At 33.4% G+C, this 71,450-nt stretch overlaps 8 protein-coding genes and 1 non-coding gene across 17 annotated transcripts; 5 read left to right on the forward strand and 4 right to left on the reverse strand.

Annotated features, from left to right (window-relative positions):
- Window positions 1-12,633: 12,633 nt before the first annotated feature.
- Window positions 12,634-17,910, forward strand: Fie (Fire exit). The gene is made up of 4 exons (XM_014239672.3): window positions 12,634-13,529; window positions 15,213-15,594; window positions 15,657-15,793; window positions 16,868-17,910. Exons 1-4 carry the CDS (start codon window positions 13,410-13,412, stop codon window positions 16,955-16,957), a joined length of 729 nt encoding a protein of 242 aa, XP_014095147.1. The 5' UTR covers window positions 12,634-13,409; the 3' UTR covers window positions 16,958-17,910.
- Window positions 17,911-20,914: 3,004 nt separating this feature from the next.
- TRNAQ-CUG (transfer RNA glutamine (anticodon CUG)) lies at window positions 20,915-20,986 on the forward strand. The gene has a single exon. It is a non-coding gene; the product is annotated as a tRNA-Gln (tRNA).
- Window positions 20,987-21,075: 89 nt separating this feature from the next.
- Window positions 21,076-24,893, reverse strand: Gr63a (Gustatory receptor 63a). The gene is made up of 7 exons (XM_014239629.3): window positions 24,552-24,893; window positions 23,098-23,247; window positions 22,851-23,033; window positions 22,648-22,791; window positions 22,003-22,116; window positions 21,469-21,909; window positions 21,076-21,403 (listed from the first exon to the last, which is right to left on the reverse strand). The coding sequence occupies exons 1-7, from the start codon at window positions 24,756-24,758 to the stop codon at window positions 21,185-21,187; spliced, it is 1,458 nt and encodes a 485-aa protein (XP_014095104.2). The 5' UTR covers window positions 24,759-24,893; the 3' UTR covers window positions 21,076-21,184.
- A 921-nt stretch (window positions 24,894-25,814) lies between these two features.
- Cdc37 (cell division cycle protein 37) lies at window positions 25,815-27,908 on the forward strand. The gene is made up of 4 exons (XM_014239006.3): window positions 25,815-25,974; window positions 26,051-26,254; window positions 26,319-26,978; window positions 27,045-27,908. The coding sequence occupies exons 1-4, from the start codon at window positions 25,942-25,944 to the stop codon at window positions 27,327-27,329; spliced, it is 1,182 nt and encodes a 393-aa protein (XP_014094481.1). The 5' UTR covers window positions 25,815-25,941; the 3' UTR covers window positions 27,330-27,908.
- A 1,241-nt stretch (window positions 27,909-29,149) lies between these two features.
- On the reverse strand, window positions 29,150-37,907 carry chb (chromosome bows). 3 transcript variants are annotated; one of them, XM_014240147.3, is made up of 2 exons: window positions 37,366-37,907; window positions 29,150-35,082 (listed from the first exon to the last, which is right to left on the reverse strand). In XM_014240147.3, the coding sequence occupies exon 2, from the start codon at window positions 34,990-34,992 to the stop codon at window positions 30,511-30,513; it is 4,482 nt and encodes a 1,493-aa protein (XP_014095622.1). In that variant the 5' UTR covers window positions 34,993-35,082; window positions 37,366-37,907; the 3' UTR covers window positions 29,150-30,510. The 3 variants fall into 3 exon arrangements, with proteins under 3 accessions (XP_014095622.1, XP_014095645.1, XP_014095630.1); XM_014240170.3 differs by lacking the exon at window positions 37,366-37,907 and adding an exon at window positions 35,600-36,067; XM_014240155.3 differs by lacking the exon at window positions 37,366-37,907 and adding an exon at window positions 35,176-35,546.
- Window positions 37,908-42,672: 4,765 nt separating this feature from the next.
- AsnS (asparagine synthetase) lies at window positions 42,673-44,974 on the reverse strand. Its single transcript, XM_014239108.3, has one exon. The coding sequence runs from the start codon at window positions 44,619-44,621 to the stop codon at window positions 42,948-42,950; it is 1,674 nt and encodes a 557-aa protein (XP_014094583.2). The 5' UTR covers window positions 44,622-44,974; the 3' UTR covers window positions 42,673-42,947.
- A 1,878-nt stretch (window positions 44,975-46,852) lies between these two features.
- Pdss2 (Decaprenyl diphosphate synthase subunit 2) lies at window positions 46,853-48,859 on the forward strand. The gene is made up of 4 exons (XM_036372398.2): window positions 46,853-47,525; window positions 47,582-47,771; window positions 47,827-48,373; window positions 48,431-48,859. The coding sequence occupies exons 1-4, from the start codon at window positions 47,203-47,205 to the stop codon at window positions 48,700-48,702; spliced, it is 1,332 nt and encodes a 443-aa protein (XP_036228291.1). The 5' UTR covers window positions 46,853-47,202; the 3' UTR covers window positions 48,703-48,859.
- On the reverse strand, window positions 48,844-49,919 carry LOC106621689 (methyltransferase-like protein 22). The gene has a single exon (XM_014240647.3). It carries the CDS (start codon window positions 49,724-49,726, stop codon window positions 48,863-48,865), a length of 864 nt encoding a protein of 287 aa, XP_014096122.2. The 5' UTR covers window positions 49,727-49,919; the 3' UTR covers window positions 48,844-48,862.
- A 310-nt stretch (window positions 49,920-50,229) lies between these two features.
- fmt (phosphatase 6 regulatory subunit 1-like protein fmt) lies at window positions 50,230-60,439 on the forward strand. 7 transcript variants are annotated; one of them, XM_014240208.3, is made up of 14 exons: window positions 50,230-50,399; window positions 51,303-51,510; window positions 51,734-51,813; window positions 51,907-52,026; window positions 52,101-52,422; window positions 52,482-52,795; window positions 52,854-52,992; window positions 53,055-53,173; window positions 53,235-53,802; window positions 53,887-53,951; window positions 54,023-54,331; window positions 54,402-54,435; window positions 55,154-56,070; window positions 57,674-60,439. In XM_014240208.3, exons 2-14 carry the CDS (start codon window positions 51,451-51,453, stop codon window positions 57,894-57,896), a joined length of 3,270 nt encoding a protein of 1,089 aa, XP_014095683.2. In that variant the 5' UTR covers window positions 50,230-50,399; window positions 51,303-51,450; the 3' UTR covers window positions 57,897-60,439. The 7 variants fall into 7 exon arrangements, with proteins under 7 accessions (XP_014095683.2, XP_036228285.2, XP_069968300.1 ...); XM_036372392.2 differs by having other exon boundaries at window positions 54,405-54,435; XM_036372393.2 differs by having other exon boundaries at window positions 50,231-50,399; window positions 55,244-56,070.
- Window positions 60,440-71,450: the final 11,011 nt, after the last annotated feature.

The raw sequence follows: 71,450 nt of genomic DNA on the forward strand, positions 1-71,450 counted from the left end.
TTTTAAATACACCAATAAAGAACAAAAATGCTTTGATAAAAAAAATCCCACAATTGTAATTCCACAATTTAACCAAAAATTAGCCTTAATGTTGAAAAACTGATTCGGGTTACAACTGGCTTTTATTTGTCTTTGCCTTTAGGACATAAACCTTGCATCTGAAACCAGAGCTCAGACAATTGATGTTATCAAAGGGAACCATAAAGTCGAATGTTTTTCCTTTAACGATAGCTACTAACGCCTTCGACGTTTTATGTATATCTTGATGTTAGGATTACTTCCATTACCCTTTTCTTGATGTAAGAGTATGTGGAGAGTATCTTTACAATTCCTGCAACATGTGAATCCTATAGGATTATATATGCCAAGAACTTTATACAAAACTTGCCAAATATCGGATTAGCAAATGGCGAGTTTTTCTATGACACTCACCTCTATAGTAGGTTAAGATAAAGATTGACAAATTTAATGTTCTTTATATGTATATTTTAGGTTGTTCACGGCATTAACGAAAACTTCTTCTGATTATTGGAATGAATTAGAAGCCCGCACTACTGTTAGTATGACAAAGACCTCTTATCTTAACAAATCGTCCCTGTACTATATCTCTGAGTTTCAAAGTGATTGCTCCGTCTATCACATTTTGAATACGCGTTCTATAGAGAAACGGGTTAAATCTCTTGTCTTCAAAAAAGAAACCTTCATTTGTCAAAAGCTATCGTTCACGGGCATTAAACACGTTGTGGAAAATGAATAACTTTTCCTACGCTTCTAAGAACTTAAATCATAGTTAACGGGTCACTTTTAAATGAGATTACTATTTATGAGCACACCTCTTCCTATGAATTACTTGAGGCTATGGGTGCCACGGGAGCCCTAAATGAAGATATCTACTACTTAGCAACTTTGAAACGAGGTCAAGAGACTTTAAATATTAGAAAATGGAGAGAATTATTCTCCGAAGAAACGAGTCTTACATTTTTAATTCCAATCATTCACACCTAAGCTGTATCATCACTTACAACAATACAAATATCGTATATTATTTAATGAAATTTATTTGAATGATCTGCAAATATTTATTTATACACATCTACTACATACCCGTATATATAATATATGAGTCTTAAATCAAGTCAATTGTCATATCATATCATATCAATATGACATTTATTTGTAAACAATAACTTGTATTACAGAACAACAACAAGCTTATCCGCAATAATACATGTAACATAAGCACGACAAAAGCTATTTGGAACATTGAAGTCGGGATTAAGTGTGTTTACACACTGCCACGTAGTCATATTTAGAACCTATATGGATCTACACTTGTTCGTTGAAGCGAATTACATAGCAATAAATAAGCACTACAGCCTAAAACCAATATTTAAGGTGGCTGGAGGCATCCTTAGAAGCCCCTGTGCCGTCACTCCCCCACCGCTCCCTCGCCTGTTTTGCAAAAGTACACAAGAAGCAGTTCAGGGGCATAGCGCAGCAATCGTCGCATTACCACTTGATGAAGATGTTAACATTTCCGATTAAATGCACCCTCGAGCGTGCAATTCACACGTTCGGCAGCACAAACGGAGCTTGAAACGCAAAGGTACAATGTGCACACACAAATATTGGCATCTAAGGACAAGCATACAAATGCAAATACAAGTGATGTTGTGTGTGTGTGTGTGCATCTATATTGGTTTATGAATTCACCCACTAGCAGTTGTGAATATCAAGCTTCAGCGCTCACTGAGCCGCAAAATCCTCGAGGGTGTGTTCATTTGTGTCAATTTAACGCCTGCCGCACACGGCCTGAAAACACACACATACATACACTCAAACATACAATACATACTTGCCACTACACAGGCTTATGATGAGCGCAACTGGCAGCGTTTGTCACAGCCGTCGGCAGTCTGTCACAACATCAACTACAGCAATAAAATCAACAGCAACAATTACAAGGGCTGAGCTATTGTTCACAGCTCGATAATATAAATACAACCACACACACTCATATATATATATATGGCGGCTACCTACACACATACTACCTTCACGTCACCCCTTGATCCACCCACTTCCTGCCTTCCTTTAATGCACATTGCACCCGCAGCAATGCAATGGGATCAGCCGACGCACCGAGGTGTACGACACACATACATATAGCATATGTGTGTATGTTTATTTATGGGTATATGCTATATTTACATATTTGCTCATGACACTCTTTGCCTTTTGGCAAGCGGGGAATATTAATTGCAACATGCGTGTAACATTCGGAAAGTGTTTAATTTTTTTGATTTAAGTCGGCTTAAAAGGGGTTAATTACAATACAACATCGCTGACTATTGGCTGCTGTGCTATTTGCATTTTATTGCTGAAATGCGCCGTCAAATTAAGACAGTTTCATATTTCAAAGCAGCAATGCAAAGAATTGCTTCACTTTTAATTTGGCTGCAAAAAATTTCATTTGCAAGTGGAGCTACCTTTTTGTTTGTATTGAAGGTCTATCGCCAACTTTATTTCAATAAAATTAATTTAAACTATGTTGATGTACAAACTCATTGGCACCACCTTTCAAGCACCCCAAGAATAATCTCAATGGATGTTGGCTGTGAACGATGGCACTGCATACATAATGAGCGATTTTTAAAGTACTATTCCGTCATGGCACACCTATTGTGAAATAAAAAAATGCTCATATCTTGATATGTTATACTAAAATTTTAAATCGATATCTCAAACAGTTTGTGAGTTACAGCCTTCTAAACTGTAACGACTCAACGCAATAAATTCCATCAGTTTATCTTTAAAAGCCATTTTCTCAAAACTACATTTTCCAATTTTGCTTGAGTGATTCTATGAGGTCTATACAATCTTTTAGTTTTCCATACAATGACCTACCAGTTTTTTGATCGAATCAAAAACTCCAATTAAACTTATTTTTAACGACGCCTTTTTGTTAGTTATTAATTTTTTTTCAAGCGTAGTATATTGTGCGAACAATATCTTCTAGTCGAGACTTTTGGTTTTTAGATTTCATCCATGGATAAAGCCGGAATCACTGCAGCAGTGGAGGGCCTTTTTCTTGTGGCCTTCGTATACTTAGTATTTTTATTCAAAAACTTTACTGTCTAGTCTTAAAATATGTATAAATATACCTTTAAAATTCTAAGACAATTTGTTAAGTTTTTTTTTTAAATAATAGTTTTGGAATTTCGAATGTCAACTATGACTTTGAAACCACGACGCGAATGAGCTATTATTTCATTACAAGATATGTATCTCGCCTTAGCCCTTTCAACTCGTAACTTTATCAGAGATTGCACCAAAAATATTGAGCCTCCCCTTCAGAAGATATTTTTGTTTCCAACAGAGTTTGTGATATTATTGAAAAGAATTCTAGAAACTATGAAATATGCGAGGCAGTTTTCAGATCACTGAAAATGTGTTAAGTTATTTAATCCACACTCTCATACAATTTTGAGCACATAAATGTTGCTTCTTGCACAAATATTTCACACGACTTTGCTTTACAAACCTCTTAACTTTCTCATAAAAGCTACTAAAAGCGTAAATTATAAACCATTAACAATTTAATCACAAACCCCGGTCCAGAACTGACAGCTACTCAATTTGTCGCTACAATCAACTGCAGCTTCCAACTGTAAATGTTTTTGGAGCTGTCAATAAAGAAACAAACGTGTACAGTGGTGGATAATGAAATATGGACAGACATTTGGGAGGGAGCTAGTATAACTGATTCTGCGATATGTTAGTCGAGGTGTTATTAATCCTAATTAATTTTAAATTATCAATATGTTCAAATCAAGTAATAGTAATTGTTCTTTACGGTCCATTTACACATATCAGAGCCAATCAGTATCGATCGGTGAGATCAATGCGCGCTCAATGATATTTTACTTTGTATTGTTGTTTTGAACTGATCTGTGTAAAATACCGATTTTTTCTTTATCAGTGTTACCTTTTGCAGTTAGTCTTTTCAAGTAGATGTAACTCTAGCAACCTCCGTTTTATTACACCTCCAAGAAATATACTTGTATTCGAAAATACGTCTTGAAACTTGCTACCCATAAATTCCAAAATATTTGAGTCCCGTACTGGTCCATTAAATTGTGCGCGAAAACCGAATCAATAAACCTTTTGTTTTTTCTAGATTAATGCAATCTTTTTTTATGTTCGTGACTTCCTTGTATTGTTTTTCGTTGGCTTCCTTGTACTGGCTCGAGAGCTAATTTTGAGGCGATAATAGAGATTTAGATTAAAATACGTGAAAATGCAGTTATTTTAGCAATTCGGGTAAAGTTCTATCAGTATATTTTTATGGACGTTACTGTATTAAAAGCATGTAGTTTAGAAAAAACCGATCAGCAATAAAATTCGGTATAAGAAGTTTGGCACAATGCAAAGTTGGTGCAAAGTTGCAAGTGTAGTAAATGGAAACGGCTTATTTTTGTGTTATGATAAATTTACATTTTAAAAACCAATTTACACGTAACTATAAAAATGTGCAATAAATCCTGCCGCGGCCGCTGAAAGCCACCATAAAAGGCTGCAGTTGGAGGAGACATGCATGTCGCTGTGCAGAAAGAGCTGTTGTGATCAAAAAGCAACAAAAAACACAGGTAAAAAAGCAAATCCCGTCGTAAAATGCCAATATAACTGACAACAACAGCAACAATAAAACAACACGCAGCCGAAATGAGTAGTAGCGGGTAGCAGCAGTGGCATCACAATTTCTCAAGCGCCAAACTAAAAGGACCGTGATAAAGACAAAGGATGAAATAGCTTGCGTTGTGGCAGCAACATTCGTGGCACCTAATTGATTGTTTTTCTGGTCGTACGCTGCCACACTATGCGACTGCGTCCGGTGGCACGACAGCATTCACCTTTGGGCGCAAACAAAGTTGTTGGCGGATTAACAATATTGAATAGTTATAAGAAAATTCAAAAATAAAAACAATATATTGTTGTTGTTGCTGCGCAAAGCAAAGCTAAAGTTGAAGATGAAGACCTCAGGGCCGAGTTATGCGTTCGATTGACTTCTTGTTATCATTGGGCGTATTTTATTAACTTTTAAGAATTGCAACATGTAGTCACAACAACACAACGCACACACAAATACATTTATTACCGTTTACCACAGAAACGTGTAATATTGCAGCCGCATGTGTTGCAACAGGAGTTGCAGTTCACGACAACAACTGACGCGCTATTTGAGTAGCAATAAAAGTGGCGAAGCCTACTGTGTGTTACCACCAACACCACACCATGCAGCCAGCTGATGTTGCCGACCGTTGTGGCAACATGCCGATCAACTCATTGCCGCCACCATCGGGCGATCCGTACACATTGTTATGGCCGCAAGCGCAAAAAGTCAAGTCAGAAGTCAATTAAAAATGCTTCTTCATTGTGATTCTGCGTTGCTGCAATCGCTCCATCGGGAAAGTATGCAATGTTTGCTGCTTTATTATCTTTATTATCAGGTATATACACATGCACTTGTATATATGTCTTTGGCTGCGAATGTTTGTGTGGTTGCATTATTATTTTGCCAACTTTCAATAGTGGCAAGTTGACAGCTTTGTAAGCAGATTGTAATGGAATTGAATTTACGATTGTGTATGCAAATACAACGTTTTGAAATTAAAACAAGCTTGTCATAACTGACATATCGATAAATAGAGATAATGTGAGAAATACACATTTTATGGAGTAAAATTTTCCGAAACAAGCTTCTGTGATCTGGTAACTATAATTGAACGTAGTTAGAGTTTTTTTTTATATGTATTTATTTATATATATTATATTTAAGGGGATTATCCACTTATGAATTTCAAAAAATCGATTCACGTATTTTTGCATATTTCAAATGTACATACATTTATTTGAGAATATTCTCCGAAAATGGTAAGTTAATTTGGTAAATTATTTCGGAGATATGAGCGTATTTGTAAAAAAATGTCTTCTTGTAATCGATCCCAAACTGTAAACGTGTTTTTCTCGAAACTTGTTTTCAGAGTCGATGAGGAAAATTTCTCCGAAACGGTTGGACCGATCGGAAGAAATCAAATTTTTGCCCATAAGTTCGATTTAAAGCTGTTTTTTCACAAAAAACTATTTTTTAGAAGCCGTCATTTTGTTAAAAATCAAAATTTTAACTAGTCCTTCAATTCTTTTATTTTTGGTTTTTAAATTAAAACAAATTTTAACAGAAATATCTTTCTTACCGTCAAACACCTTTTTCGGAAGTTCTACTAGAAATGGGCGACGGGAACAAGGAAATAACATATTTTTCAAAATGAATCGCCCATTTTCAGATACATTTAATTGTGCAATTAATTGTGTATTTATTTATTTATTTAAAATGTCTCTTCAAAAAAATTCATAAATAAAATAGAAAGAAGAAATCGGATTTCTCACTTTCAGGCTTTAATTAACATGCCTTTTGGTGTATAAAAGAATTGTATACATAGTTCAGTAGAACATTTTCCCAAAAGGCCACAGGACCTCCAAGTATCATCGTCGCCCAACTTAAATAATGTAGTTTCAAGAAAACTCATTTCAAATTTTCCGTACTGAAACTGACTGACCGAAACGTTACGGTACTTCAGCGCATTAGACCGGGAATTATTATTTTTTTTTTATCTTCCAACTGACTAATGTCTCTAGGACCCTTACGATACACTTTACTTTAAGCCAAAAAAAAACGATTTTTGAAAATCTTAGTGTGACCTAACCCTTTATGTTGTGAAAATTTGTGTACCTTTATCCATAATGTTTCGGTAGGATGATATAAAAAATATTTTCATTAAAAAGTTTACAAATAAAACAATCCAGATCTGAAATTCCGTTATGCATAGAGTGTAGTTGGAAATGTTACAAGGTGCGTTCCAAAGTAAACAGTAAAAAAGGAACAAAGCAAACTCTAGTATCCTTTATCGACTTCCAGTAAAAATTTCATGATATTTCATCTATTGGAAGTGAAGTTATTGCGTTTTAAGGGTCAGTACGTTTTTGTCATCGGTGCGAAAATGAGCTTCGAACAAAGAGCCAACATTAAATTTTGTTTTAAAATTGGTAGACTTTTACCGAAACGTTTCAATTGATGAAACAAGTTTATGATGATTGCCTATCCCGTAGCAGAGTGCACGAGTGGTTTCAACGTTTTCAAACTGGTCGGAAGGACATAAATGAGAAATGAGCCGAAACCCAAAAAAAGCCGTGAAAAAAGCTGTATTAAAGCAAAAGGAGACTATTTTGAATAAAATTAATTGATTTTGCCGATAAAACCATTTGTTCTGTCTTTTTTTTAAAAGTCCTGTTTATTTTGGAACGCACCTTGTATTAATCCGAAACACATACAAAAACATATTTTCTAATTTGAAACATCAGCATCTCTTTTGCGATCTCTACTCTACGCCATATTTGCAAAAGGATGAGGTATGTTGGTATGAGTCTAACATTTACAAGCTTTATACTCGAAACAAAAATCAAAATGTGTTGAGTCGTTCCGTAGGAGAGGTTGAGATCCTCTGCTATCTCTCGCATGCCTACGCGACGATTTTCAAGCTTGGTTACTTTAACTTTTTGATGCTATTGTCATTAACAGAGATGACTTCACCACCTTCACTGAATGCTTTGTGAGACTTAAAATCGTATGTTTGTGATGGAGTAGACTCCCCAAAACCGTTCTGCAACATTTTGAAGGCTTCCTTAGCGGTGAAGCTTCTAGCAAACAGATTATTTAACTTGTTTTCTATAGTAAAAATCACGCAACAAACTTTTCGTGTGAATTTTATTTAATATTGTATATTTTTATAATAAAGCTAATACCTATTTTAAATCTACTTATTCTAATTATTCAAATGTAAAAACCCACTATCTGCTGCTTTTATTCCAGCACGTTCAGCCCATCCATCAAATTACTACAAATCTTTAGCTAAAACACACACTGTGTGCTATTTGCTGCCGACCAATTGATTTGCACCCATAACTGGAACGTTATTACAGCTGCCGCAGTTGCCACTACATTTGCTGCCGTTTGAGGGCGTTTCAACGCACTGCACATGCTGCAACAAAAAAAATTCAACTGCAATTACAACAACAAAAAACTGCACTTGCATTGCGATAATTTATTGCCGATCAATATTGCAGTTTTTTGTAACACATAAAATACTCGCACAAACGAAATGTCTTTATGCGAAGGCATTCATGTTGCAAACACACAAACGCTGCACTCAGCACATACATATATCGGAATGTCTGTTTGTTTGTGCCCGTAAATAGTACTTGGCTTCTTGGCCTCCACCTCCAATTGGAATTTAATGGAAAAAGTTTTTTTGATTTTTTTTTTTTACTTTCTTACAAGCTGCCACAAAGCAACTTCATTTCATCGCTTGCTACATGCAACATTGGATCAATATTTATTGAAGTATAGTATTGCTGAAAGAACTCTATTGCAGCGGTTGAGGGAGTTAGGAGTATGGCTGCAGCCGCATGGCTTTGAGGGTATTAAACGTTTACAAATTGATTGCCTTTAAGTAGCTTGTGGAAAGGCGAGGCAATTGCAAGAGGTATATTTGTACTCAAGCACTCTACTCTTCTCCTTTTCTTTCGCAATGTACATTTATATCAAGACAATTGGAATATAACCCGCTGAAACAGAAGCAATGCTATAAATATATGGCGTTATTGCGGTAGGTGTTGCTTCCTTTTGATTAAAAAACGCTAGTGATCTTGTATACTTATCGAAATGAAGAGTAATCGGTTTGAAATTAAATCATTTTTGTTTGTTGGAGAAATTTTGTTACTAAGGTTTATATTATTATATACTGGTCGACATTATATATTATTATTATTATAGTTAATCAAATCCGATCCGGGTTTGTTCACTTAAATAAACGTAAAAGGCAAAGTCCGTTAGCATAAGAGAACCCATATCATTTGCGCAGAGAGGATCGTGATTGATATTTTCAAAACGAGCACGGATAGGGGCCACAAAATAAATACAAGGTGCAATTCAAAAGTTTCAGGACTTTTATTAAAAAACGAATATTATTTGTTTTTTTTTTAATTTATTGGTCGCCTTCAAAATAGTCTCCTTCCGCCTAAATACAACGTTTTGCACGTTCAAGAAGGTTATCGAATGACTTTTTTAGGTCATTTGTCGGTATAGCGTTGAGGATGGCGGTCGTCGCCTTTTGGATGGCATCAACGTCAGCATAGCGGTTTGCTTTCATGGCCAAATGCATTTTTCCGAAAAGGTAAAAGTTGCACGGTGCCATATCAGGTGAATACGGGGAATGGTTGATTGTTAAAATGTGATTTTTGAGATTGATGAGACGGCGCATTATCGAGCAACAAACCGAACACGTCGAATACGGCGCACCAAACGCTTCAAAACTCCTATGTAGAATACAGCATTAACGTTTTGGCCGGGTGGAACAAATTCTTTGTGGACAATACCGTTGGAATCATAAAAACAAATCAGCATTGTCTTCACTTTTGACTTCTTCAGACGCGATTTTTTGGCCCACATGTTCATCGTCATTTATGTCCTCACGACCACTTTGAAAACGTTGAAACCACTCTTGCACTCTGCTACGGGATAGGCAATCATCGCCATAAACTTGTTTCATCATTTGATGAGTTTTGGTAAGAGTTTTACCAAGTTTAAAACAAAACTTGTACTTGCCAACCAAACACAAAGTTAAATCAAATCAGTTGCTTTATTCAGCAGATTTTTCACTCTGTGGTTATTATTTGACACTCCAATAAACACCGCAAGGGAGCGAACCACAAACTGATTAAGACCATAAAATAGATTCAATAACTAATATGTGGAATATAGTAGTACTTGATTCTAAAGAGTTTGTCTTGAATATAATAATTGTAAAAAGGCACTACGTTACCATTTCGGGTGCTCGGCATGGGTTCTCCTACTGCTATAAGCCCTTAAAAATAATATTATTTCAGCTATATTTTAGCAAAAAAGAGCTGTGCCAGCTAAATTTAGTGGCTAACCTTGCATTTCATAGATCGAAAAATATCTCGGCGATTCCATTTGGACTGCTTTCAAGGTTATCGATTCCAGCCAATTCACTCGTTTGGCCAAAGTTATGACATCCAAGATGTTTTGCAGACGAAAGCTGGATAGTCGAGGTGAAAGTGTCAACATGTTAAAACCTTGCCTTTATCCGAACAACTTTAATAGTTGATGTTCGTCCAAATTTTTAGTCTCATGGCATGTATGCTCTTTGGACAGTATACGGTTAGAACTCCTACAGCTGCGGCTACAAGAATCTGCTGAGGTGAAGTCGTTTAATACAGCTTTTGTCGTTTCTGGGCCATTCAAGTGCAAGACCGCAAAAGGAAAGCCAAGCATTTTCTAACTCAAATACAAGCCGAAATAATTATCCAAACTCTGGAGTAATACTTTAACAAAATATTCATCCGCTAATATCACAATCTTTTGCACTAGATACATCCAACTTAACGCAATAATCTAAAGTCTGATGGGCTCCAGTTTACCTTTACCGCCATACCAAAACAATCGCTGCACCGATTACTTCGTGAACCGACTCAACGCATCATTACATTATAAGCATATTTCCACACAAATACACATGTAATACGAACTCACAAGCATCATTTTACCAAAATGACATATCAATGCACACCTCCGAGGCATCAATACACGCTGACATTATTCATCCGGCATGCAGTTGTGATTCGGACCTCTGTAGCCACTTTTGCAGCGTACAGCGTTTCGTATACAAATTTCTCATTTCGTATTTTACAAGTTATTACAAAATTATTGCACTTGCGGGTAACAAGAAAATGCAGCGAAGTTGCTCAAAGAGAAGTTTAGTTTAGTCTTAGCAAGGCGGGAAATGTGTAACTCGATTTCCATGTCGCCCGCGATAATCGATGACATGAGTAAACGATTTGTTTTTACCTTGACGATGTTTGCTCAATTTGTTTGGTTGCGTTTTTAATTTAAAGGCAATTATCTACGTATGTCAATCGATTCCATTTGGTTTTGTTGTTGTTATTCTTCGTACATTCCTTTTTAATTACTTACTGCTCGAAATTATCTTGTTACTACGAATTTATTGGATTACTCAATCAAAGAGTGTAAATTAAACTCCAAATTGGTATTCGATTGTGGAAGTGTAAGTGTGTAAAGTTGCTTGGCATATCTATAGTAGGGCGTTTCGGTAATAAGGACTTCCGGTAAAAAAATATGACAGGGTTATCTTACCTATAATAAATTTACATTTGGGTGCTAATCTTAATACATCTACAGAAACAAAGTTGGACTTGACAAGAGGCCCGAAACCAAATAGAAAGTAGGAACAATCATAGGTCCTTGGGGATTCATCTAAAATCAATCGGATAAAAACAATTAGTTTTACAAAAAGATAATCCTGGGCCTCAGGAAATTTGTTTCTAGATTTTTTGGGAATAAATCAACAGTTAATTGATCTTAAAAAATCGAAATTAAAAGAAAGTCCTTCGATCAGGCCCGAGTTTACTATGTATTCTAAAAGCTTTATAAATTTCATTAAAATCTACTGAGCGGTTTTCGAGTTTCAATTATCACCAGTTCCAAAAACATAGTTTTGAGAAAAACGCATTTAAAGTTTCTTGCAGCTGCCGCTAGCTACCTGCTCCCGAGCGCTTTAAAGTGCCCGAGCGACATTTGTTATTTGTTGAATAACTCAAAAAGTAATTATCGGATCAACTTGATATTTTCAGTGAATATTTTCAAGATATTACACTTAACGAAAATTCAAACAAAAAATTGAGTTTTTGAAAATTCTGACTATCCCTAACCCCTTAACGCAATATGGGTTAATGGACTGTTTTTAAATAAAGAAACAAAAAAATGCTCTTGTACGCTCTATGTCTTAGTCTAAGGTTGACATATGTTAAGATTGTCTTTTAGAATTTCTTCAGCCATGCGCTATACGATTGAAACTAGTACCGTGTTAATATAAGAATTGCCTTTCTCAGTCCTCCGCCGTCTGTCAAAGATAGCTTTCATTTTTGGATCATCCTATCCCTTAAAGCATTATTAGGAAACCATGATTTTGAAAACCTAGGAGTAACTACATATGTAACATTAATCAGTTGTAAAAACTAAAATATTGAAATTTTTTTATTTATTTATTGAAATCCTTTAAGGTACCTTTACAAAGAGTTGCATGTACTTGACTTCCCTATATTTCCTCTACTTTTTATTATTAAGTCGGTGCATGACGTAATATTCGCAAAAGCTTTCCAATTCTCAAGTAGCCCTTCGTGACATTCTCAGAGACAAGCTTCAGAGCGAATATTTACACAAAACACAACTGATGAAGAATACGATAAACAAAGATAGAAATCACAACAATAAAAACAAATATAAACAAACACGCGACAGCGTACAAACGTAAGTGAAAGCACAGAGAAAGCTTTTCTGCGATAACCAAAACTTTAACGCGCATGTCCTCGAACACAATGAAAGAACACAACAACAAAACACCGTCGCGAACGTCAGATAATACAAAAACTGTCAAGTGCTGGAATTTCACAAAATAATATTACGCATACGACACGTTGTTTCAGGCTTCGTGCCACGTACACGACGGCAGCGCGGTGTTAAACGGTCACAGTGGATTCATTCAGAAAAGCTACAGTCGTGCAATGAAAGCAAAAGTTTTTTATGTGATGAATACAAAGAGCAGAGTACCGTAGGTGAAAGAATAACACTGAAAATTCTAATGGCAGTGAATATATTGTAACTAAATCGTATACTAAGCAAAGTGCTCGTACACTCATCGTTAGTATCTGACAAACATTTACGTTGAAACAAAGCACGACGCATTAACGGCATTCGAACGTTGGCGGCCTTAAATGAACGCACACATTGAGCCTTAAGACGTTAAACAAAAGAAACTAACTTAAAGAGTAAAGTGTCACGCCGTCGTCGCAGCCTTGCAGCGACAGCAATTAATTAAGTGCATCACCGCCACAAAGGCAGGCCGTCTTCGGTCATTGGTCAAAGCGACTGCCAGCAACCTGACAGGGGTGCGCTGAACGGTCAGCAGTCACTCTACCTAAAACCGTTATATCGATTTAATACAAGCTGTGCGGCGTAGCGGAAGTTGTGCGGGGCATAATTAAGACAGCGCAACATCACACAAGACTGCAATGTACGCCGCGACAACGATAGTCGACAACAATACAGCAGCGACCACTGGTAATCGTGCAAAAATCAATTATAATTGAGTAATCCAATTTGTAGGTTTTGCGAAAATTCGCCGATAAGTAATTATATTCATCTAGAGTTATTCGCTTGGTGTGCACTTTAAATAATTCTCGCATAAGCAATTAAAATGTTGCTGCCTCAGAAGTCGCCCGCTGCCCATTGGCGCTCCTTTGTGGACCTAATGATGGCACCAGTGTCGCCGAAAAATCTTCGCCTGTCGGCCATACTCATTGGCATTTACCAACTGGTGAGTTTCACATACACAAACAAACTCAAAGAATGTTATATAGCTATACGTTACTGTAGCTTAAATATTTAATACTTGTTAAAGTTCTAAAAATATGCAGACTAGTGAGTTAGCTAGTAGTTATTTGTGTGTGTGTGTGTGTGTGTGTGTGTAAGTACGTTGCAACATAGTGGCACTCCCACGTAATTTAATAGCGAGTTTGTCACTGCAATTGCCACCAAAGAAACTTTGACTTGAGTTGACTCAGTCAAATGGGTCTAATTGCAGGTGAAAAGTATAGGTAAGTAAGTTGCTCATAAACACAACATACAAACTGTAATTTAGTTCTAGACTGTTAGTATTAGATAGTACGCACTTAACTATTTAGCTTGAAAATCGATTATGATGTTAATGACAATGAATTGAAACTATTATTCATATATTTTAAGCTCCTTGGATGATACATTAAATTTATTTATTAAAATATGGATTATTATGGAGTTTTTCTCTGTGCACAGTTAGAAGTTCTAAGTTAGCAGCGCAGCAACATTTTGAGAAGCTTTTCTTTTATTTTGAAAAAAATTCTCATTAGAAAGTAGAACATCCTTTCAGAATAACTTTTGGAACGTTCTACCTGTATGATAACCTAAAAAGCTTTAGGGAATTTCGTTTTAGAATAAGGTTATTTAATAAGGAAAAAAAGCGTTTATGAAAGTCCTTGATTAATTTTAATCGATCAGTTTGTATGGCAGCTATACGCTATAGTTGGGTTATGGTGAGCAGTTTCTTGGGAAGAGAAGGACGTGTCCAAAATTCCAAATAAATATCTCAAAAATTCGGGGACTAATTCGCTTATTTACAGACAGACGGACATGGTTAAATCGACGCAGCTCGTCACGATGATAATTTTTATCATCATTATTATTATAGCTAACATACTCTATTCAGGACATAAATATAATGTAATATCCAGCGAAAATCAGAAATATCATCAGTATAACGGTATCTATTTTCCGACCACACTTGTGCAAAAAATATATGAAATGTTGCTCTCTTCAAAGTAATCCAGAATAATCTGCAAAACATTTCACGATAGCACTTTTTGGAATAAACATGATAACTTTGAAAAATGTAGTTTTTTTATCTATTTCATCCACTCAATGGTCGAAAATCTTCATCGCTTCCAAGTAATAGAGAGCTTAAGAGGGTTAAGGTATAATTATGTTGTATAGTTATTTTTGGCCAAAAAGGCAAAGGCAACGATAAATAGGCAGGTAAGGATTCGCAACGCCTCAGCCTCCGATTATTTTTAAGCAATTCCGGACATTTTTTTATTGCTTCACAATAACTAGAAAAGCAAGATAATGCTCATTGGTGACTGTATGACCTTGTGTTCTCAAATCAAGTTCACCATTAATGTCATTGAATCGAATCTTCTTCAGTACTGATTTCCTTGCTTCTACAGCATTCTGACTAATAAAACTACTGTAAACTAATGTTTCAAGTTTTTGGATTCACCGAAATACATTTTTATAAGAAATTTTGTTGTCAATTCTATTAAAACATATGCAAATGTATACAATTCGAACTTACAAAGAAGTAGCCCATCGAACCTTGCTACAATACTTATTTTATTCTTAAGAAATACACAATATATTAATATTTTTGTAATTTATAAACAATTTTCTACCATAAAATTTCCAGCTTGTCGCCCATTTATTACTCTTTCTGGTGCTTTTGGGTCTGGCCCATGCCGAACAAATGAAAACTATGCTGGCCATGGATATTGAGGATCAAAAGGATAACGGCTTCTATGATATGTCACCGTTTCGCAATCAATTGCGTCTGCGCACCGCCTCACAGCTCGTTTCTGTCACCGAAATGCTGCTCTACATACTGACTGCAGTGGCTTCGGTGTATCTGCTCAGCACGATCGCTTTATTTGCTGGCATATTTAAAAATCGCTCGGAATTCGTACTTCCGTGGTTGGTGGTTGAGTTTATATTCATTGTATCAGCAGCGGTGTTGGTATTTTGGTTGCAGAATGAGAAGTTTGTTGATATCATTGGTGGCAAAGTGTATTACTGTGAGTATGAAAGTGGTAGCTTAGCTTATTAAGCTTATTTTATGATAATTAACCATTTGCAGTTATAATATGCTTCACGGTGTTGTCCTTCGATTGCTTGATGTGGTATATCATACATTCCTTTTATCAGAGGCTACGAACCATGAACAAGTTGCGCGAGATTGCCACAGTCGCAATACCCTGTCCGCCACCTGGATCGGTGAGTAATGATTTGGAAGTGTGAAAAAAACATCTTAATAACTTTTAGGTCTTATAAAAGTAGATTTTTAAGAAATATTTAGCAATATATACTGGATCTCCGATTATTACGACAAGCTTAAAATTGCCGCACATTTTGTTTTCCTTATTATATTTTAGGCAATCAAGTCTGCCGATTTCGTTTCTTTGTTGTTATAATAACGATCATGTGTATCAAAAACAGCCATCTTACTGATCAATAACAGGAACAGGTCCGAATGACTTCGAATGCTTCTAAGCTTGTTAATTAAAACAAAATACTGGCAATAATTATACCCTGAACAGGACAAATTAAGTTTGCCACGATGCTTGTAACACCCAGAAATATCATCGGAAACCCCATAAAGTATATACATATAGGTATAAATGATCACCGTGACAAGCTGAGATGATTGAGTAATGTCCGTCTGTCTGTCTGCATATACGCGAACTAGTCCCTTATTATACTCACACTCGCTTTGCATGCTCTCTAGCATGTAGTAAACACGTCCTTTTCTCCCGAGGAGTTACTGATTTGATATCGGACCACTACAGCATAGTAGCACAATAGTACAGCAGTAGCTGCCACACAAACTGAACGATCAAAATCAAATTCTTTTTATTTGTGAAGAATATTATTTCTCTGGTGCAGCGGAAGTAAACTTTTTTCACCTTAAGGTGAAATTGTGTTATCACTGATCCAACTAATCGGAAAAAAGTTCCGAACTTTATGTTATCGAATGTTGTTAATCGCATATAATTTTGAGAAGAGGCAGTCCCTGGCCATATAAATATCCCGGTCCGTTCCGGTTACACACATGTGCTTTCAATACAATTTTTAATATCCTGTTATTCACATATTGTATTCGAATATTCGATGACCCCTATTTATTATCAACGTATATTCGTTTGATTTGAATAGTTGAAAATTCCTTATGAAATTTTAAAATTTACAGCTCTTACCAAGAGAGATTACTTTTATTTATGCTATCTTGTTATTATATTGGAATACTATAACAAAAAATATTTATTCTTTCAAATATTCCCACTCTTTCAGATACCCTTCCACTTCCGGCGCGAGAACATGTATCTCGGCAGCAACGGCTACAAGCATATACTCTCTGAGTCACCCGATGGAAATTATTAAAATAGATGTTGAAGAAAAAGAAATTGCAATTCAAAACGATTTGAAAAAGTAAACACAAAATTCACAGCACCTGACACTATATAAAATCCCGTGATTCCTTCGGCATGCGCGATTTCTTTACGACACGCTTCACAGCTTATTTGTACCAGCAACTCAGTGGTAAAAGTGAAATTTTAGAAGAAAATAGAAAGTAAAAAATAATAAAAAAACTGCATGCAATATACTCGGCCTTAATATGTATTACTATTATTATTGTTGTTGCTGTTATTGTGATATTTTGCTGGGAGCTAAGAGATAGCTTTAATATACATATGAACGCTATAGATATATGTATAGTTACTTATATTATATAAATTAGCGGCTTAAATTGTGTAGTATTTATTTTTTTGTTGTCTTAAAGAAATATTTTTAAAGAAAAGTAGTAACCCCAGATTTGTTTTTAATTTCTTGCTTTAAAATGACTTTTTTCTACTTCCATTTTGTATTTCTATTTTAAAATCTCACTCGTAGTAATCATATTTAGATAAACTATTTTATAAACAACTACTATCTATGTACACACATACATATATATTCTTATATGTACATAGAAGGAGTAGTAAATGCTAGAACATATATACATACATAAATGTAAAAGTATATGAAACCCATATTTTTAATGTCGGTGCAAAATTTGTACGAAATGATACTCGTAGCTGTAATTAAATACGAGTTAAAACGAGTATGTTTGCAAATACATATGTACATGCGGTAAAGCCAGTAATATATGCTGATGTATGTGCATACATTTGGTGATTGAAAAATTATTCTGAAGTAAAATAGTAGCAAACAATATGTACACATAATAATAGTAATAATAATGTTATTAAGTCAAACGCATGTAAATGCTTGGTTAACGCTATTTTATTCAATTAAACCCAATAAAGTTATGGAGACAAAATAAATTCGCCTTATATGTGTTATTTGGATTATTTAAATGAATAATTAATAAGAAGAAGCCAAGAGTTGGAAATGGATATAATACATAATAATAATGTTAAAAGACACAACAACATTCCACCCAAATTTAGTACAAAACTAAATAATTTTTACCTCGGCGGCACCGAAGCTATAATATGTACCCTATAGCATAAAAAGCAGCATTCTTATAGCACAAGAGGGTAAAAAAGGATTCGTTTGTATGGCAAGCTATATCTATATCTATATCTGTATCTTGTCAAATAAAAAAATTATCATGCAAGGACTTGATTTTGATCGATGATTTTGTTGTTGTTGTAGCCGCAGAATTCTGCCAAGTTAACAGTCCTTGGCCGGATAAAAATCCGAGTCCGTTCCGCTTACGTAGACCTGACTGTTGTGCGAACGGACTTGATCGATCATATATAGTCGTTTGATATCGGAGGTTCCAACAAAGAGTAGCTTCTTGATTAGAAAAGACCTTTGCGAAATTTCACGTATATAGTTACAGACAGACAGACGAATATAGCTAAATCGTCACAGATCGTCACGTTGATCATTTATTTCTCCTTCTAAGTGTTACAAACTTCGTGGCAAGCTGAATATACTCTGTTCAGGATATAAATATAATCTGCTAGGTCTAACAGGTGATATAGATTCATTAATATATCTCACTCATGATCTGAGAAATCACTTGTATACATAGTCTATAGAAGGGTTGGATATGATTTCCTTATAACTAAAATTTTAAAGACAGCTCCCGTATTTATGAGACAATTTCGGCGTTAGTGAACTCCATGTTTACACGTCTATAACTGTTGAACGCAATATCCAAACTAATCATGCATAGCGTTGTTTTGTAGGTTATGTCAAGACCTTTCAAATTATGTATAGTGTTGCCAGATACGAGCTCTGTAGCGCTTTGTACATAGCCATAAACATTTTGAAGAAGAAAAAAGTTTTTCGAATTACACACGATTTCCGACGATGCTGAAAAACTTTCTCCGCTGCTGCAATGATTCCGGCCTTCTCCGTAGATGACACTTAAAAACAAGAAAAAACGAAAGTATGGCAGCTATATGATATAATGATCTGATCTGACCAATTTCTGTGGAGAATAATTTGTTGCCTTTGGCAATAGCTCGTGCCTAATTTTGTGAAGATACCTCTTCAAATAAAAAAAATTTCCATGCAAGCACTTTACTCTGATCGTTCACTTAATATGTCAGCTATATCGAAGATTAGATTAGTGCCTTAAATAATAATACACGCCAAATTTCATGAAGATACCTCGTCAAATGAAAGAGTTTTCCTTACAAACACTTGATTCCGATTGTTCAGTTTGTATGGCAGCTATATGCTATAGTAGTCCGATATCGGCCGTTCCGACAAATGTCCAGCTTCTTTGTTAAGAAAGGGCAGGTGCAAAATTTCAGAGCGATATCTCAAAAACTGAGAGACTAGTTCGCGTATATACAAACGGACAGACGGACAGACATACAGACGGACGGACAGACAGACGGACATGGCTAAATCAACTCTGCTCGTCACGGTGATAATTTATATATATACTTTATATGATCTCCGACGTTTCCTTCTGGGTGTTACAAACTTCGTGGCAAAATTAATATACCCTGTTCAGGGTATAAAAATTCTATTGTCCGTATAATGACCTATAGTCGAACAAAACATTAAAAATTTCCTAAATGGCGGCGTTTAAAAAATTCGATTGTTAAAACTATATGTTTACAGGATATGCAGAAAAAAATTTGATAGTGATCGAATTCTTTCTCTACGAGTAATCACTCAAGCAAATATGAAAAATGTAGTTTTCAGATATGTAAATGTGTTTAAAGATAAACTAATAGAGCTGATTGGATTGAGCTGTGACTAAAAACTATTTGAGTTATCGATTTAAAATTTTACTAGGTGGGTTTTAAAGGTATCACCTATCAAAATACAAATTAAGGTATACCAAGAAAATATCAAAATGACTTGAAATCAATAAAATAGTGTCTCCTGCAACAGCATCCCTACTAACTTTTAAGTTACTAGTATAATTTTTTGTTATGATAACCGCCATATGGGTAATACACCAGATAGCCTGGCGAGAAATGGAAATCAAAAGAAACATACAAGTATTACACTCCTGAGCTAAATGTCCACAATGCTATGGCGTTCACCGACTTAAAATGTCATTCTGAATTAAATCACGAAGAGCATCTGACTTAAAACTATTATGCTGCATACATATTGGAGAGGGAGCAGAGCGGAGAACTAGAAATATTTTGTATTCAACTTTTCTTCAAAATATACTTCTCTTCCAAAAATGTTTAAAGAGCAGAAAATAAAATATATCTAGTATTGATTTTCAAAATTTCTTATAATAGTTTCTGACCATTAACAGCACTAAATAGATTTTTTTTGCAAAATTTATCTACTCGCCAGCATTTTGCAATAATATTTGGGGACAACAAACAATCTAGAACAACATAAAAACGAGTAAACCGGCTTACTTTTCCCTACCATTACGCCTTATACTCTATGCAGTATTTTGCGAGATTACAAAAAATTATGTTCCTTCACTGACTTACTAACAAGTTATTTCATAAATTCAATTCCAATCTAATAGGATTAAACCCATATTCTTATATTCTCTCTCAAAGGTCCAAATAATGAAGTTTACCTTCGTAGCGCGTCAGAGCGACATATGGTGAAACTTGAGTCTAGCTTGATAACGTTTAAATTATTCAGTCCATCAATAAACTGTTATATTAAGTATATACTTCATAATGAAACAACAAATTAAAATTGTATTGGAACCACCCGTTTTAGTGCAAGCACTTCAACGTGCAGTGTAATGCCATAAGATGTAGCCTACTTTTAGGAGAGAGTTTTTGCTGCAATTGTAAAATACTCACACTCGCTTGTGTGCTCTCTAGCATGCGCAGAGCTTAACTATCGAGCTCATATACGTACACTGTACACAATGTGGTAAGCGGTTCCATGGTGTAATGGTTAGCACTCTGGACTCTGAATCCAGCGATCCGAGTTCAAATCTCGGTGGAACCTAAGGTTATTTTTAATTTTTCTTTCTTTTTAAATAATTATTAACTATTCAATAATAAATTACTCGTTAAGCACTAAATACTCTTATTCGCTTTGATTTCTAAATTCTGCTTTGTTCCATATTTCTCAAAAAATTTATTCATTATATCAAAATCTCCAATAATATTGTTAGAATATCAAAAAGAAACGTTTCAAATGCACTTATCCCTTGCGACCACGTGCCGGCGGTGGCATCTTAGTCGTTGTGGTTGTTGTAGTCGATGTTGTACTTGGGCTAGTTAATTCGACCTCAGCACTTTCCAGCATCATATCGGTGGCTAACTCGGCCACCGAAACATTCATTTGTCGCCCAGTATCGGAGGGTATGCTGATTTGGAACTGCAGCAAGACGACGAGATAAGTGACCATTGTCGTGAGCAGCTGGACAATAATATTACATTAATTGATATAATAGCTGCAAAAAGAAAGTAACAATATCCCCTCACCCCTTTGAAAAGATTTCTGTTCACATCGAAGAATCCACCGCAATTGATATTTGACGGATTCATTTCCGTTGCGCGTATAAACATATTTATCTCCGTTTGCGCGTCCGAGTTCATCCAATTCAGTTCTACCATTAGCAGCTTTTTCTGGAAATTCGTGCGCACATTGAAGGAGGCGTAATGAGCTTTATCGCAAATGTAGAAAAGCAAAAATACATTCCAAATAGCAGTTATAGCCAAACCGATATCTTTGATGCCAAAACCTTCGGAGAGCTGTGACATGAGTCCGTAAACGGAGAGTGTGATGATGAAAAAGAGATACAAATTGATAAAAGTGAAAGTATAGCAGGTCGCATTGCCCGTATCGCGTGTCAATTTACTCAAACGTAACCACAAGGCGCGATAATCGGCGACCATTGCGGCGGGACCGATGTGACGGAGTGCCTATAGCATATAAGAGAGACAAATTTGAATGTAAATGTTTAGAAATTATTTTGTAAAATGCATTTTTCTGAGAAAACTTTTTTTCTAACTTACCCTTTGAAAGCGTTCGCCTAGTATATTGGCCGTCATGCTGAGACTTTCACATATTATGAACCACCAAGCCCCTAGCATGGCGGACAAGTTGTCTAAGATGCAGTAAGGAATTACCTATAAATATTTATGCAACAAATTTTTCATACATATTTTTTTTAAACTATTAGAAATATTTCTGTGGCTATTAGGAATAACCGCAAATGTGGACAGTTTGAGATAGATAATCAGAAAAGACAGCTGGATCCGTTTGAGCAATATGTTACGCCAACGTTACTGAACCGGAATCAAAATTCAGAAGTGAGGTTATATGGAAGAATTGGCAGCTCATTTCCCTAATTAGGGTAAACTGCGTTTGTTCGGCGAGGTCAGGGAGCATGAAAACAATCAAAAAACGAAACGAATTAAAAAAGCCAACTACCAGCACTCTCCCATATACTTAAACTATTGCCTCGACTGAGTCCCAGATGACCTTAACACAGTAGTTTTATCACCTTATTATTATATTTCAAATTGATTAATATGCTCAACAAAAACGAACACGGAGTTGGGGCATTCATCGATCATTCGCTGAGGTAGAGAGTTCTTCAAAAAAATTTGGGACTAGACTTCTAGAGAATTGTGCAAAAATAAATTACTGCAACTCACTTGAATTATTTGAAAATCCGCCATGGTTATATGAGTTATCACGACCGATAAAATTGATAAAATCGGCAAAACCACCGCGATCATAGTTGTTTTTCGACGCAACTTCAAGGGCACGCTATGACCCGATATTTGATAATACAAAATCTGAAAATTCATACAAGTGCGTCATAATGTTCATAAATATATAGATGCATCAAATTTACCTCAAAATCATCCCAATCATTCCATAATTTAGCAATTTTACGCGACTCCCACCATAATATTGGAATCAATATTAACGGTAAAATATTTACAAGAAATAAATAGGCAATCACGGCTTCCTCAAAAGGTCCACTCAGTGACGTCACAATAGCTATACGATTTTTAGCCACATAAGTAACAAAAACCTGAGCAGTGGAAAAATTAATAATAATGAAAATCCAAATTTTAATTTTTTAGTACAAAACTTACCGATAAAAGTATAAAGAAGGCAAGCGAATAGCCGAAAGCAATGGAATTTATACGAAATTTGGCCTTGCCGGGCTCCCGACGCGTTATGGGTAAAACTCCGAGTATATGCAAAAACCATTGAATTGGCGCAATATTATTGTAAAAAATATTCTAGATAAAAGATATTTGAAAAACAAGTAAGGAAGTGCTAGGTTCGGGTATAACCGAACATTTCATACTCTTGCAACTTGCAAAGAACAAAGGCGGGTGAACACCTTTAGGTTTTGGCAAAACTTTATATCAAACTAAGGAAAGTATCACCGTGATTTCATTCATTTAAGGAATGAGGATACACTGAACATTTCTTACATATTGACCATTAGTTGGGGTATAAAGTCAACCGGAGGCTCGAAAATCTTTGTGTTAGGTATATGGGGGCTAAATGAAGTGTTGATTTTTAACCATTTTTGGCACCTTGTGGGCACTATTTGTGCAAAGTTTTATTCTGATAACTTTATTGATGTTTGATTAGTATACTGTAAAGTAAAATATCAGAAGGAATTTAAAAATGTGTTATATGGGAATTAGGCGTAGTTGTCATCCGATTTCGTTCATTTCTGCAGTGTCTAATGTTTGGGTAACCTCACACACCAAATCTGGTTAAAATCGATTGAGTAGTTCCTGAGGTATAGAATTTCACCTTAAAGTAAGCGTTGCCACGCCCCTTGTTTAATTTTCACACCAGATCCTAAAAGGCCCGTCTCTACCATCCTGGTTGTGGAATTTAATGCTTGTGGCTCAATTAATTAGTGAGTTATGGTACTTTAGTAGTTTTCAAGGTAACCGTTATATGGGGAGTTAGCGTGGTTACAATCGGATTTTACTCATTTTCACGGAATTTGAAATGGTGACAAAATCACTTATACCCAGCACGTTAGGTGGATATATCTTAAGCGGTTTGGAAGATATGTACATTAAACCATATAAACCTCCACTTTTAAAAAATATTTAACGCACAGGTTTCCTTGGCTACTGGCATCTCCTGTACCAAACTACAGTTTGGCATCTTAATTTGCAGCTTAGTTATGGCACTTTAAAAGTTTTCAATTAATGGCCTTGGGTTCCAGGGAATATGTGTACCAAGTTTCATAAAGATATCTCAATTTTTACTCAAATTATCGCTTGCACGGACAGACAGTCAACTGGATTTCGTCTCGTCTCGTCATCCTGATCATTTTTATATATAATATATATAATCCTCTATCTATCTCGATTAGCTTTAGGTGATACAAACAATCGTTAGGTGAACAAAACTATTATACTCCGTAGCAAAATGTTGCAAGAGTATAATAAGTGAGGTTATGTTGGATTTGGTATTACATAACAATAAAATATATGGATAAGATATCCCATGTATCTCAGGACGATTTTTTTAGCTTCATTTCCTATTCTTCAAATAATTTAGTTCCACTTACTGCTCGAAAATTTTCATTCAATGTGGTTATAGTTCCGACCGATGCTCGACTACCGCTGCTACTGTTCACTTCGTAAAACGGATTATCCTCCTTATCAAGCAAACCAGTTGAGTATTTCCGTAGACCGTTACCCTGACTGTTAAAAGTGGGCTTGACATTTAAGAAAACGGTATCATGCTTTTTACGACGATTATAACTGTTAAACATTTTTTTTTTTAAATTTATTTTTAGTTAATTTAAGCTTAAGTTCGAGAGTAGTACTAAAAATCTTAAACCTTTCCGAGTAATCACCAAAATCGTACTATGTCCTTGTTCATTGTTGTCTGACATTAACAAGCTTGACGACTGAAAGAGGCGGTCAAGTGAACATTAAAAATTTATAACTTTTATTAGTGTTGATATTTGTATTTTATACTTTTATTTACATTTGACTCGTTATATGTCAACAGAGTATAAATTTCATAGCCCGCGAAAAGCGGTGACGCGAAGTCGTTGCAGAAAGGACATTGAAAATTTCTTGGCGTGCAGCAGCTTGACCTTAACCCAGAATTACATACAAACGCACATCCTAATTGAACTACACATATACATACATATATGTACATATGTATATCGAGGGTAGTGCAGCTGATTGTATGCACATACTTACTACATACCTACAAGCTTTCCTAAATGGTCAAAATAGGTACACATTTCAACTAAATTAGTCTATGTCATTTAGTTTTATTTAAAAGCACCCTCCCGGAAGTTTTATTAAAAATTCTATGGTAAAATAAAAACTTATTGGGAGACATTACATTTGTATTGGTTCAAATACCGGCCGAAGGTAAATCCGGAATTACAGTAGAAATATTTTTATCGACCCGATAGACCAAAGCTTTCAGTGTATTCCTCAGGAAAAAAACGTTTCTCATATAATTCATTCGCCTTGCTAAGCATCTTTAAGCGTGAAGAACCCTCTATCTCCTTTGATAACAATGATATGCATTTTACTTCAATTATTGGTTATATTACGAAAATATTTCACAATACGAAAATAACTTAATAGAGATTATAATTGTTTATAAGAATAAAATAATAATTATTAATCATTAATAATTTACAGTCGAGTGATATATTTTAAACTTATCTCTCATGAACTCATCTAAACATGTCCCACCCTGTGGTGAGAATGTGACATCCACGATTCCTCTGATGCCTTCTAAAAATACCCATATTACTAAACTGTCATTCGTTATTTTCTTTTGACTTGCATTCAAAATTTTAGCATAAATGTCAAAAGAAAATTCTAGTAAATTCAGCGGTAGAGGAAAAATTGAAAATTTCCTACAAAGTTTTTGTTTCCGAAAAATTTAGTTATAGAAGTTAGAAAAATCACTAAAGTTCAACTATGGTAGACTACAGTAAATGGAAAAATATTGAAGTAAGTAGAGTGCACAAAATCATTGCAAAAACTGCATACTATTATTGCGTATTAATGTGCCAAATATTCCGAACAGATTTCAGATGATGAGGATGACACACATCCCAACATCGACACTCCTTCGCTGTTCCGTTGGCGTCATCAGGCCCGTGTCGAACGCATGGCTGATATGGAACGTGAAAAAGATGAGTTCAAAAAGAAGAAGCAGTCATATAAGGCACGTTTGATGGATGTCAAAGAACGCATACAAAAGAAGGAAGGTGACGAAGCGGAACTTAAGGTAAACCATTTATAGTTTTATTCTGTAATAAAACATAGAAATAATCATGTTTGGCACCTTTTAGAAAGAGTTGGAAAAAATTGAGAAGGAGGGCAAAGAAATCGATCGGCAAGAGGATGAACTGATCAACAAAGAGAAGAAGGCGCCCTGGAATGTGGACACAATCAGCAAACCTGGGTTTGAAAAAACTGTTTTGAATAAACAGGCTGTTAGGAAACCTGATGAGAATCTCACAGAAGAAGAGAAAGAGGCAAGAATGAAGAAATTTGTAAAAGAAAACGAGAAATTGTGTAAGCAATATGGTATGCTTCGCAAATATGACGATTCCAAACGTTTCCTGCAGCAACATCTCGATCTTGTTTGTGAGGAGACGGCAAATTACCTAGTCATTTGGTCCATAAATTTAGAAATGGAAGAAAAGCACGAGCTTATGGCGCATGTGGCGCATCAGTGCATTTGTATGCAATACATTTTAGAGCTTGCGAAACAATTAGATGTTGATCCACGTGCCTGTGTTAGTTCATTCTTCTCGAAAATTCAGAATTGTGTGCCAGAGTACAAGGAACAGTTCGAAAATGAAATTAAAGGTTTTAAAGATCGTATAACAAAACGAGCGCAAGAAAAAATCAAGGAAGCTTTAGCAGAAGCCGAGGAGGAAGAGAAGGCAGCGCGACTTGGACCTGGTGGACTGGATCCTGCAGAAGTCTTTGAAACACTACCAGAAGTAAGTAAACAATAATTGTAATAAAAGTAATTAAACAGAATTGTATTGAGATTAATTTTTGTTTAGAGCCTGCAAAAATGTTTTGAATCGCGCGATATTGAATTATTACAAAAGACCATAGCCGAAATGCCTGTTGAGGAAGCCAAATACCATATGAAACGTTGCGTGGATTCTGGCCTATGGGTGCCAAATGCGGGAGATGCTGAAATTGGCGAATCAGAGAAGGAATCCGATTCAGGAAACAAAGAAGCAGGGGATGTTAAAAGTAAAAGTGAATCAGATGATGATAAGCTGGAAAAAACGGTGGAAGAGCCTATCTATACGGGCGTTAGTACCAATGATTTGGATTGATTGTGCGTTGAAACCGTAAACTAACAATTTTCTTGAACAAATTGAAGCACTTTTGATTGGAAGTGGAAAAGAGTTAGATAATACAAAAAATGTACAAGATAAATTAAAAAACAGCAGATGTTAGAATAAATGTTGGGGATGCGAAATCTATGCATACACACCCTTATATATTTACAGCGGTTTTCCTAAATGTCTTGTGCTGTTCAAATTAACTTAAAAAGAAATTCGAAAAATCAAAAATATTAAAGTCAAATATAAGTGTGTTATCAACTTAACCACAAGGATGTTGCTACACTGAGCTCATTACAGAAAGGTATACCTATACAGGAGCACGAATGATGGAGATTTTAGTTTTCCAATCAAGATATTGTTTCAGTTAGAGTATTGATACACAATAAACATTTAGTAATTATTTGTAAAATTCATATAAAATGTTCAAAATGTGAGTAGACTTGCATTATTTGTTTTTATTATTGTATATGTAAAAACATTAAATAAAAATCATTTCCTCATCTTTGTACGTACATAGATTTAAGTTCCTTTTGAAAACGCTCTCAATAAATTAAAGTTGACCTTAAATAGCGTGATATTCATATTACCTATGGCAAAATGGTTGGTTTTAAAGAATACGATGCGTCAGAATGAAATATAGCATCGGGTTTTACAAGTTCGAGTCAATATTGATGTAATAGCACAAATTATTGAAATTTTAATGTGAACTAGATTGGGTTACCTAACTGGATATTTATATGTGAGATGATGCGCGGCTAATTTCTACATATCAACACCAACAACTTGTCAGATATGTGAACTTTTATGCTTCTAGGTATTTATTAAAAAGTACAATTTAATTTGCCAAAAAATGGGTTAAAGAAAATGTCTGTCACAGCGGCTGTTCAACCAACATCTTCCTAGAATTGTGTATAGACGGCAACAATAATGTGAAACCAAAAAAAAAAACAAAAAATCAGTTGGCAAAATTGTTTTTAAATATTTTTGTTTATTAAATTTTCAATTATTTTGAAAAACTAAGCTAGTCTAAATATTTGTTTATTACGCTTGTTAATTAATAGTGATTTATTGAATTTTTTCGTTCCATGTCTTATATATCTGCAATTCTATTAGATTGTTATAAATATTTTTGAATTACATTAAAATGCGCGCTATCTTCCTTCAACGCATGGAGCGTTGGCGTATAGTTAATTTGGTTATAGGTTCTGCCACTTCTACTAGAGCTTTTGTATTTTTCATACATACATACATATATGTATATTTTGTTATTATTTATTAAATGTATTAACGTATTGCATACTATTTAGCTTTAATTCTTCCATCTTTCGATTAAATTTCACAAATATCAATATAAAGTGTGTAACGAAATTTAAATATGTATGTGTATATGTAGTTTTTTATATTTATAATTTTATATGTATATTAATAATAACTTGTATTACCTATTACTGCTTAATTTTCAGCTATGTTTCATAAAATTTTTTTGGTTACATTTTTATTACATGGTATTATTATATTTTTACCGAAGTAATGTATTTTTAAACACGTCTGTCAATTGTCTTAGAAATGTACTTTTATATATTTAAATACACAAAAATTATTAAATTAAATTACAAAAAATATTAAATAGAATGCAGCAAAGGGAAAATACATTTAACAAAAACAGACTGAAGTAAATGATTTTGTCAGCAAATCTACATTTTCCATTTCATGCTTGCCTACATTGCCAACTGCAGCTAGAGAAATCTAAAATACAGATAGTACTCTCAAGAAAAGGTCTGGTTTAAAAGAAAATATACATATGTAAATATATATGGAAAAATGTCCAGTTCTAAGGAATTACTGCATATTTTATTATAGTATATCTTGAGGCCCTGTGTTACACCTATGAACTTTGAGAAAAAATATTATTATACTAGTATATATGTATAACTTAGCTGTAGGATTATCGCAATTAAAAATTAAAAGTATTATCGTTCTTTTTTTTTATATATTTTATGTATTGTATTGTATTTAACATCAATATTTTTGTTTGTGTAAAATTTCGAAATATCGTTTGTGAGTAAATCATTAGGCTTATAATTACATGAAAGACAAGTAATTAAAAAGTCTTGGTAACAAAAAAATACACGCAAAATATACAAAAGAATTATAATGAGAACGTAAATACATAAAACTAAAATGTTTAGAATACACATTAAAAAATAGAGTGACACGCCTGGGTAAGTAGGTGAGAAAATTATATAGATAAACAGATATATGTATGTATGTATATTTTAAGGTGTACAATACAAAATTATATTTTTATTTTTATGCGTTCAAATTTAAATGCAACAAAGGGAGCTAGACAATCTCTCATATACTGGAAAGTGTGGCAATGTTTACAAAAAGTTCAGGAAAGAATGTGCGAGAATTGAGTATGAGCTAGTTTTTACCCATTCGTATTAATTATTGGTTATAACTAACGAATTACAATTATGCAGTTATCTAGTATTTAAATGTGTTTTCTTTACCAATTTACATGTCTGTTTTTATGCAATTTTTGTTTTAATTTTGTTAGAAGCAACAGTATGCAAATGCATGTTAAGATTTCTAATGCAAACTCACCAAGTTGGTTCTATTATACGCTGTCACGCTTAAACCAAAGTGGAGCTGAACTGATTTGTAGAATAACTGCTAAGCATGGTCTATATTTATTATTTTTTAGGCAATATCAATCAAAGAGATTTACCTGCCAATTAGTTGCGGAATTAACTTTGCTCTGATTGTTTGTTTTTGTGACCGCGATTATGCTAATATACAATGTGCCTAAAAATTTGTAATAAATCGAATCTTGTATAATATATAAGGAAATCTTCAAAACATTTTTAATATCCATTCTTAAAGCTCCACTTTGGCAACGCTGTAAGCTGCTTCTGTGTTCTAGTATTGCATTTAATGCTTTTACCTATACAAAGAAATTGTTTTTTTTTGTTTAACAAATACACATACAACACGTACGCACGCACACACATACACACCGCCCACACTCAACGGCTAATCTTTAACAAACGGCCCAGTGGCGTAGCGTCTTATCTATTGCCTTTTATTGGTGCTGGTATCGTTGTTGCTGCAATTGCCGTCGATCTGCATCCACAACTTCTTGCGTAGCCATCTACGTGCGACGCAATCATGATGATGATGCTGATGAGTTTTTCGTTGAACTGCCACCTCCGCTGTTGCTGCGCTGTTTATCAATGTAAACGTTTAGCAAACGCACTTTGCTTGGATTCAACACCGACAGTTTCGGCTTCACCTTTTCTTCGCCCATCACTATATAGAGTTTTACGATACAAAACACGGCGGCCTTTCGCACCATGGATTCACCATCGTCGGTAAGACGTGCCAAATTCGGGAATATACTGTCTAAATGTAATTCGGTCAATTCGGCGCCGTGACGATCTGCCAACTCAGTGAGTAATTTCACAGCACACAAGTTCAGCGGATAACAACTAGTCGCAATAACAGGATTTACAATATTAATGGTGGCGTTCAGCGGTAATGACGATACGATGCGCGGTATGATTAAATCTATTTCTCGAGCGGTTTCCTTACTGTGCTGATAACAGTTTATTATTCGCAGCAATATCAGCTCGAGGAAATTTATCCAGGTTTCCTTCATTTTGGTGCTACGCACGATTTTGCCGAGCACACTTATAACGGCGATCATCACATCGGCGGTTTGCGAATCCAGCAGGCCTAGCAGCATTTTCATTATAGCACGAAAATGTTTGTTAGGGAGCTCGCAATTTCCTCCTTTGATGCAAATTTCCAAATTGGCGAGAGCCTGTTGAATCTGCTCCACTGGCATATCGGCTTTCAACGCACATGCCGCCCTTATAATTTCGCTTTCAGTTAAGCCATTTTCGAGCAAAAGCTCACCGTTCGATGCGACGGTGTAATTACAACGCGAAGCGTGATTTGCAGTGCCACCTACGACTGCTGTGTTAGCGTTGGGTGTTGCTGTTGTTAGCACTATATTCGTGGTCATACGTTGATGTTGCTCCAACAAGTTGGCATCTAAACGCATTGTGGTGCTTTCAGGAGTGTTCGATTCGGTTGTGGTAGCGGACTGTGTCTTTGAATTGGAAGAAGCGCAAGAATCTTGCTGATCATGCAAATAGCCATTGTAGCCATTGGCATTGGAGAGCGAATGGTATTGCCGGGTATTATTGGATGTTGCCTCTATGCCAACACCAACACCAAAACAATTTCGGATTTCTTCCGATGTTTTGTGTATATTATGCTGCACATCTGCCTCCGAATAGAGTTCATGGTCCACGGAGGATTGTCGCGAGCGTGGACTGGTGGTATTGTATTGTGGCTGTAGCGAAGAGAATGGTCCAAGCGATGGACTTTGCAATGGTTTGGGACTGGCACTTGAATGAGGTGAAGATGGCGAATTTGTGCCAGAAGTGCTGTTGCGGCGCAAATGCGATTGTATAATGGCCTTGGCGGTGTCTTGATAGCCCTTTGGAAGGCTAGACAGCAACTTAGTCATCTGTGGTGTGTTGCGATTGTATAGCGCAATGAGACACTTACGCGCCTGATCACGTAGATCTTTGCTTTTGGGATCACCAGCTTGTTGAACAATCTTCAGCACAGCCTTATCAACTGCTAATGGTCCATCGTCGGATGGAAAGTCGGTGGACTTACAGTAACTGGTTGCTAAGTCTGTGAGGAATTTCAATATGGCTATTTTTGTTTTGGTGCAGGGTGTTTGTGCCGTGTCGGCGAGTATACGGAAGACATCTTTAAGCTGTTGGTCGGTTGGAAAATATTCGTGTACCACTTGTAATGTCTTGCCGATTTTAATGTGCATTGAGTTGAGCAGTTCTGTCCCAAGTTTATTAAATAGTCGCGTCAGCAATACGAAAAGCCAGTCCTGTAGGTCGTTGGCATGCGCAAGAATCAACTCAGTAACTGCATCAAGAAATAGAGAATACACTTTTGTATGTGGATCCATGAATAATTTGCGGAACATGTCCAAGACAGCCTGTAGTTGCTGTGGTGTCAGCTGATTACCATCGGCAAGGTATTGAGTTAAGCTGATAACTCCATCCTTGCGATCCGACCAATGTGTCGACGCGCAGTACTGTATGATAGTGTCGATGTCGTCGAATGGTGCGCGCGTGCAACTCCAATCCAATCTATTTCGTGATCCTGACAACGAATAATTCGAATTGTTGCCACGCGTCATTGACGAATCAAACGACCGCTCCGAACACACCGACGATGCCTCGGAGTCGTCGGACTCGTCGCGCGACAACAATTTACGACCCATTCGTAAACCAGCTGTATACCCGCGCGAATACTCGCCATAATCAATAACTCTCTCTGCTTCTGGAGAAAGAGCATCGGCTAACGCGGTCTCAGCCTCACGGCTTTGTTGTAAAATACGTGCTGCAGCTAGCGAACGCGAATTGCTACGATCAGGTGTTCTTCGGGCGGAGCTTGCCGAACTATTTGTGGTATAAATACTCCGTTTCATGGCGACACGGGTGGGACTCGTTTCGCGTGAACTGGTCAATGAACGAGGTATGCCCGAAGCTTTCTTCGGTATGGTTCCAGTTATTGGCCTATAGCCGTATTGTTCTCGCAGCTTGGAACTTGGTGAAGTGGAACGAGAACCTGGTTGTGACTGTGATACTCCAGCTCGACCTCGTGTTCGTGGAGAAACGCCAGCAGTTAGCTGCCCTCCTGTGTTCGACGTTGACGTTGCACCACCTCCCATATACCGTGGACGCGGTAAAGAACCGGTGGCAGCTGAAGTTGTTGTTCCAGAATTGGCTGACGCAGCAGCAGAGTTAACGGTACTTAACTTTTTTCGCGGATAGAACGAATATTGGGCGCGAGCTTTGGCACGTTGAGCAGCTGCAGTATCCACAGCCGACACGCTACGCATTCCTGCCGCAGGCTTTTGTAGTGAACCGGGCGAACGTTGAAATCGAGTGGTTGCAGCTGCAGAGCGACGTTCCACTTCCATCGTAACATTGCCACCATCACGCTCCCGTTCCAATGCCCGTTGCGCTGCAATATCTAATGTAGTGTATATTTGGTCGGCAAGATCAGGAAAGTGTCGTCGAAATTTCCAATAAGCACGACGTGAATGACGCCGTGCTTCGTTATCTGCGTCACTTATTGACCGTTTGAGCACATCACGTAGTTGTTGTGAACAGCGCTCCATCGTTTTCGTTTGCCACTCATCGAACATCAGGCAAAGCATTTCGCACAAAGTGGCACGAATGTCCTTGGATTTGGATTGTTGCAATGTTTCGGTAACGAGTTTAATCATTTTCGGAGAATGGGAATACTTTATAATATACTTGAGAGCAATTATCGATGAAGAAGCAATAACTTTAGCCGAGTTCTGAATCAAATTAATAAGCGCCTCTAAGATAGCGAAGCAGAATGGCTCGAGTTTGTTACGTAGTGTTTTCGACATGTAGGCTATTGTAATACACGCCTCACGTATGACTTGAGAGCGTAACTCCTCCTTGAGTATATCAAGGAAAGGTATTGAAAGATCTTTTAGCTGCGCAACAAACTGTGGTTGTGATTGTATATTTAGCATTAGTAGTGAACGAACTTTCTTTAACGAATCTATGCGCTTCTCCCAATCAGCATTTTTATCGCTGATCACAACAATAATATTTCGATAAATATCATCCATGTCTTTTGGGTGAAAAATAGTTAATTGTGGCACAACTTCGAATGTAGACTCAAATATATCCATAGTTATAGCGCCAGCATCCCCACCAGCACTAGAATCCGAAGAACTTGGTTTTGTTCGCATCGACGCAGACACAGTACGTTTAACAATTTTTGTTGGACGATCTCGTACGCTTACGTTATCCGACTCATCATGACCGTTATTGGCAGACGCTGTAGTCTGCAATGCCGACTTCAGTAAGAGCCCCTCGGCTTTAATTTGATCGAATTTCTGCTCAAGCGAAGCTAATTTTGACGCAGGAACATCATCCATCTTTCGTAGATCTGCGCGCAGACGGTCACCTACATGCTTGTATATTTCTACAAGAGTTTGTATAGCTGCATCGCGTACGGTTGCTGTAGGATCACCCAGCAGTGAACTAATAGGTTGTATATAAGTGCGTACACTCAATTGTGAGGTGCCATATTCGTTCAATGTATTCACAATAGTTTGCAAAAACTCCTCACGAACTTTAGAATTCTTATGCTTGAAGCAAGATGCCGCCAATTTGTCGATGGTGGCTTGTGGGGTCAACACTTTGTACTCCATAACAACTTGTAAAAGCAATTGTGCTTTCTCGCGTACGGTATCCTTGCTGTCGCCGAGACGGTCTATAACATGTGGCAGCACAGTTGCACTGTAAGCATTAAAATCAGGTCCAAGTCTTTTTATCAGTTCTGAAAATGCTTCCAACGATTTTTGTGCAATTTTGAAATGACTGCCGGTGAGCCAAGGCATAAGGCCATCGACAAGCATTCCCATATCCATGCAAACAATTGAATTCGTCTCATCACTTAGGAATGTGACCAAATCTTCGGCAAGCAGAGCTTTAACTCTCATATCCGCCTTGGGCATCATTTGAATGAAGCCATCCAAATCATTTGGTTTGCGATACGCCATAATGCCGATTATTGGAGTGTTGAATTTCTATAGACTAATCAGTAGTGCGCGGCCACGGCAACTCGCCGCGTTGTTCTTTCTGTATCGGTGCTGAAAATAAAATAAGTGAAAATTCATATTAGCGTGACGGGATCAAATATGTAACAAATAATAAAACTATATTAATATATTCACTGATTTTACCAATAGAAACAACATTTTATTTCCGCTGTCGTCATTTTTTTAATTCTGTTAACTTGTAGTTTTAGTTGTAGCGGCAAATTTGAAATCTAATAAAGATCTCAAAATTTTTACACACAAATGTTTCGAAAACCGTATGTTTCAAATATGCATTCATTGTGCATTAAAACCACTACCGTGCGACAGTATTATTTACTATTTGTTTAACGGAAAACAATCACAACTATTTTCAAATAAGTTATGCAGGGTAAAGATGTCGGTAATCACATTTCCTATCAGAATTATATTTCAAGCAGTTGGAAAACAGAATTTCTGATTCTTGCACTGAACTTGCGCATCTGTTTCTATGTGCAACCTAAAGCATTTGATGCAAAATAAATTGATATACGTTTTTATTTTATTTTTCACAGTACAGATAAAAAATTACCGTAGCTAACATCGACCCACCAAAGTGTCCACCATATGATATGAGAGTGTGGGAGCGGATGATTTTGACGAGTGAATCATCTTTCATCGCCTTATAGCGAAATGCATAGAAAACAGAATAAAAAGAGAACCACCGGCTGTGAGCACCGGTTGTTTCTTGTAGTTAATATACGTCACTATTATCGAAATAGTTACAAGGTGTGTACGGTCCAACCAGCTTTGATTATTTCAAATAAGTAGATATATGAAAATTAAAGCTAGTTTTTTCTATTTCTTCTTTTTCTTCTGCTGCTTCCACACTTCTCCACTACTCTTTATTGTTTACCAAATCCCTTATTTGGTCAGTAGATAATTATAAAATCAAAATGTGGGTATGGCGTTACTTTCCAACAATCGACAATAGATATTCTTTCGTGTTTCAGAATTTATACTTCTTTTGATTTTATTGAAATTTATGTGAGCTCCCTTAGCGAAAAAAAATACATATATACGTTCAGTCTATATATTTTCATCCTAATCAACAAAACCTGCCATTACCAAGCAACATAACATGGCATATATATATAAACATACAAATGCAAATGCATATATACTAAACAAACTTTTTATAAAGAAAATGCAATATTTTGTAGCTTTATACCTACAAAAACCAATTATATTACAAAACCTTTGATCTCTTGAACTCATAATTTTATACAACTATAAAAGGAATATATATGTATACATATATCAAAAACAATATACCAATAAATTATATTGATGTCACATTTAATGTAACGTAGTTTCTTTAGTCTGTTTGAGAGTATAAGAAAAATACGTGAGGCAAAGCCTAATATATAAAAAATAAAAAAAAACATTTGCTGTCAATATTGTCGTCGTCATCGACGTCGACTACGATCAACACTGCGACGTCGAAATCAATGCATACGCAATTTTCTATTTATAATCACAATTTTGTTGAATGTTCTGTATTTAATTGAAAAAAAAAATTGGCAATCGTTGCCGGTAATGAATGCCACCAACGGTTGTGTTGTCACCGCACGCGCTGTATTGACAATTGTCCAAAGAAATGTCAAAGTAATTGCAAATTGGTTTCAATTGAGCGAGCAATGAATAGCGAAAATTGTTGTCGTAGCCATCACAGAGAACCGCAAGTGTAAGCTTTTTAGCGCCTAAAGAGAGAGGTTGCTCATATTCACTTATTCGTTTATTTATGCCAAGCCCCATCATTGCTATGGGGTATCGGAGTCCAACCACATGTTCTTTTAGAGTTTTTATAGCACATTTTCAACATTATTAATTAATCTGGAAGCTGACAGTTTGCATACGATTATATACATATGATCTCATATCATAAGTGTACAGAGCTTATTAACATAATTTAGTTGATTTGTGTGTTGTAACAACTCAATAATACATTTTCGATTCTTGGCCACAAACAAGAAGTGAAATTGATTTTCCAGCAGGGCCACTGTTTTGCGAATTTCATGCAATCGGGAACTTGCAGGGCGTTTGCTCTCTCCTTGATTGATACTTTGTCAATTCGGCTCCTTTTTACTTTCCGAAAGGAATGCCTAAGAATTTTCTTTGAAAACTCTCTACCTTGACACTTATATAGAAATTCAGCCGACAAATAAATACCGATTTTTTAACATTATTTTTAATTAGTTAAAGAAATTTCTTTATTTTTTTAATGATTTTCTGTATAGTTATTTGACGTGCCCTATGCCCAAGACGTCCGCTGTTGCTTTTACAGTATGTACTCACATTTACAAATTCCAATGTCTCTTCTTCTCTTTTTTAAGCGCTACGTTTCTTGCCTTCGCCTTCTACTCTTCTAAACTTCTGCTGCTTCGTTTTTTTTACTATATTTAATAAATATTCAGTTGATGGCTTTTTCCACAATTCTTTCGACTTTTTACGGTAACTTTAAATTGCTCACAAAACATAAAACACGCGCTTACATTTACACAAAATATGTTCATTCGCTTTATTCTATTACTTGATTCGCGTTTTTCGTTTCTGCTTCTCTCCCGTTTTCCAATGAGTGACGCAGTTGCGGCGGCTTCACCTTTTACAAATTTCTATCTGTATCTTCAACGATACACTCTTTTGTTTCAATTATTATTTTTTCACTTTTCAATTGGAAATAAATAATTTTTATCTGTTTCCTCACAGCTTGCCATAACTTTTTCACATATTTTCGATTCGCTTATGTTTAATTTTTTATTTTAAAATCGCAGTTTTCGCAGCCACACATATAATTGTTGGATATTTGCTTGCTCTTCGTAAAATTATGTCATTTTCAATTTCGTCCGTCAAAATGCCAGAAGACGAATCAGAGATTTGATGAATGTCATAAGTAATATAAGTAAAATATATTTTCTGTTTTTGGCTTTAACTAAAGGGTGAATATATCTTCAAAATTTCTTAAATTCCATAATATGATACTTTCAGAGAATGTAAAATATAATCTACATTCTCTGATACTTTTATTCCATGTTTGCATTTGTGTTTATACCTGGTACGATCTTCATTTTTGATAAATTTGTGACGAGGTTTTATGCATTAATTGCATTGCGTCAACTATGGATTTAGTAGTCACCCTGCGTTTATGAACAGGGCGACATCTAGTGAAAAACAAAATAAGGCAAACAACAATAAACAAGTTAATCCAGAGAATGTTAATCAGAGAATGTTGATGAGTAGAGAAGGAGCAAATGTTAAATGAAAACTTTTTGCAGAGAATGTTGATGAGTAGAGAAGGAGCAAATGTTAAATGAAAACTTTTTGAGTACTCATTTGTAATTCCACAAGAGGGAACATCGAAAAGTATAACTTCGAAAAAGAAAAATACACCACGCAATGTGCGAAATGCTATAAATAGACACAACGAATATTCCTATATGAAAAATCGTTGCGCATACCTATTTAGATTTATGTTTTCAATTTCTATGATATGACAAATTTATAATTATGAAAAACCTTTTGAATTAAAAATCTGTATTACCGGTAAAAACCCCAGAATTCATAATAAAATAAACATTTAATAAGCTAGTTTTCTAACTTATGTATGTGCGTTGCGTAAGCAATATACTTATTAAACAAATAATAATAATAAAACGGTGGCTAAGCGGCCACGTTTCCACTTTTGTGGTGGCTTAGGTCGCAAACGCGAAGGAGTTAAGCTCATTCCGAATACGAGCATATACGTTCGAATCGTAAAATACATAAAATTAAAATTGTATTTAATTTTTTTATTTTATTAATTGGAATCTAGGCATATCATAATTCAATTACTTTAATAGCATATTTTACTTTCTGATATAATTAAAATATATCAGGGGAATATGTTCATATGTTTGGGTTTATTGCATATTCCTTTATTTATGCGTATTTACACAAATGTGATAATCACACATACATTCATGAGTACACGTACGCTGATGCTTGCTTCTTCTTGCCCCGCACAAGCAATGACTTTTGTCCACACTTTTTGCTTTTTGCGAGTAGAACGATCGCAGGCAAGGAGGGATTGGGGCGCACTGCCACATAATTATTTCAGATATATATTTTATTTATCGAATTTAGTTTAAAAACGATTATAGGTATGCGTTTATGTGTATTTATATATATATATAATATATATTATAGTACGAAAATAATTCATAAATGCATCAGTATTTTTCAATACAAATTAAGCAACATAATTATATACTAAGAGTCCTCAGTTAGAACGCCTCTGTGTATAGTGGCAAGCCAACGAAATAACGGCGAGTTCGCGCAGACATTGTGTTGTTGAAAGTAACCAAATGACGACAAACATACATATATACATATGAGCTCGCATACATATTGACGCCAAATTTTGCGCATCGTCGCGGAGTTGACAAAATTTGTTTCAATCGACAATTTTGCGACAATGTCGATCGGCTATGTTGTCTCGTTTGTCCTTTTTGCAGTGGATTGCTATTGAAAGTTGACTTATGCTCTTTTGAAATATTGCGATTACCAATTGGGCTGCATTTTCATAGCGTCGTATTTAGATAAAATGGGCTAAATCGAAAAACTATGAAACAATGATAATAAGTAAACATATAAAAGTACTATATGGACTGTGCTTAGAATATATAGAAGTAGTTAATGATTTCATATGAATGTCAATTTAATATAAATTTTGTAATTTAATGCCATAAATAGTGCATAATATGCAAAAATATAAATATTATTTAAACTCGCTAAGAGGTCATGTTGCCAATTCTCCTTTTTGAAGTGAACATCAGACAAATTCTTCAATTTCTGATTTTTAGCAAATGTTGTGAGGAAGCAGCTTGTGGGCAACATACAAACGCGAGGGGGATGATGAGTAGGATTTGCAGTGATACAAATTGTAAAATTGAAATTTTGCTGATTCTTCAATTTTACTTTCAATTCAAATTCAATTTCATTCATATCGCGCATTTGCGATAGGAATTCTATATGAAAACCAAATGTGGTTTACCAGGCGCACAGAAAATATAGCGCGGCGCAGAGTTATGAACGAGCGCACTTTGCTTTGAAGCAGACGCACGTTCCTTATGAATGAATTTGTTGTCGTTGTAATATGAAATACTTAGAAAATATGCCGCGAGTTCGCTAGAATATTATTGGCCGATGCTGGTGCGTCTACGTTTTTTTGTCACTTGCGCGAATGTTTGATTTTTTGCGAAAAACATATTGAGGGACATACATATGTACATATGTGTACATATATGCAAATATATTTGGACATGCGAATGAAAGAAGGCAATTTCAAGAATATTCACATATGGACATATGAACATTTGAAGCAAGTAAACAATAATAGCTGTTTGAATCCACCGATTAGACATAAGAGTTTGAATATTGTCTGTGGTGCTGCTTGTATAGCAGACTTCTTTATTGCAACGTGAAATATTTTGCCTAAGTTCAAATCCAATCATATATTATATAGTCCTTTTTTATTTTTATAACCCTTTTTTATGAATTGATATTTGAATTCTATTTTAATATTATTTCCCTGATTATTAAATTTTCCTGTCAGAAGTCAATTTCTTTCGTTTTTATTATTTCAATTTTTGTTTATGCGCATATCAAAGAACATCTGCGCATATGTATGTATATACATTTTGCTTATAGAGTGGTGTAGTTCGTTGCGTAAATTGACAGCAGTGGTGACATTTTATTTTCGAACTTGCGCGTTTTCGATGTTCCTTCTTAGCAATTAACATTTTAGTACTGCTAACATTTGCTCCTTCTCTACTCTTCAACATTCTCTGATTTAACATTTGCTCCTTCTCTACTCATCAACATTCTCTGGTACTAATTTGTAATTCCGGATGAGGGAACATCGAAAAAAATAACTTCGAAAAAGAAAAATACACCACGCAATGTGCGAAATGCTATAAATAGACACAACGAATATTCCTATATGCAAAATCGTTGCGCGTACCTATTTAGATTTATGTTTTCAAATTCTATGATATGACAAATTTATAATTATGAAAAGCCTTCTGAATTAAAAATCTGTATTACCGGTAAAAACCCCAGAATTCATAATAAAATAAACATTAAATAAGTAATTTTTCCAACTTATTTATGTGCGTTGCGTGAGTAAGTGCTTATTGAGCAAAGGATAACAATAAAACGGTGGCTAAGCGGCCGCGTTTCCACGTTTGTGGTGGCTGAGGTCGTAAGGGTGAAGGAGTTAAGCTCATTCCGAATACGAGCATATAAGTTCAAATCCTAAAACTCATGAAACTGAAATTTTATTTTATTTTTTATTTTATTAATTGGAATCTAAGCATATCATAATTAAATTTCTTTAATAGCATATTTTACTTCCTGATATAATTAAAATATATCAGGAAAATATGTTCATATGTTTAGGTTTATTGAATATTTCCTTATTGTGCGTATTTACACAAATGTGAGTTTTACACATACAATCTTAAATACACGTACGCTGATGCTTGATTCTTCTTGCCCCGCACAAGCAATGTCTTTTGGCTACGCTTTTTGCTTTTTGCGAGTTGAACGATCGCAGGCAAGGAGGGATTGGGGCGCACTGCCACATAATTATTTCAGATATATATATTTTATTTCGTTTCCACGACAGTCGGGTCTACGTAACCGGAACGGACCCGGATTTTATTCGGTCAAGGACGTCAACACGGCAGAATTCTGCCACTACAACAACAACAACCACTGTCGGTTTGTCGTTACCGAAACAGACCTGGATTCATATTCCATTGTATGGCATCAAGTTTTCAGCATTCTTCAAAAACTTTGGGGAACGTCTTATGTCGCATCGTCAACATAGCCAAACATAGTCTGATCATCACATCGTGGATGTGCTTAGGTAAGTAAACACAATTTTCAATTCGTTGCAAATAGTTATATTTATTTCTAACTAATTTAGAAAAGAAAGCAGCGAAAAATGCTAATATAATATGAACACTTAATGTGCAATCATAGAATATTAAATTGAATTAAATTGATATATTATTATAGTTACTATAGTAAGGAAGAAATTGAGATATATATACATATATGTATACATGTATATATATTTATACATATATGTATATATATTTATGCACATACATATGTATGTACAAATCTTTTGAAAGAGCGAAACTTGTATATGGCATTACAATTTTCACAAGAAATCATTTTCTAATTTTTGGAAAGATATACCGCGATTTATAATATCAGAAGGGTCCAACAAATATATTGAATTTATACTTTTATATACATGTTTATTATATGCATGTTTAACACGCGAAACGCCGGTTATAATTCAGCACTGCACACCGAAAAATTTATTAATACTGTTGAGCCGAGGCTGTTCTCAAAAATATGTAGACATAATGCAAATTTCCCAAATATGCTTCACTAACCGTTGTTTATTCCTAATTTCGCTTATACCAAGAGTCATTAAACTCGAACATTTTATACATACCAACATGTCTCCACTTGCTGAGCCAAAAAAACTCCTTATCTTTTTATTTTTTTTTTAAGACCTATACTTAAAGTCTGTTAATCAGTTTAATTTTTTTATTTTATTTGCCTTTTATTATGTATTAATACTCTTTATATATAGCCAAAAATTACTTAGTATGTACTTAGGCATAAGTTCAAACAAATCTTACATACATACATAGATAGATAATGAGGCATGACATACATAAATATGTACGTATTTTTTTGATGTAAACATTCAATTTATATCTTATCTATTCATTCAATACTTCAAAGAAATAAAAAAGTTCCGCAGTCGTCGAGACGTCTGCAGATAACAATCAGTCTTCAAGCCTCTTCATTCACACTCACTGATGCACTTGATGAACAGCTTGAGCACGACCAGATGGGTCTTCAGGACATCCCCAATCCAAACGTGGCACCCAACGTGTCACTGTCTGCGCTGCTGCTGTACCAGGGAATAGTTCTTCGAAAATTGTACGATAATAATAGGCTTCTTTAGTAGTTGGTGTGTTAATAGGGAAACGTACGGCAGCTGTAGCAAACTGTTCATCAGTTATATGTGAGGTCGCCACGCGACGTATGCTATCAATCCAGTCATAGCCGACACCGTCGGAAAATTGTTCCTTTTGTCGCCACAGTACTTCGTCAGGTAGGTAATTATTGGCAAAGGCAGCGCGTAGAATATGCTTTTCAATACGATATTTTTGTTGGTTGTCTAAGCAGTTAAGATTACCAGGTATTTTGTCCTCCGGTCTGACCGACATCACATAGTTCACAAAGGCTGTGTCGAGGAAAGGCACACGCAACTCTAGACCTTTGGCCATTGTGACTTTATTGGCGCGCAGGCAATCGGATACATTAATTAGTTCGACTCGCTTTACTAATTCTTTATGAAACTCAACTGGACTTGGCGCTTTGAAAAAGTATAAGTAACCACCAAATATTTCATCGGCACCTTCGCCAGACAAAATCATCTTAATACCAGTGCTTTTAATATAACGAGCCAATAACAACATTGGTAGACTACAACGTACCGTTGTTACATCGTATGTTTCCAAGTGGTAGATAATATCACGTATGCCATCTAAAGCATCGTCTATTTCGAATACTATTTCGGTGTGATCACTGTTTATATAGTTAGAAACTAGTTTTGCTGCTTTGAAATCAGGTGCATTTCGTAGACCCACTGAAAACGTTTTTAATCGGTATGTAGGATCACTTTCACGGCGCAATTTTGTCGCAATCGAAGCTATTAGACTAGAATCGACACCGCCTGAGAGCAGCGCACCAAAGGGGACATCACATTGCAGATGGGAACGTACAGCTGATTCTAATTTGGAGCGCAGAATTGTCAAATCTACCTCTTGGGTTGGTATATGTTCAATCCACTCCTCTTTGAAATATTTCTTAAGCTGTAAGTTATTGGCCTGTCCTACTCGCAGTTCGCCTGGCTTAAAAAGCTCCAAGTTCGGACAAAAATCAACGAGACACTTCATTTCTGAAGCAACCCACACATTGCCATCTGAATCCTCACCAATATATAACGGTATTATCCCAAAAGGGTCACGAGCAATCAAAATATTCTTCGTGCGTTTGTCATAGAGCACAAAGGCAAACATACCAGTGATATACTCCAACAGTTCTTCGCCATACTCTTCATAAAGCTCAACAATGACATTGCAATCACTTTTAGGTTTGTAATGAACACGCTTCTTTGCAATTTCCGCAGACAATTCAAGGTAGTTGTAAATTTCACCGTTTGCCACCAACAACACATCACCGCTTTCCGAAACCAAGGGCTGATGCCCTGATTTTACGCCAACAACCGATAGACGCTCGTGTATCAAAACTACCCCATGATCCGGCAGCACTTTTACGCCCGTGTCATCTGGACCTCGGTGCCTTTGTTTACCACTTTGACGATAACCAATTTCTCGCAAAGTATGCATACTACCATGAAAGATTCGTGGTGATATGGGTTCGCCATTTTTTGAAAATATCGCAAATATGCCACACATTTTTAACTTTAATACAATTGGATTTTGTTATGGTGTCTTCAATATAAACTTGCCGAATGACCACATATGTTTGGCGCGCAAAGCTTTATACAGGATTGAAATACAGGCGATATTTGTATGCCCCTTTTATAAAGACGCTCTTATATTAGTTGTGCTTATCATTGCACATGCCGGTGATTGTGAACGCGTCAGTGATTGATAATTCTCACATATTGCATTATACTCCGCTAATACTTTACCGTCGAGCGTTATTTCGCATTTTGCATCGGAGCTCGCCAAATCGCATACTTAAAAGCTGAGAGAAATCAGGAGTAGAATTTAGATTTTTCTTTATTATCACTGCTTTATAACGTACACAAATTTATTTATGATAATAGCACATTAATATAGTAAGTAGGGCTGCCACTTTAATCCATTTGAAACAAAGTCAATTGATCTTTGGTTCTATTAATAAGAGTGGGTAGACCTCAAATATTTGTGGGCTCCGAAACATTATATTATTCTTATATTCTCTTGTACAAATTTAACTGAAATCGAAATCTGAATATGTTCTTCATATCAATTCAAGGTGGGATAAAAAAAAAAATTTAATAAGGTATTTATTAATTGGTTTGGTAGGAAAAAATTTGTTGAGGCGGCAACACTATCACTCCAAGTACTCTTAAGTAACAAGTTTCTTATCAGCTCGAGAGAGCTTCTTGAGCAGATTGTTTATTGCTACAGTGAAATACCAATACTTTAAACATATATCTAGGAACAGAATAACATAATATAAGAACTGAATTTTTGGCACTTCGTTGAGCATATTTTAAGAAATAACTAAATGAAAAAGTGATTTAATAAAATAAATAAAAAAAAAATATTATAATTATTCTATATTACCTATTGTAGATTATATATTCATTAAAAATAAATATTCTTTGGCCTCAATATACTAACAGTCAACAGTTCTTAGTTTGAATTCAGTAATGATAAAGCTTATTGGACACACCTATAATTATATATTATCGTGTTAAGAACTTTCAAACACAAACTGGATATCGGCCAAATGATATCATCTAATAAATTAAAATCGTTCCAGAAATAGCTTTGAAAAATACTTTTTGTGTTATTTTAAAGAAGATATTTCTTTTTCTAAATTCTAAAGTAAATATAAAATCTTTCCAGAAATTTTTCTTTTAAAATGTATATATAAGCTTTTATATATAGACTGGTAGTTAATAAGACATAATCTCATAAATAAATGTACTTCTATTGCTTCTATTGAGTTGAAGGTTACTTTATTTCAACAACTGTTATCATAAATTCTTCGTATGCAAAATAAGCCATCAATAATTTATAAGCTGCTATTAACTGAGTACTTACATGTGATTAAAATGCGTCTGCAATCTTAAGTTGTTAATTATAGTCTACACGTGAATAATGTTACATTTATTAGTATCAGACCCTACAGGTAAATGTTTAAATGTCTGGCGCATTTCTGCTTGCTATAAGATTGCGAATTATGGCAGTATTCAATTCGATGAACTTTCTCAAACGTAATCTTACTAAACTTAAGAACCTTACTGATATTAAAATCCTCGACGCTGATATTAAGAGTTTTTATCGTTATCAATTTATTTTTGTTAAAATAGATCGAAATGATAGTGATCGGTGCCATAAACATTAATGTTTTCTCTTCTTGGCCAAGAAACACTTTTGTAGGACATTTACTTTAACAATAAAATATATTATAATGTGTTTATCTAAGGCGAATAGAAGGTTAATTGTGAAAATTATCGCAAAATTTGTGTACTTACACAAGCATATACAAAAATGTCAGTTTAAAGAGGTACAGATGAATTTGCCTTTGTTCTTTTTAAATTTGATTTACCTCAAATTGTACAGGTACATAAAAAGATAAAATTGTACATCTTTATTCTGTAATCTAATTCGTCGTTGTGTCAGATTGCTGCCTATCAATTTTCACAAAAATCTCATAATTGTTATTATATCAAAAAAGCTTGTTGAGTTAAAATTCTACCCACGCAATTTTAACATACTTTTTTTCTAGCAAAACTGATACACATATTTCTTAACTATACCCTTACGATAAAATGTTGCAAATAGAGTTACACTTGTAGATATTTTTTTAAATTATAGCCCTCAAAAACTTTGAAATAAACTTTAGACTGGTGGCAATCTGTCAATCAGCTGATATATTTGTTATGTTTTCGTTGTTCTTTTTCTTATATATTATAAATTCCATTAGACCGGTTTTGCTGCTAAAGAATGCTCAAAAGCTATGTAACTTCAATTTGTGTAACCATTCAGAGAGAGAATAAGTGGAGAAGAGAAAACTATCAAATAGTAAACAAACAGAAATTGCTATTAAAAATACCACAAACTACAGCTTACCTGCGTGAGCTTTCCACTAAATTAATCGCAACGACGACTTGAGTTTCACTTCTCAACGAGTAAAGCTTAAGGTCAGACGTTGATTCATTGTGTACGAGTGGTGTTTTATTTTGTAGTGTAATATTCTACTGTAATCTATTAAGTTTTTTAGAAAACATAACATAAATTATAAATAGAATACGCAATGTGGAAGCACGTAGTAACGGAAACCAGCAGGCAATGGGCTACAATAGGTAAACATCAGACGCGCTTATTGCGTTTTGCACCTGCAGCAACTTTCACTTTTGCACAACAACCAATTGCTCGCAAGCTGACGTCAACGTCAGCAGCAAAGCCAACACCTCCGAAGCACGACTGGAATCGCGCTGTTAGCGAGGCAGAACGTATTGTTGGCTACCCCACTTCATTCCTCAGTCTACGGTGGCTACTTAGTGATGAGATTGCTAATGTCGCTTTGCATCTACGAAAATTAGTCGGTAGCAATCATCCTTTACTAAAAACGGCAAAGTAATTAGATATATATTTTTAAGATTAAAAAAAAACATTTAACTATTAATTTGCAGACATTTGCTTTATAATGGCAAAAATACAATGCAAGCTTGGGGTCTAATTGTGTTATTGATTTCCAAAGCCGCGGGACATGCACCCTCAGTACCGGATATGGAACAAGATAAAAGCGCCGGTGTGTTGCACTCTCAACGTGCATTGGCGGAAGTTACCGAAATGATTAGAATATCTCATCTGGTGCACAATGTAAGTTTACTTTAAAATGTTATAATTTATACTTCAATAATCATTATAATTACAGAGTTTGGTAAATCTACAACCAACATCCGAAGCTGGAAAGGACACAGCATCTCATGAGGATATGGCTTTTGGAAACAAAATTGGATTATTAACTGGTGATTACCTACTTGGTCACTCCAGCGCTGAATTAGCTAATTTACGTAATCAAGAAGTAGTCGAATTAATTTCATCAGCTGTTCGCGATTTTTCTGAATCGCAATTTATTGGCGACCGTGATGAACAAAATAATCCACTACCTACAAAACCAGGATCTGAACCGCCTAAAACAAACGGTACAGCAACAACAGAAAGCATCGATTTCGACGTCAACGACGTGATGATACCTATGAATGTGCTGAAAGCTATGGGTAATCCCGAAAAAGAATGGGAATGTCGGAATATATTAAACGCGGGAAGTCTGCTGGGGAAAGCGTGTCAAGGTGCGTTAAAATTAGCTGGGCTAGATGAGGACATGCAACGGCAAGCATATCTTTTTGGTAAACATTTATCATTGGCATGGCAGGCTTGCTTGGATGCCGAGCCATTTCAAAGCACAACACTTCCTTTAGGTAAGTAAGTATTTTCTCAACATATTGCTCAAATAATGTTATATTTGGCATTTACAGATACTACATTTTCGTTGGTAAGTGCGCCGGTTCTCTATCATCTCGAATACGATCCTTCATTATACGATGAAATTGAAAAGGGTAAAGTCTCTGTGGAGAAAATTGACTACGCGAAAATTCACAAAGCAATTCTCGATGGACCAGGATTGGAAAAGACCAAAGAATTGCAACGTAAACATACTACCGCAGCAATAGGAGTGCTTGAAAAGTTTCCGGCTACTGATGCCCGTACAGCTCTTGAGAATATTATTCTTGCAATGCAGGATTTGTAATTAAAAGTTAGACTTCTTAATTACAATCAATTTATTGAGGATTTGCTTTTAGCACTTTTGTGCATAGTTTTATAATTATTTTTAATTGTCTGGTTTGTTGTTTCATAATGACTTTTTATATTAAGTAAAGCTAATAAATACTTAATTTTATAAATAATCTTTATTTTTCATAAGTAACTTTTAACAGAACTAAATGTCTGGAACGATCATATTCAAAATATTGTGAAAAGCTGTTTGTGTCGATATACTCAAATAGCCATGGTTTATGCATAGTTTGTTTTAAAAAATATTCAAACATTGGCGCTGTTGTGTCCAATTCCGTAAGTGTGAAAACGTAACGTTTCTCCAAAGCTATTAAAACCGTTTTATTTTTACCAGATAATCTTCCACGTTCAAAAAACACATCTATAACACGTATGAATGCATTAGTTAAATCATCATCATAGATCACATCAGCTGCCACTACAATATCACAATTAGCAATAGCCCTTAGCAGAGCAGGAGCATACTCTTCAATAGGCTTCAGAAAGTCGAGCTCCAATACATTAATGTTATTACGATTTTGAAGCAATTTCGAGTTATGTTTTACATTTTCACGTATTAAGTCTAATATCCCACCAACATTCACATCCGTACATACGACCTGTTGCGCATAGAGAGCTGCAGCAATACTTGTCAATCCAACGCCTGCACCCAACTCCAAAATAAATTTATCACGAAATTCGGTACGTTTATGAAAAATATAGTCAGCTAATAGCAGCGCACCTCTCCAGACTTGCAGTCCCACCAATCGTAATTCTGTGGCTTCAGAGTGTTCAATGGCAATCACACCATCTAGTGTCGATCCCCTTTTCCTTTGCACTATTAGGTCACCGTCTTTATCAACAAGCATACCGTTTTGGGCTACTACATTCTCATCGTCTTGTGGATATTTGAATTTAAATTTGGACAATACCCTTCCATTGTCGCCTTTGATTGAGTTATAGTTTGTTTCACCATAGATTTCACTGGTCACTTTATACATGTTTTCTCTGCTTATATAATATATTGTGTTTTACCTACCGCAAGCCCTTATTAAATGGCCCACATCTATATTTTGCACATCGTTTATGCACATAGTATTAAGTGCCCAGTAATTTGTTATGATATCGTTAAAAATAGACAAACTCTGAACTTGACCATCAAACAACACTACTTAGTGTTATTAGCTAAGTTCAAAATATATCGATAATAATTGAGATACTCAATTTAAGTTTTTTTTTAACCCCTCCTAGAATAAACTCAAAATAATATGTACACAAAAATGTTGAAATATATTGAAATCGTTAAAATAATATATATGATGAATAAATATCATTTATATTATGATTATAAGCTAAGTTTTATTCATTTGTAAAATTTGTACCATCGAACAGATAGAATCGAATCCCTGCAATCGCAATTTTATAGGTAATTGACAGTTGTTTTCAAAGTTTGTGGGAAAGACACAAAATTACCATAACGAATGTGAATATAGTAAAAGATGAAAAAGTGAACTGTCAAACGTGAAAACTTTGCAGAGAAGGAAAATATTTCGCCGTGGCGACATTTAGTTGCAAATTTTCTAATGAAGCCGAAATAAAATAGTTAAAAACTCTCAAAAGAACATTAGGCAAACACTCGAAAGTCATAATTAACATCGTTGACCAAACTGTTGGGTGAGTTACTGAGTTGATGATCGTCGAATCTGTGGGAAGGATACTTTCATAGTGTCGCGTGGACATGATCTGACAAAAATAAATGTGTAGCAGTTTTTCGCTCTTAATTAAAACATGGTTTAATTATATATCTGAATTGATCGGAATAATGCATATTTGTCAATTGTTTAGTTAAACAAGCAGAAATTTTTGTTGAACTTAAAATATTCGAATCTTGTGTTGGCATAATGGAATCAGCTAGAGATGTGTATTTGGCCAGTGATAAATACGTGGTTACTTGTACTTTAGGTTAACAATTCAAGTGTTTCAATGTATTGTGATATGTGCGGTTAGCTGTGTTATAATATTGTGTTTTTTCTGAGTTCTGAAGAATTGTATTATTTTGTAAATAAACGCCGAAAATATGAAACCCGGTTGCTAACATGACAATGTAAATATAAGCAACAAGTAAGACTTATTTATACGTCACTAAATTTAGCTGATTTTATAGCTGATCTGACAGAGAAAATCGCTTAAATGTGTATGAAGGAGAACGGGATTTATAGCGCTGTTGTCATAATTTTTTTGCTTTTAACCTGAGCTGTCAAATGAAAAGTGGAAAAAATTTTCAGCAGTTGAACGGACAAATAAATCGCAATACAAATCATTGAAAACTTCTATTTTTATTTAACAACCTACTAGGAAATAGATAAAAAAATTAAGCAGAGTGAATTGCAAAATAATGGGAACCTAAACTAATACGCGAGTGATGATGCACCAAATGTATGTAAAAGAAATACAGAAGAGAAGGGCTGGTTAAAAGTCTATCGAAGCAAGAATTTTAGAAATAAAACGCCTTTAATAAGTTATTATATTTATACACACATATTTTAAATTTCTATCTGAATTGATATTATCTTTTAGAATTGTGCCAGACGTGTGAAACAATAACAATTATTAACTGAACAGAATATAACAGAATCATTTTGTAAGAAAAAAATAGAGTTGGAGTATCAACAATTAAACAAACGACGTAGATAAGTTAAAGTACGTGCATAAAGGTGAATAAAAAATGTTTTGGGACAAAAGCTATACACCGTCACAGAATATAGAGGCGCTATTGGAGAAAGAGGTGAGTGTATATACATACATACGTATGTATGCTATGTATCACATATTGTGTGGTTTTATGGGCTTTGAAGAGAGTTAAAGATATTATGTTTCCGTGCTGTTGCACACGCAAGATTGTATAATTATTGCAGCAAATATAACTTCATTAACTTTACTAAAACCATGCTTCAGTGTTGCGGCACCAACTACACAAGTATGAATATAATTGTGTATAAATTTTGCAGAATGCTACTGTTGAGGAATTTCTGGACGATGATGATATCCTACTGGAGTGTAGATCACAAAAGAAGTCTATTGTTAATTAGTAAGTTAATTTTGCAAGATTTATTGATAAAATATATAGGAATTTTTTTAACTTAATTAAAAACAGTAAAATGTATATTTCCTTATAATATAGTTTCACTCGCCCTGATGTAATCATACGCCTTGTTGAACTCATTACGACAGAACCTTCTGGGGATCTACCTTTGGCACAAAGATATCGCCATGCGCATATGGCTTGTGAAATTTTAACGCTGTAAGCATCACTAAAATAACTTGATAATTTAATTTCACACCATTATTGTAATTTGTTTGTTTTGAAAATTTCAGCGGTTTGCCGTCCTTAGATGAGAAGCTTTTGTCTGATGAAGATATATTAAAAACCCTATATTCATATCTGGAAAATGAACCACCGTTAAATCCTTTGCTATCGTCATTTTTTAGCAAAACGTTTAGTATGCTCTTCACAAAAAAGGCTGAACAAGATTGGTTTTTGAATCAACAAATGTGCCTAAAACTCTTGGAATACATTAAGTCGCAAAATAATTTTTTGGATTTGATTTGTAAGCATTTTTCCACACCCGTTATACCCGATTTGATAATGCAAATGATGCGGGAGGTAGAAGGTCAAATGAAACGGAATTTATATGAAGTAAGTTGTAGCATCAGTTGTTACTATGAAAAATTGTTTACTAACACTTTATATATTAGTGGCTCACTGAAGATAAACTCGTAGAGAGACTGATTAAATTAATTGGCAATCCTCAAGAAACCGACAAGCATGCAAATGTGGCGGAATTTCTCTGTGATTTAATACAACAAGGTCGTTCTATGCGTTATATGGAGCAGGAGAATGACACGTTTGAGCCCACATTCGACGGTTCAAATCCAATTTTGAAATGCATCGAAAGTGAGCGCAATGTTGAAGCCTTGTTGAATGTGATTTTAGAACCAAACGCGCAAGAAAGCGCAGTCGTATCAGGAATATCGGTTGTACTTATGCTTTTAAAACCAGTGGTTTTTACGTAAGCTTTAGTATTTACATACAAAAAACGTACTCTTATTGATGTTTTATGCTTTCAGTGATGAACCTAATACCGATCGTATGAAATTCATACAAAATCGTGAAAAAGAGATACGTGAACAAATACTCTCTACTGTGATTTGTGTCATTGCACCGCGTCTTAAAGATTTCAATGAGTTACTTAGAAACCCGCCAAATGTTAGTATATATATATACATAGAAATTGCACTAAATTTATTGTTGTATTTATTAATTTTTAGAAACCTGAATTAGTGACTACTGCAGCCAAGTTATCACAGCCGTTTGGCATGACTCGTTTGCAAATCTGCCGTATTTTTACAGTATTATTGCAGACTAGAAATGAAACAATTTCAAAAGCGTAAGTATAATAAATGGATTCTTAAAATATACTTATACTATTCACGTTTTCCTTTTCGTAGTGTCTGTGAGACGGATTTCTTTGAAACCTTATTAACCCTCTTCAAGCAATATTGTTGGAATAATTTTTTGCATAGCGAAGTTGAAAAGTGTCTTCAATTAGTATTTTATACAAAACTATCGAATAACAATAACTCAATGCAAGGCAGTACAATTGTGAATGATGGCTCATTCAACAAAACGGGAAACAATGCAGAAAATACATCGTTTTTCGATTTCATTTTCAAGTCTGATAATAGCAAAGATGAAAATTTTGAAGTTAATGAGGCAAGCAAAAATGTTGAAAAAGATGAAAAATCCGTTGATAAGGAAGACGTCGAAATGAAAACGGAAGAACAAATTGGTGACGGCAAAGACGAAATAGCAACGGAAGAAAAATCCGAAAGTAATGAAACTGCAGCAAATGCTAACGCCATGGAAACAGATGAAGGAACTGTAGAAAAGGTGACAGAAAGCGCAGAAGCACCAACTACTTCAGATGTTGATGGGGAACGTAAGGAAGATGAGATTAACGAGCAAAACAAAACCAAAGCGCAAACCGACAGTGTTCCGTCCGAATTGCAAACACATGTACGTATTAATTTTTATTAATCTTGATTAATTTTGAAAAAATGTGGTAACAAATAATAAATGAGAAATATGTTGGCATTTTAGGTAATTGAAAAGTGTAAGCTGATTTCGAAATTAATCGACTGTTGGTCATACAACACAGAGATGGAGTAAGTAGTCCTGTTGCTTTTGTTGCGTGAAATCTGTATTTGATTTTAATTCGGCTTTATTTACTAAATAGGTCAGCCGAAAAAGGTCGTCGTCTCGGTTATATGGGACATTTAATAAAAATATTCAAACATATTACGAATAGTATATCAGAATCTGAACATATCGGTGCCTTAATTGAGAGTAATTTAAGTGATGAGTTTGAATTAAAATTGTGGCAATCAATAATAAACCCAACCGATGGTGATCTAACAAAGGCCTTAGCCACACAAAATAAAATGTTAGCGAATTGTAATGCCCATGAGGCGGGCGACTACAGTCCACATTTATCAAAAGATTTTGATAACAGCACTTGGGATTATATTATGTCATCGAATATGATGTAAGTTAGTTGCGAATAATATCCCATATTACTATTACCAATTTAATTATTTGGAAAATTAAATTTTTAGCAGCAATCTTGGCTTCAATGATTCCGGTTCAAACGTAAGTTTTATCTAATTGATGCCAATGTCATGTAGACAAACACTGTACAAAAACGAATTTTTTAATATACAATAATTGAAAAAAAATGAGTCATCAAATTGTATAAAAATAATTTTGTAACTGCATTGCATAGTTATGTATGTCGCAAACTAGTGCTTCCTTTTATCATTTTTTGAACAGTGCTGCCTAATTCACAAATTAATTTAAATTTTCTTCGAAAGTAGCTTAATAGAAATCAAATGTGCGGATATTATTTTTTTTCATAAACAATCATAACCAATACTTTTTGCACCATAATGTATGCAATGCATTCAATACTTGTAAATTTGTAATATTTTTAGTGAAGTTAGTTTTGTAATTATGCACAGGCACAGTTAACACTAATTAACATTTCATTTTCATTTCATTTTGTTATATCACCCTAAACACTTTTCACCACACGCTTTTCGAATAGACAATAAACACATTAAAATATTTACGAAAAAATCCGCTTATTACCATTTGAAAAGCCACTTATTCTCAAAACTCGTACGCAAAGTTGTCGAGTAGGAGAAAAAACTATTTTATACCATTCACAGTCACACACAGTAGTTCTATGTATGTATGTAGTCCTATGTATACATCTCACTTTCATTTCACTATCTGCTATCTTTGTCTATTTGTTGTGTCCTGAACGCAATGCGAAAACGTATGCCAACCACCATCACCAAATCGACAGGACATAGTTTTTGCGCTTGAACATGACATCTATCGCAATAATCTGCTCGAAAACGATGATAACGCCGAAAACGACCTTAATTTGTTTCAGTTCGGTCGCAATATTGACGACGACGATGACGAGGACGATGAAAACAACGCTGGCGGTGCTGGCAGTGGCGGTGGCGGTGGCGGAACCGGTTCCTCTCTCTTCGGCAAAAGTGCTGTTTCAACATCAACTCTACAAGCGTTCGGTGTAACCAACAATCCATGGGATGATATGGATCCGTTCACCGATCTAACTGCGAATAGCAATGCGACACCGTGGACAGCTGACTTCAATTCGGATAATTTTGCTGATTTCGATTCGCATTTCAGTTCGTTCGCCAATGATTTGGGCGAGAGTTTAGTGAGTGCGGCATCTACAACACCTGAAACTGCTGCAGGTAAAGAGAACAGCAATAACGCTGATGGCAGCACGAATAGCAGTAGCGATGTTATTGTTGGCAACCAAGAGCAACGAAACACAACCGATAACGGTGCAATTTTGAGTGACATCAGCCGTACCATCGCGCCAACTGTCACTAATAGTAAAACCGAAACTGGTTATGATAATAATGCAAATGTAGAGAAGAGTATAACGCTGGTAACGCAAGAGATTGGCGAATTTGCGGATGGTACCGATGTGGCAGATGATTTGGATGTGTCGAATGAGAAGGCTTTGGCCACTTCGTTGGTGCGTACACTACAGTCGGTGATGCAGGATTCTGAGGATGACTATGAGGATGATGAGGGCATGTGGACAAAACCGCTGGGCGGCAGTGCAGTGGATGCGCACGATGATGAGAGTGATGACAGCGATCATAAGTCCAATGAGCTGCGTTTCACCAATGGCCCGAGCAGTCAAGAAGTTCACGCAAATGATAATACACATAAATTGTAAGCGCTTCTTTCGTCTCCTTATTTCACTTTCTTCGAATGCTCTATCATTGAACGCAACAATGCCTGTGCCAACTCCAACTATACAAGTATATTCAATAACACATGCACTCGTTGCCTTACAAGATTAGATCATTGAGTGTATTTAGGCGCTTATCTATCGCAGAGGTAAAGCGTAGTTCCAAATAACTATTTTAGTTGAATATATATATGACAGAAAAATAAGTTTTAAGTGTGTACTTTTACGGTTAAATTTTACGAAATATTTACAAAAAGGAAAAACGGAATCCTCGTTTCTCAAATATATTTTTTTATTATAAATAATCAACGCTAGATGGTACAATTATTTTCTTATATTTTTATTCTTTTATTTTCTAATAATATGGGCTGTTGTATATATGGTGATCCCATTTGCAATTTGAGGTTATATGTTAGAAAATTAAAGCTAGTCATTTTATTTTTGTTCTGTTTCGTTTAATTTCATTTACTTGATTTTATTTTGAGCTTATTGTAATTTTTTTTTAATTTTTTAGTTTTTAATATATTATTTTAAATTATTTGTCTTTATATTTTTAATATTTATTTTTTAACTGTTTTTTAATATTTGTTTTTATTTTATATTTGTTTTTTTTTTATATTTGTTTTTTTATATTTTTAAATATTTTTTTTTCATATTTTAAAATATTTTTTTTTTAAATATTTTTTTAAATACTTTTTTTTAATATTTGTTTTATTTTCAATAATTTTATTTTAGGGCTGTTAAAATTTTTAATTTAATTTTATTCATTTTATTTTTTTAATATTTGCAATTTTTACTCGATATTTGTTATCTTTAGTATTTGTGTTTTTATTTATTTTATTATTTTGATATTCTTTTTTTTTAATTTTTAGTTCTTAATATATGCATTTGCTTAGTAATTGTGTTTTATATGTATATATTTTTTAATATTTGAATTTTAATTTTTTTTATATATTTTTAAAATATTGTTTGTTTAAATATTTATATTTGAAATATTTTTTTTGTTATATATTTTTTACTTTGTTTTATTAAAAAAAAACTTTTTCCTGTTTATTTTTAAAATTTTATCAACTTTTTTATTGATTTCTTATACTTTTTTATTTGTGTTTTAATATTGTTTTAATAGTTTATGTATGTATATTTTTAGAATTATTTTAATTTTGATATCTTTAAGTATTGTTTTGATTTTTTATTTCTTTAAGTATTGTTTTGATTTTTATTTTGGTTCGATTAACAAATATTGTATATGTACATATGTATGTACATAAATGCAAATATTAAGCTATAGAGTGAAAAAAGGTAGATGCGTCTCTCTTAACTACGTCTTAAATTAAGCTTCAAGAGCTAAAGGAAATCGAGCGGCAATTTAAAATATACATACATTGAAGAAATTCAAAAACAAGCAAAATAAAAAATGCGGACTTTCCCTTCATTTAGAAATTGCTATGATTACAAATTAGTATTTTACTATAATATGTATTTGTTGTCTGTCACTGGTGCTAAAATTAATTGGAACTACTGCTTTGTCTCTCGGCTGGTTTTCAAAGATGTCTAACATAAATTATTTGCATTCGCTGTTTTCAGAAACAAAACTGATGATGATGACTCCAGCACAATTGCAGCGGCGCACATAAATGATAATGCAGGCAGTGAAAATGTTCAAGTTGCCGCTACAATTAGCGATGCAAAACGCACAAACAGTTCCATATCTCTAGACGCCATCGCTGATGTGGGTTGCAATGCCACTGCGGTGGCTAAGACATCATCGACTAGTAATGCTGTTGAAATTGCGCCAACAACAACATAAATGAAATTGTGCTGGCACACAAACACATACACACATATGTATATATGTACGTGTGGTATACGCAGCCACTTACATATATAAACTTATACATATGCATATATACTATATATTATAAACAACAATAAAAATCGCTCAAAGACATGCAAATATACTGCAGCAAATTGATAAACTTTTGATGCGTCCAATGACGCTTCACGCCAAAGGTTGAGGTACCGCCCATGTATAAACTTAAAACTTACTAATTCAATCAACGTACATACATACATACATATAAACATACTCAAAAAAAACATGCACGCAAATGTACGTACGTCTACATTGACGCTGCACAAAGGTATTCTTAAAATAATAAAAATAAATAGTCACATGTAAGAGAAATAAAGAAACACTAACCCGTACGCCTGTAAAAACTGAAATATGTAGTAGTGAAAGTAAAATCGAAGAAAAACCACAACACTGTCAAAGTTCACAGTTGAGCGCTTGTGCAACGTCTGTGCGGAAAGGAATCAAGCTTCTCATCAAGAAAAAAATTGAACATACCCACACAAACATAGTACATTTCGCAACGAGTTCGTTTGAAACGATCAACTGCGGTGATCTAAAAACTTTATAATATTTACAAAAACAAAAATAAAAAAACAACAATGTAATGGGGTTATGTAAAGGAGCAGTAATGAAAACGAAAAATCATAACGAACTTACAAACTTTTACCTAAACATAAACGATCATATGTACGTTGGTGCAATTATGACTAGTAATGGTATTGTTTACCTAAATATTACTTAATTTTTTTTTCTGCATAAGATGAGACTAAAAATAGTATGTATGCACATTCAAGTAAAAGTTGAGGTTGTGTGCAGTAGATATAAATATTAATAAGCATTGTAAATCCATAATAATAATTTGTCTAAGTATTATGCTGGTAAGATAACACAAAACATAACCTAAAAATTAGTTGCTAAAATAACGAGCTTCGTTGGAATTGCACAAACGGTAAATGACACAAACAATGTTTAGAAACAAGTATGTGTGTGCTTTTGATGGCAAATAATATTAGTATGTTGCATGCTACAATAAATATTGATTAGGCCTACAAAATTAAGTATATTACAAGCGTTTTGTTTGTTTTTTGTATATAAAAAATAACAATGATAAATAATTGGCCATAAAAAATGTTAAAATATATAGACTGGTATGTGTATTTTCTTTTAGAAAACAAAGAGCTTTAAACGAAATTGTAATGGAAACTGACTTGAGTAAAGTTGTACAAAAAATTGTAATTTTTTTTTTTTTAAATTTTTCTTTACAGCATAAATTATATATGCTAAGGGAATTTAGTATGAATGCGCTTTATAACTACTGCATACACCTTGAGTGCACTTGAAAAATGTTGTTGTGTCGATACTATTATAAGTATAGTGGAATCAACACCAAATTAAAAAAAAAATAAAAATAAAAAAAAAAAACTTACCCGCCCAAATGAATCAAAGTATGTACTATTACTGCAGCAAAATCTAGTTACTTAAGAAATATAAAACAATAAAGGACAAACAACGAACGGACTGCTCAAAACGTACAGACTACCATATGATAACTGCATACATATGAATAAAACAATTTATGAAATAAACTTTAAAGCAACACATATGAAAAGTGCTTAAGAAAAGCCTATGAAAATAAGAAAATATTAAAAAAAAAACGAAAAAAAAAATTAGCTAAGCCACTCACGCCTAGTACACTTATACAAACACACACACACACATGCAGAGACCACACACCCTCGCTCTTTATGCCAATTATCTAGTTACGTTCTTCTTACATTTTATTATCTACACTACCACTATTTTAACAAGAATTGTATTCTTTCAAATGTGCTATTTTATTAAACCTTATATATCTTATGCTTTTATCATAGTACATGCATACATACTATTCACTATTTGTATACTTTAAAGCAAATGAACCAAGTGCAAAAATTAAGTAAATAAAAACAAAAAATATTTTATAGAACAAAAAAAAACAAAAAATATTGTTAAATTAGATTTTGAAATACAAAAAAAAAATATAAAAAAAAAATTATATATAAAAAATAAACTTATAAAAAAAAATAAAAATTTAAAACGAAAACTAAGACATGTAAAACAAGTATAAAGGTCACGAAAATACTTAAATGCCAAACTATGTATTTTAATTTGCTTTAAAATTATTACATATGTATTTGTATTTTGCCAAAAATCGCAAAGTAAAATTCAGATTGAGATTAAAAAATTATAATTATTTACGTTAAAAAAATTGGCGACATAACGCAATTCTTTTAAGCAGCCAGTTGAAAGGTGCACATATTTGTTACTTTTTTTTGCTATTCACTTAATATTGTTTGAACTTTATAAATATAACGAGCGCTGTGCATGAAATGTTAACTGTCTGTGACAGAAAGGCAACTTTGCATAAACGCATATGTCGATTTGTAAGCCTTCATATCAAATTTGTAATCAAAAATTTATTACTTAAAAAAATACTTCATTAATTGTCAAACCAAAAAGACATATAACGTGCACAGTGAGCGTAACTACACAAATAATATTTTGCCAAACATATTCAAGTACATGCATATTTATTTCCAAAAGCCGCTATGGCTTGCAAGCGAATCTATATATTTTTTTTTCTTGGCTTGCATTCGTTGCACAATTTTATATATTTACCTAATATTAACCCTTCGAGACAGCCAAACCAAATCTGCGTGCATTTTTCCTGTCGCCAAATGGAAGCGTTGACTTTTCCAAACGAATTTTGAAATCATTTATGTATGTATTGTATATGCTTATGAATTACGAGAATGTTTATATGAAACGAAAAAAAGTTTGTCAAAAAGTACAAAATCACCACATTCAAATGCAATTTAAGTAATAATACAAATCAGTTAATATTATTATAGAATTTATTTAACACAAGAAATTAAAATATTATTAAAAAAATAAAAATAAAATAATATTAAATTTAAAATAATCATAAAGGCTCACTGAAAGACCTTCCGCAGAAGACATTTTCTTTCGTTATTTACTTGCCCTTAAGTGCTAATGCTAGCGTATATTTTTCACTGGCAACTAACTTTTTAATTTAAATATATATATATACAAACATGCACATATATATAAATGTGTTTAATGGAGGTGCGTGTAAAATATGTGTTTTCTTCTTACTCATCATTCTCTTCTCTAATTCCTGCTGTAAACGCAAAGTGTTCCAAATAAATACATATGTATTTTTCGTAATTATAAATAGATACATACATATGTATATATATACATACATACATGAAATGCCATGATGCCCTATATGCAATGTGTTATCCTCTTATACTCATTATATAACTATGTATTATTTGTTTGTACTTTAGACAATGAAAAAAATAAAAAAAGTTAAACTATGTTTATATATTTATGCGTTGAATATTCAAGTATTGTTGTAAAACGGTATAACTGTTTGAAATTTCTTCCCCCCAAGTAATAATAAAGCATAGAACATCACGTAACAAGTAAATAAATAAAATACAAAAATAAATATCAATAAATAAATGAAATGAAAAATTGTTAAAAAATTATTAACGCAACCGCATTATAATTACAATGGTTTGTGAATATATACTTTTTGGTTTTCAATGATAATTTCTAATTTTAACTGCTCAGTTCAGACGCATACAAACTTAAACTAAACTGTAGACCTATGCGTAAAAACTTAAAAAGACGCATTCTGTGTGCTTATTACTTCCATGCAACTCTGTAATAATACAACAAAATGGTTTTTGGCCATAGTTTCAACTTACATACTTATATGCATGTTAAGTGACGATCTTTTCATTCAATTATTAGCTTTAATATTAGCGACTCAAAGCAAAGCAGCAAAAAAATAAAATTAAAAAAAGTAATTAATTTTAAAATTTAGCCTTTAAACCAACTCTAAAGAATTGTATGAACTTGTGAAACACAATTTAATGAGTTTGTAAAAATGTTCAATTAAAAAATTTTATAACATAAACAAAAAAATTTAAAATAGAAAAATTGTTTTATTTTCATTCCACTCTTAGTTTACAGGAGACGAAGCTTTGGTTATTAATTAAATACTTTATTTTTGAATTTGAAGTTTCAGTTTAAAAATTTTGTTTTGGAAAGTTTTATTAGAGGATTGAAGTAAAATTTCTTATTTATGAGCTAAAGTAAATATTTTTTAACAAGATTTTATTACAGTAGTTTATATTTTCAAGATGTTAACAGTGCTTCAGAAATGATGCCGTTTGAAAATTCTTTTGCAAAAATGTGTTAATGAAGTCTGAAGCACAACCGATCAACTAATTTTTGTAAGATTCAAGTTTTTTCAGTTGCTTAGCACTGATCAAATTAAATACTAAATATAAAATGATATAAAAAAAAACAAAAACGCTCGTTTATAAACACTTTCAGTAAATTTTTTCATATCTCTTTTATTTCGTTTGCAGCGTTTTTTCTTATGTTTTTAAAGTGTTTTCTATTTTGTTTTTAATTACTTTTTTTTTAAATTAATTTTTTTTAATTTAAAATTTTTTATACTTAAATTTTTTAAAAAAATTTTTTTAAATAATTTTTTTTTTTAAATTAACATTTTTGTTTTAATGTTTTTTATTTTACTACTTATGGAAAAAAACTTATTAAAAATGCAGAAAGAAAATTGTTTTTTAAATTTTCTAAAAGTAAATATAATAAACAATACATACAACTCAGAAATAAGCTTTCAGTGCGACATGTGTGTATGTATGTACATATGAAAAATATAAACATTTTCGATTTATTCTTCATTTAAATTAAATAAAAATTATCTATTAAATCTGTGATATTAACTGAAGTTGCAGGGTATTTCATAAATAAATTAAAATAAACCAAAATATGGTGATGAAAACAAAACAAAAAAAATAATGCGAAACAAATATTTTTTCAATATAAACAAGTGCATTACAACAACAAAAACACAAAAGTTTGACTTACATTACATCGCATATATTTGCATAAGTATGTAGAAGAAACACCGTTATATGCATTGAAAGTAATTTTGCTAAGAAAAAGCATGAGTTCACTGGATACCCACCCAAAACTGCAAAAAGAACTACGCAGCTAGACATATGTATGTATGTATATGTGTCAGACGCTATTCTACCTTTTTGCCTTCAATTGAAACTTGTAATGAAGCGCATAAACTACAGTCTTACATACGAGAATAGGTGAAAAACCGATTTGTACGCAAGTGCATATGAAATATCTACCGATACGTACCCAAGCAACCACTGAAGAGGCCACTTCTAATGGGGAAACAACGCCGAGTTACTAATGTGACAACTAAATACAACAAAAACAAAAATATTAAAAACCATTAATAAGCATATATACTTGTATTTAAGTGCATACATACATATGTACGTACGTATATGTAAACGCAAACATCGCATAGAAAACAGGTTACAATTTTAAAATACACTTATGTTAATGCATACACAGTACATTTGTAGATATACATACATACATACATATATGAGCATATATATATATATATATATATATATGTTTACCAAACGTTCATATATATGTACAATTACTAATATGAATAATAATCAGAAGCAATATAAATGCAATGCAATGAAGAAACTAACGAAAGCTGAAAATCGCACGATTTTTAGAGAAAAAAAAATACATAATTGTCTTAAAACTTTACAATATGCAACTTATAAGCTCTAAATAGTAAAAAATGCACAAGTTTCTTATAAAAAACAAATCAAAATAATAAAATTAAACGATCACAACGCAAAAACCAAAATAGCTATGTACTCGTAAAATTTTTAAATAGTAATTAGATTGTAGTTGAAAACTCAATTAAAACTGAACAATGTAAGCTAGTCTCCGATTTCAAATCAAAAGAAAGTTCTTAAACAAAGGTTTCCCTAAATTATTGTATGCGAACTTATGAAACATTTTGCAGATTTCATGAGAGATTGACACAGATTCAAACTAAATTATTGCGGTTTTAAATATAGTACTAAACTAATTTCTGAATCGTTGAAATATTTATTTCCGCAGCTGTGAGATGCACTAAAAAGCCTAAAATAATAATAATTAAACTAACATCATGACAAATATACTCAACACTATTACAAATTTTTGTCACATCATCAGAATATTTTAATGCAGAATGGAGTTATATGCAAAAGAACTTAGAACATCCCGCTGTTGTATCGACAAGGGTTATTCGTTTAAAAAAAAAAAAAAAATTTTACCAAAAAAAGTATCATGGAGGATTGAATTTTTTTATGGATTGAATTTATTTAATTTGAATTATTTTGTTTATTTATTGGAAATTTTCATTAAATTTTGTAAATATTTTTTTCAGTTTTCACTTTTAATACATGGAAATTTTTGTTTACCATAGGAGGAAACCCTGTATACATTATTTTTTAAAAACATCTCTAAAGCTTTTTACTGTGGTGTTCGGTACTGTTTGGTAGAAGATCGAATAAAGTGACAAAAATATCAAGATAAGAAAGGAAAATATTTTTTAATTAAGCTTTGCAGCAGCAACCATTTGACATTTAACTGAATTAATGCGCACTGTTTCAAAATATATTTTTGCAAAATAATCTAATGACAGATCAGACAGATTTTCAAAACAATTGGCAAGTCCCATGGCATAAAGCGCACAATATATCCGATCTACTTTTTACATATAAATTTATATAAATATACATACATATAAACGTGTTTTTCTTAAAATAATCACACACCGCACTATATAACGTAGCTCACCATATCACAACATATGTATGTACATAGGAACGCATGCATATATTTATATGCGTTTTATGAAACCCTTAAACACCAACCCCCAAAAAAAGTCTTCCCTATTGAGTTTTGGTTTGGCGAATTTCCAATTATAATGCTCATCAACTCCTAGCCAATTTACTATTATGCGAAAACCCTACACTTAGTACATAAATACATACTTAATAAATATAGAATATAAATTAAAACTATATAAAAAACAACTATAATTACAGCATAAAATATTATATAAGTTAAGAACAAGCAAAAAATATTGTGAACGAACAGAAAAAAGTACATGAGATTAAGCAAAGATACAGCTTTAATTTAAGCGCTCATTAATAAACAATCTGAGTCTTACTAAGATATTAGTAATTAAGTATGATTACACGTGTGTCTTGTAATTAATAAGCTCTTAAGTACACGAATACAGTGCTCCCTCCCTACAACATAACCTTCCTTGGCACAGTCAATGCACATGTGTGCTCTTGTACATTTGGCTGTAGTAATCATAAGAGTAATTATCATATTCGATAAATAAAAACGAGTAATTGATAAATGAAAACTTGAAGAAAAAATTTATATAAAAGAAATTTGCATTAATAAAAGTTCATTTGGCACGATATTGTTTAAAAAAATGTTAACGCAAACGAAAGAGTATACTAAAGTGTAATTAAAAGCGTATGTGTTAATCAATAATAATGAAAACACGTTCGGCATAATACCTTGTTCGCAGTTTACTAGTGTTGAATCATGAAAATAATAATAATGATAAAATTAAAATATTATTAAAAAAATATTTAAAGACAAATAAAAATTCTTAAGCTTTAAAATTAATTTTTAAGCGAAAGTAAAATGCAATTTAGTTAAATTGAATTATTGTTCAATGGACAAGTGTACTACTATCATGAAAAAAAAGCAAAAACCATTAATAATATTTATAATAAGCATAAAAATAATAAAAAACCTGAAACGTCCAATTTGTTTGCATTACATTGAAAATCATAAGTGAGATTTAGTATAATAAATTCAAGGTATTTTTTACAACGTAATTTAAAGCAGTAAAACGTCTGTATGTAATTACTAAAATTAAAAAAATATATAAATAAAAATAAGCAAATGTAAGTGTATATTGTATTTGTTGTTATTGTTTCATTTTGTGTCCGAGTTGATAATAAAATTTGAACAAGAAAATTCTGCTTTAAAGCGCGCTGTACAAATTGAATTAAACTTTAATAATAATGATTTTAGCATAAGTGCTTTATGTAACTAATACTAATAGGTACTAAATTAAGCTAATAATAAATATATTTTTCTTGGAGGTTGTATACATTAATACTTGTGTAGAAGCAGAAAGATTTGCGCGTTTAGTTTCTGAAAAGTAAAAAAAACAATATTTTCTTAAAGTCTTAAGTTATTATAAATTAAGTTAAATAAACATAATAAATACAAGCACATCTATAAAATATTTGTTAAAATGTTTGTAAATGTATGTACAATTATTATTATACATGAGTTCAAAACATACAGTGTTCAATTACAGTATTCCAATGAAGCCAAAAATTAAAAAAAATATTAAACGCTAAAAAAAAGTTGAAATCTTCAAATTGTCAAAATAACTTAATTACAACAAGCTAAATGCAGAGACGCTTCAAAATTTAATAAAAGTTTTAGTACGACTGTAACCACCACAGTAGCGAATGTCAAAATTCTAACATATATTCTGCCAAAGGTCGTGTTAAATGTATAAAGCATTTAATAACGACTTGAAGCAATGAAGGACACGCTCTGCTCAATATATGTACATATGTATATTATTAATATCAAGGGTCGACAAATATTTCTTATTTCTATAAGGACCAGACGTTGCAATCTCTTTTTAAAATTCATTGTCGACTATATATAAAGGGTCTATCAACAAGAAGGACGTGATGTTAAAATGTTTAGAACTGAAACATGAGAAATTCTTGTTGGAAATAGGGATCGTCCGATTTCATCAAATTTCGGGGGAAAAAAAGTCGGTCAACATCACGTTGTAACAATATTTATCTAAATTCATAAAATTAAACATTTTTTCACTAGTGAAGGTTTTTTATCATAGACAGACTTCGATTGTTAGGATATTCGAATATTAACTATAAAAATGAGGCTTCAAAAGAAATGTGGTTTTATTTTGCAAAAATCTTCCATTAATTAAAAAAATGATCTTCATATAATTTTTTCTATGTCCGTAGACTAACTAGATTAGTTTTTTTTATGCCCTTTAAAATTTACTACTTTTTCCGTAATCCCTTACGCCAATTTGAGAAACATCCTTCGAAAACGCTGACTACTTTCAAATGATATATCTTTCACAATTTTTGTGATCGGCTTATGAACTCTTGCAATGATTTCCTTAGAGCATTTACATACATATGTATGTATCGATTAAGAAAATTAGAAACATTTTCGGGTATTTCCCATTTGACTCATTTAATAATAGAAATAAAGATTCAACTTATTAAAACTCTCATTTTCCGATTATAAATTATTTTTCGACATACATAATTTCAAGTTTTCGAGTTATAAATTCTCGTTTGGAATTTTTTTTCATTTTATATTCCGAGGTGCCACCAAGCTTTCTAGGCATTTAAGTATCAGTTATGTACAATCATGGGCTTATTCGAGGGGAAGTTTAGAACATTGATTAATGTTAGGACTGAACTGACGAAAACTGGATGAGATATTGGAACCATTCTAAAAAAACCAATTTCATTCTTAAGCGACGTGTTTCACTTGGATAACTCTAAAAAGCATAAAGAATTACCAGAGCTTTATGTTGAGCTGTTGTTGGAATAAAAAACCTTTTATTATAATCGGGACATATATGTATTATATAGATTACATTAAAAAACTAGCTGATCCGGCGAACTTCGTACCGTACCGTCTAACAAAGGCATCATGGAAATCAATTGATTTGATAATAATTTATTTATGAAATATAAAGATTATACTATTTTCTACTTCCTATTGAGTTTGAACATTATTTTAGCAGATTCACCTAAATGATCATATCTAATATTATATATATTTAAGCACCTAGAGACCCTGACAAAATCGTACGAGTTTCGTGAGTTAAAATATATATTTTTTTAAGTTTATAGTTCTGGTTAAGTTGCTATTATTTTAATACAATTTTATTCGCATAAAAATTAATTCAAACATCACATAATGTTTTTTTTTTTAATTATTTCCTCAAACCTGCGAATATCTGTGCAATGTGGTAAAAATGTAAAAAAGTACTTCAAAACCATTGAAAAGAAACTGAAAACTACCTTATTGGGAGAAACAACGATTGTAATAATTAAAACTGTAATATGAGATGTACACTTTTTGAAAAATAAAAACATAAAATAGTATAAAATCCTAAATAAAAATAATTGTTAACAAAAAAAAAAAAACAAACATACTTACATATTTTGTTCTAAGCAAAAGATAAAAGACAAAAAAAAAATTAATAAAAATTGAAAGTTAATAAATCCTGAAAACTATTAAATAAATGTAGTAGTAAACCAACCCAAGTGTGCTTCAAGTGGAATTTATGTTATATAAAATAAGATACGTATATGCGTGCATATTACATATGAAAATCGAAATAAAAATAGTGTCCGGTCACAGAAGTTATGAAATGAACTAAATTAGATTTAAGCTTTTCATAGATCAACATATGAGTATAAATGTTAAAATGAAAATTTGAACAACAATCAACAATGTTAACTTTATTATTGGTGTCTATTTAAACATCTAAGTGAATGAAATCAAGAAAAAAAAAACAAAAAATAAAAATTAAAACAAAAAAATTTTTTTCTCTCATAACTACCTTTAAACAATTTATATGTGTACCAATTTTTAGATAATATACATACATATATAAGACATACAGAATATACATATATAAGCATAATTGCGTACAAACATACATACATATTCATACATATGTATAACCAATGTGTTACTTGAAGACCCGATCAAATGTAATAATAGCGGGCACACATATAATATGTAGTTTGCAGCTCAAATGATGATTAAACGCCTAAATGTAATAAATACTTACATACATACAGACAACTTGGTAACAAATTTGAAAGACTTTCACAAAGAAAACACTAATATCCACAAGTACATATTTTCTTCGAATAAAAAAAAATAAATGTTAAACCGTAAATAAATTATTTTAATTCAAGCAACTATAAGCAGATCTGAAAATGTGTAAGCATATACTTAAGTCTAAATATTACCTGCAATTAATACAAGTATTTAATGGGAATATAAAAGCTGTTTAACATTAACGGGAGTGTAAAGTGAGAATTAGCTTTAAACGAATGCATATGTAGCCGCCTTTTTTTAAATAAAATCTTGAGCATCATCATCATCATCATACGCAGTCACATAAATCAATTACCTACATACATACATACATATTCATACACAAACATATATACGTACTGTAACACTAATATTAATGAACTGTGTGTGTTAAGCTTTTAGGGAATATTTTCGTAAAATATATATATCTATGAGTTCTTCAAATTTGCAAATAATTATGTACTTATGTATGTGTGCGAGTGAAGAAAATTAAATTCTTAATTTTTTATTACTTTTAGGCCAACCTCTACTTAGTCTGGGTTACATTGTCTTTAACTCGCTATAAACTCTAGTTTAAGGTTTTGAGTTCATACATATATAGCCCTAAGAATTTTCTTTGATGCAATTAAAAATCATTGATTTTAAAATACATGCTTTATGAAGCCATGGTGATCTCATTAAAGTTACTTTTGCGATTTAATTATTCTATTTTATTATAAAATACTTATTTATTTTTAAAAAGTTGTATTGGTGTGGCAAACTCAGTGTTTGTGAGTAGTGTTTGACATTAAATAACGATTAAACTCGAGTTTAAGATCCAGTATTTTTTTCGTAAATGTAAAACGCTGTATTTATCTATCTCTGTGTTTGTGAGTAGTGTTTAACATTAAATGATGAATAAAATCAAGATGGTGACTGAAAAATATTATATTATATATTGATATTTCTAAAAAGTTTTTTTGTATGGAAAAGTCCGTGTTTGTGAGTAGTGTTTAACATGAAATGTACATTAATCCCGAGTTTGTGACTAAGCAATATTATATTTTCATGTTTCCAAAAAGTTGTATTTCAATGTAAAACGCCATGTTTGTGAGTAGCGATAAATATAAAACTCGAGTTTATGACCCAACTTGAGGGTACTGTAAATCGATTTCTATATTAGTTCTTTGATTGTTGTTGATATCTCGTTGCTCTTGTTTTATTTGGGTTGTTTCGGTTATACTATTAAATTTTATTTTTCTGCTGGCTCTTTGTGCTGAACTGTTCATAGAAATTATACTTGATCTCACGGCCTCGAGTTAAGTCAAATGCTTCTCTGTCGGTATTTGAAAAACCGACTGTGACTTATTTTTGTAACCAATTCTTATTTTTACCTGTCTAAACAAGCACACGTATACATAGGTACATAACTATAAGCAATGTTATAAAATACATATTGAGGTGTATGCGAAACAAATTTTCTGGATGAAGTGCCTTATTCTGCAATACAAAAAACCGCAATCTAAATTTCAATTTCCTATAAATAAATACATACTACTACACATATAGAGGCACATCTACATACACATGTTCATGTATATGTAAATCTGCAAATACACACAAACAATACGCTCATTCAAAAATATCACACACATACATAGCTACTTGATACAAAAGTTACTCAGCCTTGTAGCTAAAACAAACTAAACTACCGTCTACTAAAGTTCTTCGTTAAAATAAATTCAATAAAAGAATTGGAGTAATGTCGAAAAAAGTCTTATATGCTTAAATATACATACATATATACATTTTTGTGAAGCGGACAGAAATTCAGAATAAGTCACAACAAATGATAAATTCATTTTTAAGAAGAATATATTAAATAGAAACAAGTACATTTTTATAAAAAAATCAGAGCAAGGTAAAAAGAATATAATAATAAAAAAATCTATTAATAACGTTTACAGATGATAATACAAAAAAATGACATTCCTTATTTTGCGAACTCTTATTAACAATTTTATAAATATAATAATAATAATACATAATACATACAGTGCTTAAAATTCAATCTGCTCAAATTCAAAAACTTTTACTGAATATAAATTTTAAAACATTTAAGTACTAATATTTAATAAGAAAATGTATCTATTTTTTTATACCATTTGATCAAATATATTTTTTTTCCTCGATTGGTACCATCTTTTTTACAACGTGAACTGTTTGTGTGACAATTTTTACCATAAGAAAAAACTTAAAAAATTTTCTTCAAACTTTATGTTGGTGGACAATTTTTGGAGACTCTATTTTATCGCGAATACAACTATTTAAGTGGCACAAAGCATTCAGTGAAGATCGTGAAGTCATCGAAAATAACAAAAACTTTACTCATGGATTCAACACGTTTTGGTTAATATTTTTGGTATGAAGTGTGTAGATACTGGACTCGTACCAAAAAAACTGAAATCATTGCTTGATAAAGCAGGTAATAACTGTTCAACAATCTAGCTAATGTAGCTCCAAAAATGAGCCGAAACCGAAAAAATCAAAACTCGCTGAAGGCACTCAAGGCCAATGCTGCCGAGGCTTATAACAAGTGCATGGAAATTTTTA

This window comes from Bactrocera oleae, chromosome 6, assembly GCF_042242935.1.
Source record: "Bactrocera oleae isolate idBacOlea1 chromosome 6, idBacOlea1, whole genome shotgun sequence".
Taxonomy (NCBI): domain Eukaryota; kingdom Metazoa; phylum Arthropoda; class Insecta; order Diptera; family Tephritidae; genus Bactrocera; species Bactrocera oleae.

What these genes read in the sequence shown, in the direction of transcription:
- Fie (XM_014239672.3), top strand. Translation starts at nt 13,410, where the DNA reads ATGTTGCTGCCTCAGAAGTCGCCCGCTGCCCATTGGCGCTCCTTTGTG. An exon ending in TGGTGGCAAAGTGTATTACT is followed by an intron (nt 15,595 to 15,656) that starts GTGAGTATGAAA and finishes AACCATTTGCAG; the next exon opens with TTATAATATGCTTCACGGTG. An exon ending in CCTGTCCGCCACCTGGATCG is followed by an intron (nt 15,794 to 16,867) that starts GTGAGTAATGAT and finishes CCACTCTTTCAG; the next exon opens with ATACCCTTCCACTTCCGGCG.
- Gr63a (XM_014239629.3), bottom strand. Translation starts at nt 24,758, where the DNA reads ATGTTTAACAGTTATAATCGTCGTAAAAAGCATGATACCGTTTTCTTA. An exon ending in CGGATTTTCAAATAATTCAA is followed by an intron (nt 22,117 to 22,647) that starts GTGAGTTGCAGT and finishes AAATATTTATAG; the next exon opens with GTAATTCCTTACTGCATCTT. An exon ending in TAGGCGAACGCTTTCAAAGG is followed by an intron (nt 21,910 to 22,002) that starts GTAAGTTAGAAA and finishes TATATGCTATAG; the next exon opens with GCACTCCGTCACATCGGTCC.
- Cdc37 (XM_014239006.3), top strand. Translation starts at nt 25,942, where the DNA reads ATGGTAGACTACAGTAAATGGAAAAATATTGAA. An exon ending in GTAAATGGAAAAATATTGAA is followed by an intron (nt 25,975 to 26,050) that starts GTAAGTAGAGTG and finishes TATTCCGAACAG; the next exon opens with ATTTCAGATGATGAGGATGA. An exon ending in GTGACGAAGCGGAACTTAAG is followed by an intron (nt 26,255 to 26,318) that starts GTAAACCATTTA and finishes GGCACCTTTTAG; the next exon opens with AAAGAGTTGGAAAAAATTGA.
- chb (XM_014240147.3), bottom strand. Translation starts at nt 34,992, where the DNA reads ATGGCGTATCGCAAACCAAATGATTTGGATGGCTTCATTCAAATGATG.
- AsnS (XM_014239108.3), bottom strand. Translation starts at nt 44,621, where the DNA reads ATGTGTGGCATATTTGCGATATTTTCAAAAAATGGCGAACCCATATCA.
- Pdss2 (XM_036372398.2), top strand. Translation starts at nt 47,203, where the DNA reads ATGTGGAAGCACGTAGTAACGGAAACCAGCAGGCAATGGGCTACAATA. An exon ending in TATCTCATCTGGTGCACAAT is followed by an intron (nt 47,772 to 47,826) that starts GTAAGTTTACTT and finishes TTATAATTACAG; the next exon opens with AGTTTGGTAAATCTACAACC. An exon ending in AAGCACAACACTTCCTTTAG is followed by an intron (nt 48,374 to 48,430) that starts GTAAGTAAGTAT and finishes TGGCATTTACAG; the next exon opens with ATACTACATTTTCGTTGGTA.
- LOC106621689 (XM_014240647.3), bottom strand. Translation starts at nt 49,726, where the DNA reads ATGTATAAAGTGACCAGTGAAATCTATGGTGAAACAAACTATAACTCA.
- fmt (XM_014240208.3), top strand. Translation starts at nt 51,451, where the DNA reads ATGTTTTGGGACAAAAGCTATACACCGTCACAGAATATAGAGGCGCTA. An exon ending in AGGCGCTATTGGAGAAAGAG is followed by an intron (nt 51,511 to 51,733) that starts GTGAGTGTATAT and finishes TAAATTTTGCAG; the next exon opens with AATGCTACTGTTGAGGAATT. An exon ending in TCATACAACACAGAGATGGA is followed by an intron (nt 53,952 to 54,022) that starts GTAAGTAGTCCT and finishes TTTACTAAATAG; the next exon opens with GTCAGCCGAAAAAGGTCGTC.